We start from the raw sequence: 72,089 nt of genomic DNA, 5'->3' as shown, positions 1-72,089 counted from the left end.
GTTTGGACGAATATGACCACCCGCCGGAACTGAATTGCAACTGATTTGTACTCCTGCTGGGAGCGCAGATCAGGAAGCGATTCCCAATCCCTCACCATGCAAATTTATGCATGGCGGGGAATGCGAGGGAGTCCCGAGGGAATCCCGCTATCGGACCGCCATTTTGAATGGGCACTCCAATAGCGAGGTCCCGTGGCTGCCCACCCGCCCCACCGCATCATAATTCAACCCCCTGCGCCACATCACAATTCAGCCCCCCACCCCTGGATTATCTGGGTCCCCCCATTCCCCAAGTATGGGGGTGACCCAACTGGCCCTCCTCCACATAGCCCTCCTAAATAAGGAGAACCTCTCCAGAGAACCCCTCCATAAAGAGCCCCCCACAGAGACCCCCAACATAGAGAGTCCCTCACAGAGACATTTAAATAAAGAGACCATCCCAGAAACCCGCTAAATAAGGAGAGACCCTCTAATTAAGGAGACACCCCAGAGATCCCCTAAATAAAGAGACCATCCCAGAAACCCCCTAAATAAGGAGAGACCCCAGAGACCCGTTAATTAAGGAGACACCCCCACTGACCCCGTAAATAAAGGAACCCCAGAGACCCCTTAAATAAAGACCCATCCGGAGACCCCATAAATAAAAGCCCCCCAAGAGACCCTAAATAGTGGAACCCCTAGAGATCCCCTAAATACAGAGACCCGTCCACAGATCCCCAGAAAAGAGACCTCTGCCAGGAAATTCTCCCAGAAAAGAGACCCCAGTCAGGCACTCCCCCAAGAAAAGGAAGCTAGTGAACAGTCCAGATAAAGACAATTAAAACATTACTGTTGTAACACTCACCTGGGCAGTACACCTGCTGGCCCAGACACAGAAAGTAAACAGGTCAATTCCGGGAAAGAGAAACCAGGCAGCTGTGTTTAAACTTCTCGATCCTTGAGCTGCAAGCCATTCATTAATTTCCCTTTCTAGGCTGTGATTGATAGCTTCCACACACACAGCTATCAACCTTGCTTCATTCATCATTCTTCACGGTTGAGTAACTCTGAAGTGCTCTAACCACAATGTCTATAAACATCAAACACTTCAAAGAGAGTTAAGTGCTGTCAATTTCTAGCTGACCACTTCAAAAGCACTCGAGCGTGAAGGGGTGTTTGGAAAGCACTTAACTCTCTTTAACGTGGTTGATGTTTATAAACGTTGGGGTTAGAGCACTTCAATGAGGGGTGTGTCCAATGGCTGGTCCTCAACCTTTTTACCAAATGAATAGTCAAAGTCAGGACACATCAAGAATTCTGAACTCTCTCCTCTCCACTGCCAGCAAGAATTACCACCAATGGAAAATCTAGGCTTGTAATTCTATTAATACTTTCTCACATTTTTGCTACTTACTTAATAGTGTCAGCAACAACAATTCAATACGTTATTGACATATGGGTCAGTAACCAGTCAAACAGGCGGGTCAGTAACTGGAGAAATGGCGAGGAAAGTAATCAGGATAACAGCGGTATCTTTAATCAGAGAAACATTTGGCTCATGAATCAGGGTACAAGTTGTGTCTGTATAATCAGGTAACAGGTGGGGTGTCAGTAACCAGAGAATCTTTTTGTATAATCAGAGAAACAGTTAGGATAGTAATGAGGGAAATTGATGGGATAGGAATCAGATAAAAAGGTGGGTTGACAATAATCAGAGAATTGAATGGGGCAATGATCAGGGAAACAGATTGGTCAGTAACCAGAAAAACAGATGTGCAATGAGAGAAACATGTGGATCTGTACAGTATTACCAACCAATTAATTACTTTTTCTCAGTTGATTAGTTCTGCCCAGAAAGAAACTGAGCTTTTTTTAACTATAACCTGAAAACGTGATCTTTGGACTGCAAAGGTCATGGCCACATCATTCGAGTGGAATCTACAGATTCTCCACGGAAATTTACAGCACGTCAAATATTTGCAATGTATTTTAGGTGGAGCCTGTTTGAAGGGGAATGATAAACTTTAAATTTATTAGCCTTAAATTAAGTCTTAAATTTATTTCTGAGACGCATTACTTCAATCAGAAATTATCTGAAATAAATGAGCATAATTAAAACAAAAGCTCAGGAGCCCTGCAATCGGCAGCACAAGTGGATGGCATAGTGTCTAGATTTTGTGCAGTGGGAGGCTGCGGCTGGGGCCCTAAAGGAATGATCTTCAATGATCCAGGTGTCTGGAAGAAAGATCTGGGGCGGGATTCTCCGACCCCCCGCCGGGTCGGAGAATCGCCGGGGGCTGGTGTGAATCCCACCCCCGCCGGTTGCCGAATTCTCCGGCACCGGATATTCGGCGGGGGTGGGAATCGCGCCGCACCGGTTGGCGGGCCCCCCCCCAGCGATTCTCCAGCCCGGATGGGCCGAAGTCCCGCTGCTGGAATGCCTGTCCCGCTGGCGAGAATCAAACCACCTCTCTTGCCGGTGGGACAAGGCGGCGTGGGCGGGCTCCGAGGTCCTGGTGGGGGCGCGGGGCGATCTGGCCCCGGGGGGTGCCCCCACGGTGGCCTGGCCCGCGATCGGAGCCCACCGATCCGCGGGCGGGCCTGTGCCGTGGGGGCACTCTTTTCCTTCCGCCTTCGCCATGGTCTCCACTATGGCGGAGGCAGAAGAGACCCCCTCCACTGTGCATGCGCGGGGATGCCGTGAGCGGCCGCTGGCGCTTCCGCGCATGCGCCGCCCGGCAAAGTCATTTCCGCACCAGCTGGCGGGGAGGAAATCAGTCCGACGCAGGCCTCGCCCCTCAAGGTGAGGGCTCGGCCCCTCAAGAGGCGGAGAATTCCGCACCTTTGGGGCGGTGTGATGCCGGACTGATTCGCGCCGTTTTTGATGCCGGTCGGCGGACATCGCGCTGATTGCGGAGAATCCGGCCCAAGGTGTGGTAATTTATTTGCAACAGCTTGTGATGAGCTCACCATATGAATACGTAAATCAACTACATTTTATTGAATTTGGAACATCTGAAGAAAGATATCAGTGAAATCACGTAGTTAAAAGATCAAATTGCTATTCTAAATGCCGTATGTAGCATGAAAAAGCATAAGTTTGTATATTATTTTCCAATGTCTCGTTAAAATTGTAGAAAGGATTTGCCTTTGTTCCAAGATCCATCTTTAATTGTTTAAGTAACATACCAGACGCCCAGACGCTAGTCAGTTGGTGTGGGAGTTGTCTGCGGATTCCGAACATGGTATACAATTAAATAAAGTTTGTATGTAGTTAAAAATAAATAAATAAGAAAATAATCTGGTGGCGGCATTTGCTTTTAAAAGCATTTCTGAATTGTACTTTGTCGACATTGTTTTTAAGGTCACTGCTATCTGGCACCATCCCTAAATGTGACCACTTAATGAATTAGGACAATCAGAAACACGTTCACATTATTGCAGCAGTTAGGTTTACCCAAGCAATCTTGTCAAATAAAACATCAGTCAGAATGGATTATAATCTATAATCTTTATTTGCCTATGTTTAACTGTAGCTTCTATGTTTAAAAATATTTGAGGACTAGATGACAGCATTTTATCTAGAAAATCACAAGTCATTGGTGTAGGAGATGACAGGTATCTCACCAGACCTAATTTATAAAAAGACATTGAAAATACAACTTTTAGCTATTTTTGTGATATAATAACATGTAAATATAGCCAGATTAGAAGACATTTGCTGAATCAGCTCTCTGTTGTAGATCACAGATAGAAAGATTAAGAACCCACTTGACTAATTCAAAACATCGGGTTTATGCTTTTATCAAGCTCCCTTTCATTTGCTTCAGCTATGCTTTCTTGCATTCAATTAGCTTAACATCTTCCAGCAGCCATCCTCACATTACTTTGCATTATCAGCATGGCATAATTAGGGGTTGATTTAATTCTCGCCTTTCTCTACAGATTTATTTAATAGAAATCCTGGTTTTCCAATTTTGTTCCCTTTGAGCTTCGGCTAAAATTGAATCTAAATTATTCGGCGGTGCATGTTTTACTATTCACCTGATCATAAACTCCCTGCAGTGCAGAAGGAGCCTCTCGGCTCATCAAGCCTGCACCGATCATCCAAAAGAGCACCCTATTTAGGGCCAGTCTGCCACCATATCCCCGTACCCCAGCTAACCTGCACATCCTTTGGATACTAAGGGGCAATTAAGCATGGCCAATCCACCTAACCTGCGCATCTTTGGACTGTAACTAAAGGAAACCCACGCAGGCATGGGAAGAACATGCAAACTCCACACAGGCACTCAAAGCTGGAATTGAACTGGGTCCCTGGCACTGTAAGGCAGCAGTGCTAACCACTGTGCCGCCATGCCACCCAACATGTGAACAAGTGGTATCAAGTGAACAACTTATGAGTGGAGGTTACATGGGAAGGAAGGAATCTGTCTCTCAGCTCGCACTGTCAGTGCACATAATACGTGGGTAAAATTGAATGCATTGCACAGATAGGATTTTTTTTGACTGACTCTTTAAAACTCTTTCTGGGCCAACCTAAACAATTTTTAAACTTCCTGATAAAACTGCACATACTCCACACTGACGTCCCTTGAAATTGCACCAGAGCACGATGTACATCATGCACATTTGCACAAAGAAATGAGTGCCCCACCTGGTTCTATTGGGCAGCAGGACTGCATAGCAGAGTGCCCCAATAAATATTGCAGAGGAGTGGGCATCGGACAGTAACTCCACCACAGCTATTCGAACTTCTTTACCATCTTGATTCTGTTATGTGAACTGAGTTCAAATCAGCCTTTATATTTTTCATGTTTATCTGAAGACTTTATTTGTCATTGTGTCCACCCATAGGGATTGATTCAATCATTTGGGACAGGAGAAAGGTTTTTCTGTAACCACAAATGTCATTCGCAAATAGTACATTACCTCCCTGATGCAGACAAAGGAAATTATTGAGACTGTACAGGATATAATGAAAGGGAAAGGGGAAGAAAAACTAAATTGTAGTCCATGTTTGAACCAATGATATGTGTAGAAAATTGTTAAATCTCTTCAGGCATAGTTTCAGGAGCTAGAGAATAAAATAAAAACAGGATCTCAAAGGTAATGACCTCTGGATTACTCCCAGTGCCACATATCAGTAATTATAGAAACAGAAAGATAGTGTAGGTAAATGTGTGACTGGAGAAGTGAAGTAGGTGGGAGAGTTTCAGATCTATAACAAATTAGAACTGGTTCTGGAGGAAGGGGCATCTATACAGAATAGTCAGAATTATAGAAGGATGCCATTCAGCCCATCGTATCTGTAGGTAAAGTCACCTTAGCCCCAGATGACCATCAGCTGCTTTCCCCTTTGAGGGAGAGAGTTGACTGGTGGTGATTTAAGCTGAGGATCACCACACCTCAAGCGAGGGGAAAGGTTGAAAAGGCAGGGCCTTCATGAATGACCTCAGCCTGTATGGGAATTGAACCTGCACTGCTGACCTTGCTCTGCATCATGAACATCTCGCCAACTGAACTAAACCGAATCTGTTCTGGCTCTCTGAAGGAACAATTCACCGAGAGCCACTCCTGTGCCTTTTCCCCATAGCCCTGCAAATATTGTATTTTCAGATTATACAATTCTCTTTTGAACGTCTCACTTGACCCTACCTCCATCACACTCTCGAGCAGTGCATTTTAGATCTTGACCACTTACCGTGTGAAATGGTTTCTCCTCATGTCTCCATTGCTTCTTTCTCCAATTACCTTAAGTCTGTGCCCTCTTATTCGCCCTTTAATTCTTGATCCTTCTACCGATGGGAATAGTTTCTCCCTATCTACTCTGTTAACACCTCTCATAATTTTGAACATCTCTATCAGAATCTCCTCTCAGCCTTCTCTTCTCACCCCAACTCTTCCAATCTATCCACATGACTTTAGTTCCTAATCCTTGGAATCATTCTCTTGAATCTTTTCAGAACTGTGGGCGAAATTCTCCCCCAACAGCGCGATATCCGCTGACTGGTGCCAAAAATGGCGCCAATCAGACGGGCATCGCGCCGGCCCAAAGGTGCGGAATGCTCCGCATCTTTGGGGGCCGAGCCCCAACATTGAGGGGCTAGGCCGGCGCCGGAGGGATTTCCACCCCGCCAGCTGGCGGAAATGGCGTTTGTTGCCCCGCCAGCTGGCGGAAATGGCGTTTGTTGCCCCGCCAGCTGGTGCGGAAATGCGGTGCATGCGCAGGAGCGTCAGCGGCCGCCGACAGTTTCCCGCGCATGCGCAGTGGGGAGAGTCTCTTCCGCCTCCGCCATGGTGGAGGCCGTTGCGGAGGCGGAAGGGAAAGAGTGCCCCCACGGCACAGGCCCGCCCGCGGATCGGTGGGCCCCGATCGCGGGCCAGGCCACCGTGGGGGCACCCCCCGGGGTCAGATTGCCCCGCGCCCCCCCCCCAGGACCCCGGAGCCTGCCCACGCCGCCTGGTCCCGCCGGTAAATACCAGCTTTGATTTACGCCGGCGGGACAGGCAATTTCTGGGCGGGAATTCGGCCCATGCGGGCCGGAGAATTGAGTGGGGGGTCCCGCCAACCGGCGCGGCCCGATTCCCGCCCCCGCCCAATCTCCGGTACCGGAGACTTCAGTGGGGGCGGGATTCACGGCGGCCAACGGCCATTCTCCGACCCGGTGGGGGGTCGGAGAATGACGCCCTGTATCTAATACCTTCATATTCTCCCTAAAATGTGATGCCCAGAACTAGATGCAATACTTCAATTGAGGCAAACTAGTGTTTTAAACAGGTTTAACATAACTTCCTTGCATTTGTACTCTATGCCCTCATTGATAGAGCCCATGATGCTGTATGCTTTATGAACCAACCCCTCAACCTGTCCTGCCACCTTCACTGATTTATGCACGTTTACACCCAGGTCCCCCTGCGCCTGCATCTCCTATTGAATTGTACCCTTTGTTATGCACTGTCACTTTACATTTTTCCTACCAAAATGAACCACTTTACACTTCTCTGCATTAAATTCATCTACCACTTGGATTGGATTGGATTGGATTTGTTTACTGTCACGTGTACCGAGGTACAGTGAAAAGTATTTTTCTGTGAGCAGCTCAACAGATCATGAAGTACATGAGAAGAAAAGGGAATAAAAGAAAATACATAATAGGGCAACAATGTATACAATGTAACTACATAAGCACTGGCATTGGATGAAGCATACAGGGTGTAGTGTTAATGAGGTCAGTCCATAAGAGGGTCATTTAGGAGTCTGGTGACAGTGGGGAAGAAGCTGTTTTTGAGTCTGTTTGGGCGTGTTCTCGGACTTCTGTATCTCCTGCCCGATGGAAGAAGTTGGAAGAGTGAGTAAGCCGGGTGGGAGGGATCTTTGATTATACTGCCCGCTTTCCCAAGGCAGCGGGAGGTGTAGATGGAGTCAATGGATGGGAGGCAGGTTTGTGTGATGGACTGGGCGGTGTTCACGACTCTCTGAAGTTTCTTGCGGTCCTGGGCCGAGCAGTTGCCATACCAGTCTGTGATGCAGCCTGATAGGATGCTTTCTATGGGGCATCTGTAAAAGTTGGTAAGGGTCAATGTGGACATGCCGAATTTCCATAGTTTCCTGAGGAAGTATAGGCGCTGTTGTGCTTTCTTGGTGGTAGCGTCGACGTGGGTGGACCAGGACAGATTTTTGGAGATGTGCACCCCTAGGAATTTGAAACTGCTAACCATCTCCACCTCGGCCCCGTTGATGCTGACAGGGGTGTGTACAGTACTTTGCTTCCTGAAGTCAATTACCAGCTCTTTAGTTTTGCTGGCATTGAGGAAGAGATTGTTGTCACTACACCACTCCACTAGGTTCTCTATCTCCCTCCTGTATTCGGACACATCGTTATTCGAGATCTGGCCCACTATGGTCGTATCGTCAGCAAACCTGTAGATGGAGTTGGAACCAAGTTTTGCCACGCAGTCGTGTGTGTACAGAGGGCAGAGTAGGGGGCTAAGTACACAGCCTTGTGGGGCGCCGGTGTTGAGGACTATTGTGGAGGAGGTGTTGTTGTTCATTCTTACTGATTGTGGTCTGTTGGTCAGAAAATCGAGGATCCAGTTGCAGAGGGGGAGCCAAGTCCTAGGTTTTGGAGCTTTGATATGAGCTTGGCTGGGATTATGGTGTTGAAGGCGGAGCTGTAGTCAATAAATAGGAGTCTAATGTAGGAGATTGTTTTCGAGATGCTCTAGGGATGAGTGTAGGGCCAGGGAAATGGTGTCTGATGTGGACCGGTTACAGCAGTATGCGAATTGCAGTGGATCAAGGCATTCTGGGAGTATGGAGGTGATGCGCTTCATGATCAACCTCTCGAAGCACTTCATTACGACTGAAGTCAGGGCCACTGGTCGGTAGTCATTGAGGCACGTTGCCTGGTTCTTCTTTGGTACCGGTATGATGGTGGTCTTCTTGAAGCAGGTGGGGACCTCGGAGTGGAGTAGGGATAGGTTAAAGATGTCCGTGAATACCTCTGCCAGCTGGTCCGCGCAGGCTCTGAGTGCACGACCAGGGATCCCGTCTGGGCCCGTCGCCTTCCGAGGGTTCACTTTTAGGAAGGCCAACCTGACTTCGGAATCTGTGATGGTGGGTATGGGTGAATTATGGGCTGCTGGGGCACTCGCCAGCGGATTGTTGGTTACCTGCTCGAACCGATCATAGAATGCCATTGAGTTCATCGGGGAGGGGTGCGCTGCTGCCAGAGATACTGTTCGGCTGCGCTTTGTAGCCCGTTATGTTGTTTAGTCCTTGCCACAACTGCCGAGAGTCTGTCTGTGACTCTAGCTTGGTTTGATCTGTCCATTCAACAACATGCCTATGTTCTTTTGAAGTTCTATACCATCCTCCACATGGTTCACAATGCTTCCAAGTTTTGTATCATCTGCAAAGTTTGAAATTGTGCCCTGTCTCCATTCCCCTGCCGTGGCCAGGGCCAGCTGCCTGGCAGATACGCAATGGCTGCATCCTGAGAGTGGGAAGATGGGAGAGAGAGAGGGAAAAAGCTGGGACGAGATTGGAGACAGGGGCGGAGGATGTCAGAAGGTCAGAAATCTGAGGCATTGAGTGTTGGAGAGGGGAGGGTTGGAAATCAGAAGCTTTGGGGGAGATTAGAGAGCCAGTAGAGAGAGGAGATCAGAAGGATTGGCAGGGTTAAATTTGAAATGGAGTTTAAGTCTGGGTCAAGTAGCTTTATTATACAATTTAAGTAACCAGCCCCCCTCCCAAAGGAGAGAATGTCACCGATCTCTTGTTCTGCCTCTGTTAAAACCAATCGCGGGTGTGATCGCAGAGGATATGCTTTGAGATAATCATTTTAACAATCCCACCCTACCAAATTCACCTAAAAGTCCCCTCATTTGATATGATAGAAGGGAATTAGGAGGAAAGTGAGAAGGTAGTTATATCAAGTTTGTCCTTCAGACAGCACGGGGACCATACAACCAAACCTAGGAGTTAAAAATAGTAATAATTTGAGGGATGTGGGCATCGCTGGCTAGGCCAGTATTTATTACTCATCCCTAAATGCCTTTGAGAGGGTGGTGGTGAGCTTCTTGAATCACTACAGTCCATGTGTTGTAGGTACACCCACAGAGCTGTTAGGGAGGACGTTCCAGGAATTTGACCCAGGAACAGCGATACATTTCCAAGTCAGGATGGTCTGTGGCTTGATTGGGGGCTTCCAGGTGGTCATGTTTCCATATGTCTGATGACCTTGTTATTCTAGGTGGTGGTGGTCGTGGGTTTGGAAGATGCTGCCCAAAGAGGTGTGGTGAATTCCTGCAGTGCATCGTGAAGATGGAATACATTTTGCTACCACTGTGCATCGGTAGTGGAGGAAATTAATGTTTGTGGATGGGGTGCTAATCAAGCGGGCTGCTTTGTGTTGGATGGAGTCTAGTTTCTTGAGTATTGATGGAGCTGTACCCATCCAGTGGAAAGTATTGCATCACATTCGTGACCTGTTTGGATTCATAGCCTCTTAACTGCATTTGTAGCCACAGTATTTATATGGTTGGTCCAGTCAGTTTCTGGTAAATAGTAACTTCTGTGATGTTGATTTTGGGGGGCTTCAACGATATAATGCCATTGAATATGAAGGGCAATGGTCAGATTCTCTCATGTTTGACATGGCCATTGTCTGGCATTGTGTGACGCAAATGTTACTTGCCACTTGTCAACCCAAGCCTGGATACAATCCAGGTCTTGCTGCATTTGGACTACTTCAGTATCTGAGGAGTTGCGAATGGTGCTGAACATCCCCACTTCTACCCTTATGATGGAGGGAAAGTCATTGATGAAGCAGCTGAAGATGATTGGGCCTGTGACACTATCCTGAGGAATTCCTACAGTGATGTCTTGGAGCTGAGATGATTGATCTCTAACAACCACAACCGTCTTTCTTTGGGGTACACCTAACTCCAACCAGCGGAGAGTTTTCCCCACCCGATTCTCATTGACTCCAGTTTTGCGAGAGCTCCTTGATGCCACCCTCAGTCAAATGCTGCCTTGATGTAAAGGACAGTCATTCTCACCTCACCTCTGAAGTTTAACTTTATGTCCATCTTTGAACCAAGGCTGTAATGAGGCCAGGAGCTGAGTGACCCTGCCAGAATCCAAACTGAGCTTCAGTAAGCAGATTATTGCTATGCAAATGTTGCTTGAAAGTATTGTCGGTGATTCCTTCCACCAGGTTACTGATGATCGAGAGAAGACTGATGGGGCTGTAATTGGCTGGTTTGGATTTGTCGTGTTTCTTGTGTACAAGACATACCTGGGCAGATTTTCACATTACTGAGTAGATGCCAGTGTTGTAGCTCCAGTGGAACAGCTTGGCTAGGGGCATGGAAAGTTCTACAGCACAAGTCTTCAGTACTATTGGTGGAAAATTGTCAGGGCCCATATAGCCATTGCAGTATCCAGTGCCTTCAGCCATTTCTTGATATCACATGGAGTGAATCAAATTGGCTGAGGACTGATATCTGTGATGCTGGGGGCCTCTGGAGGAAACCGTGATGGCACTTCTGGCTGAAGATTGTTGCGAATGCTACAGCCTTACCTTTTTCACTGATGTTCTGGACTCCTCCTTCACTGAGGATGGGGATATTTGTGGAGCCTTCTCCTCCAGTGAGTTGTTTAATTGTCCACCACCATTCCCTGCTGGATGTGACAGGACGGCAGAGCTTAGATCTGATTTGTTAGTTGTTTGGCATGCAAATGATGTAGCTTCACCAGGTTGATATTTCATTTCTAGGTATACCTGTGCTGCTCCTGGCATGCTCTCCTGCATTCTTCATTGAACCAGGGTTGATTCCCTGAATTGGTTGGAATTGTAGAGAAGGAATATGCCAGGCTATGAGGTTACAGATCGTTGTGGAGTAAATTTCCAATGCTGCTGATGGCCAGAACACCTCATGGATGACCAGTGTTGAGTTGCGAGATCTGGTTGAAAGCAAGGTGGTAGCGCTACACAACCCAATGGAGGGCATTCACAATGTGAAGCCAGCAACTTGTCTCCACAAGAGTGGCATGGTGGCACAGTGGTTAGCACTGCTGCCTCACAGCTCCAGGGACCCGGGTTCAATTCTGGCCTCGGGTGGCTGTCTGTGTGGAGTTTGCACGTTCTCCCCGTGTCTGCGTGGATTTCCTCCGATTGCTCCGGTTTCCTCCCAAAGTCCAAAGATGTGCAGGTTAGGTGGATTGGCCATGCTAAATTGTCCCTTAGTGTCCAAACAGTTAGGTTGTGTTACGGGGATAGGATGGAGCCGTGGGCTTAAATAGGATGCTCTTTCCACGGGCCGGTGCAGACTCGATGGGCCGAATGGCCTCCTTCTGCACTGTATATTCTATGAAAAAGGATTGTGTGGTGGTCATTCCTACTGATATTGCCATGGACAGATGCAAGTGCGGCAGGCAGGTTGGTGAAAATGAGGTCAAATATTGGTTTGTTGGTTCCCCCAGGCCTGCCGCAGGCCCAGGCTAGCAGCTATGTTCTTTCAGACTCGATCAGCTCGGTCAGTAGCAATGCTACCAAGCCAGCCTTGGTTATGGGCATTGGTGACCCCCATCCAGAGTACATTCTGTATCGTAGCCACCCTCAGTGCTTCCTCCGAGTTGTGTTCAATATAGAGGAGTATGATTCATTAGCTGAGGGGGGCAAGGGGTGGAATGTAGCGATCAGCAGGATGATTCCTTGCCCATGTTTGCCCCATGCTTAAGACTTCATGGGGTCCGCGGCCTTTTTTTAAGAGGATCAACAAAATTATTTTTGGCTTTGTTTGGGCGGGTAAGTCCCCATGGGTGAAAAATGTGATGCTCGAGAGGAATCGGGGGGAGGGCGGGCTGGCCCTGCCAAATTGTAGAAATTATTACTGGCCGGCCAATATTGCGATGATAAGGAAGTGGGTAGTGGGGACGGGGACAGCTTGGGAGCGGATGGAGGCAGCTTCATGCAGGGGCACCAGCTTGGGGATGCTGGTAACTGAACCGTTGCCGTTCCCGCCGGCATGATATTCTACCAGTCCCGTGGTGGTGGCGGTGCTAAGGATCTGGGGTCAGTGGAGGAGGTACGTTGGTGCAGTGGGAGCATCGGTTTGGTCCCCAATATGTGACAACCATCGGTTCGCTCCAGAGAGCCTAGGTGGGGGATTTCGGTATGGCAAAGGGCGGGAATTGAGAAGATGGGGGACCTGTTTCTGGAAGGGAGCTTCCCCAGCTTGAGGCCGCTGGAGGAGAAGTTTGGTTTGGCAGCAGGGAATGATTTTAGATATCTTTAGTTGCGGGACTTTCTGCGCAGGCAGGTATCATCCTTCCCATTCCTGCCACTAAGAGGGATTCAAGATAGGGTAGTGTCTCGGGGATGGGTGGGAGAGGGGAGCATCTCGGACATCTACACAGAATTAATGGGGGCGGAGGTGACGCATATAGAAGAGCTGAAGCATAAGTGGGAGGAGGAACTGGGGATTGAGATGGAAGACGGCCGATGGGCGGAGGTGCTGAGCAGGGTCCACGCGATCACTACGTGCACAAGGCTCCGCTTGATCTAATTTAAGATGGTGCACCGGGCCCGGATGAGTAGATTTTTTGTGTGTCAGGTGTGCGGGTCGACCAGCGAACCATGTCCACATGTTCCGGGCATACCCAAAAATTAGGGGATATTGGCAGGGGTTCGCGGATGTCGGGGGCGATTCTCCGATATTGAGGCCAAGTGTTCACGCTGTCGTGAACGCCGTTGCGTTTCACAATGGCGTGAACAGGGCCCGGGAGTGGCCTATTCTGGCCCCCACAGGGGGCCAGCACGGCACTGGAGCTGTTCACGCCGCTCCAGCATCCTCACGCGGCGCCAAATGGGCGCCACGCCAACCCGCACATGCGCAGTCGGGGCAGCCCAATCCTGTGCATGCGCAGTTGGGCCGCACCATCCTGCGCATGCGCGGGGAACATCTTATGCACGCTGGCCCCTCACCAACATGGCGGCGGTGTTCTGGGGCTGCGCGCGAATGGAGGTAGGCCCGGGGGGGAGAAGCCGGCCTGCCGATTGGTGGGCCCGATCGCGGGCCAGACCCCATCGGAGGCCACCCCGGTGAAGGAGCCCACCTCCCTCCCCCACAAGCCGCCCCCCCCAGCATTCCCACAGAGTTCCCGCCGGCAGTGACCAGGGGTGGACGGCGCCGTCGGGAACCTGTTGTGTCGTAGCAGCCGCTCGGCCCATCCAGGCCGGTGAATCGCCGCTTGCCGGTTCTCCGAGCGGGCCGGTGCAAATCGTGCGCCGCTGGTTTCCGGGGGGGGTGGGAGAATCGCGTGCGAGGGTTGGGGTGGCGTGGCGCGATTTGCGCACCACCCTGGCATGGGGGGGGGTGGAGAATAGCGTCCTGTAGTCCAGTGTATTGAAGACGAGGGTGAAAATGAGTCCAGGGGTAGCGACCTTTGGGGCATTGGAAGACCCGGGTGTTCAGGAGGAGAGAGAGGCAGTTGTTCTGGCCTTTGCATCTTTGGTAGCCCGTCGACGGATATTACTGGCTTGGAGGGGGTCTAGGCCTCTGCTGTCAGAGGCCTGGTTAACCGACATGGCGAGCATTCTCGGCCTGGAAAAGATCAAGTTCGCCTTGAGTGGGTCGGTGTCAGGGTCCGCCCGGAGATGGCAACCATTCATTGACTTCTTTGTGGAGAATTAATCGTCAGCAGGGGTGGGGGGGGGGGGGGGGGGGGAGAGGGAGTGTGAGGGGGGGTTAGGGTAGTATAGAGGCCGGAGAATCGCACCTTGTTTCTCCCTCCACAGATGCTGCCTTTATTTAAGGGAAGACACTGACGTAATCGTATTATCACTGGACTAAGTAATCCAGAGACCCAGGGTAATGTTCCAGGGACCCGGGTTCAAATGCCACCATGACAGATGGTGAAATTTGAATTCAATAAAAATCTCGATTTAAAAGTCCATCGCCCTGAAACCATTGTCGACGGTCGTAAAAATCCATCTGGTTCACTAATGTCCTTCAGGGAAAGAAATTTATCATCCTTACCTGTTCTGGCCTATAGGTGATTCCAAATCCACAAATGTGGTTGACTCTTAAATGCCCTCAGGGATGGGCAATAAATGCTGACCCAGCTAGCGAAGCCCATGTCCCATGAACAAATGAAAAAAAAACAGCTGTGTTACCAGAATTCTCTCTTTTATTTTAGATTTACAGATTCTGCAGTAGTTTGCTTCAATATTTTTGGCTTATTAGTACCATATGTTAATAGCTTAAATGCTCCAAATAACATTTGATCACCAGCTTGATGCAGGAGAAAACATTCATCAAGATAGTTAGTTTTGAACCTCACATGCATTAAGAACTAAATAAGGACCTTGATACCAAGGTTAAAGATTCTGCAGTGTGCCTGATTCCTGAGTGGACTAAATCATCTCTTTTGCCAGCTGACATCTTGTGGCATTAGAAGCATAGCTTCAGACACTGGATAGAGGGACTTTTAACCTTGCCTTTGAATTAAAGGAGAGAATTTACTTGGAAGTCAAAAGGCAGACTTTGTGCTATATGTTACATTTTTATGACTGGGGGTAAAAAGGTACATGTAAACATGTTTTATGAAAACACAAAAAAGCCCTACTTTAATGTCAGCGTCTTTGAAAATAGTTAGTCAGTAGCAGTTGGAGGGAAAAATCAGTAGTCTTTCTTTTTGATTCCAGTGTAAATTAAAAAGGCAAGAGTGCATTGTTTTTTCCTCCAATCAAAATCTTCATCAAGTCTTCCAAAAGAACGAGAGAAGCTTTATGCATTCTTGGAAGTTAAGAATGATTTGCCAAACTATAATAATATTTCCACATTGGAAGTCTTCTGCATAGGATTGTTTTCCAGCTGAGTTTTACAAGGAATGTCATAAGAAAATAACTTCTTTAATAATGAATGCCTTTCGGGAAATAGAAATTTAAAAAGCTATGAAGCAAGATGTCAGCTCCAGTTAGCTTGATAAATAAACCAGGACCAAACTCAGAATTATGTGTTCATTACAGGCCAGTTCCATCATTGACTTATGATTACTAGATCCTCTTAAATGTCCTAGCTCATCACTTACACAAAGGCATTATGGATCATATTTGCCCAGATAATTCTGGGATCCATCATTTTGAACAACATCAGAAAGTTCACTAATTATTTGCAGCTGTTGTGTGACAGAGGGTCCTGGCAACTGCCTTAACCCTTGATATTGAAAAGCTCAAATGAACTCAATGGAATTACTTGCTCATGCACTGTGATATTTTGGACTAGAGCTTTTTTGTTGGATGGACAACAATGTGTTCTCCGTCAGAATCAATCTGTCATGGTTGTATAGCCCCCTTAGTTTAAATTGCATAGAAGACGATACTTCAGTTACCTCTGATATATTACTTTATGTAATATATATATATTACTCTTTGAACCAGCTGAGTTAATGAAATAACCAATAGTCTTCTTTGAAAGATTAACTAATTTAATGAGTAATCTAAATAATATTATGTGAGTCTTTTGTACTTAATGCTCAACTAGTAAAAGAAATAAAATACAATAAAGATAACCAACTAACTATACAATGTAATAATGAAATAACTTATAACTTCTCTCTCTCTAGCTAATCTACGTCTTGTCTGTCCACCCTCCTGAAGCACACTCTCCCAGAAAGAGTGGGAAAGTCGTTCTTATACCATCTGATAGTGAGACCTCTAGTGTTGAAATTGCTGTACTATATTTACATACATTGATCATGTATATTCATACACAGAGATCACTACAACCTCCATTACTCATGTTAGTGATGGAGCCATTAACCGAGACTACAGTAATTTGCACAGCCCTAAGTATTGACATCGGGCATAAAATGACATTCAATATGGATGACATCCAGTTCCTCGCAATTGTACTCCTTTAGACTTAATCTGAACTCTTTCAGTTGACTAAATCTTTTTCTAAGCCATTCCTCACACAGATATAACCATTGAGTGCTGCTTCTTCTCATATTTCCAGTGTGTGGGCCAAGGCTTGGGAGAAGGTGAATTTTTCATGTGAGCTGAATGGGCTAACATTGGAGCATATGAACCATATACCTAGCCAATCCAGGAAATGTATTTTGTTTTCCCTGTTGCATCATGCTTTCCATAGCAAACAATAACTATTGTTTTAAGCATTCTGTAACTATTCTTAAAGTATTTTTATAATTCACAATCTACATACTATGAAATGAATTTAGATGTCAAGAGATTTCTAAGAGTTCTTGCACGGCAAAGACAGTTGGTGCAATTGTGTCACCCCAGACTGGTATTAGAAAGAGGCCTCACGTACGGGTCCTGTTATCTTGTTTCCCATTATATTTATATTGACCCAAACAGAGAGAATTTGGGGTAACACCTGTTCTTTCTGCCCAATGCAGCAAAGTGGTCTTGGTGAATGCACAAATGTGCAGTTGGAACTTTATCTTGGGGCCAAATGTGATGCCAAGATTGCAAATCAATCTGCTTAATCTCAAGCCGTTGCTTGCCCAGTGTTGGACATCAGATAATCAGTCTGATAATATAGCAGCAATGGAGAGATGTGACGGTGAGTTAGAGCTGGGTGGCATCAGCGTACATGTGAAGATTAATGTGTTGAGGGTTGATGTGGCTGAGAGGCAGCATGTGGTAGAGAAATAGGAGGGGGCCAAGGATAGATCCTTGGGGGACACCAAAAGTAACAGTGGGAAGTGAAGCTATTGCAAGTGATGCTCTGGCAACAAGTAAATCGATTAGAATAGAACCAGGTGAGAGCAGTCCCACCCAATGGATGATTTTGGAAAGGCATTGGAGGAGGATTACGTTAACCATGTTAAATTTTAACAAAGGCACAAGGAGGCAAGTTAAGGTGATCATATAAAATGGCACCCTTTCATACAGATTTATATTTACAATACCAAAGGTGTGCAGAAGAAAGACTATTATTTCCGCAGATGTTTGCTCATTATTAACCCCATTGTCTATATTTTCTTTTGAACCTCTCATTGAAAGATGTGTATGACATCACTATCCTCCATCTAATTCAGAGTGAACTCCACTTAAAGCCTGACCGCTGTCTGTTTACTTCTATGGGACTATCTCCATCTTTAATTATTCCCAGTTCCATGTCACAAGCTTATATCTCAGTGTGAGAGCTAGAGGAGAATGTATCATTAATTGATCATTCTGATCTCTAACAGTTGTCTCGATACTATGGTAATGGGAAGCGGGTTGTCTTTGGGGAAGTGGAGGGTGGAGGGGTAGGAGGAGCAGCACATGATGGTGCAATTGGAGAAATCCCTGGTTTTAATTGTTCTGACCGATCTGATGGGGTGGGATTTCCCAAAGTAACTGCAGTGACAGGTGCGCACGCTGCTTTCCTAACCTCCCTTCTAACTTGTATATTTTTAACTGGTAATGGGAGTGATCTTCTCCAGACCGTCACTCATTGATGTAATCTCTGAAGGTTTCCCTTGCAAACCATAACTTCCAGTGTCTCATTATTTTGCATGCTTTCAGTAGGTTCTTGTTTTAGCTGCTGTGTACCAGCAGTACCACATGTGCAGCTCTGCTGGTGCAGTTGTGTGGCTGGATTCTCTCTCCAGGTCATGAGTCTGAAGCTGTCAACTAAGTGAGTCTTAATTTGTTTTTAAGACATCCACATCTTTATCTCTGATCTCTTTCTATAGTTCTAACTGCTGTTCTAACTCTGGATCCTTTGATCCTTACCATGGATAACATCCTTGATGGCACAGAAATATGCATGTCATAGAATGCCTACAGCGCAGAAAGAGGCCATTCGGCCCTCGGCCCATCAAATCTGCACCGACCCTCTGAAAGAGCACCCTACATAGGTGTAATCCCCCACTTTAGCACATAACCCCACCTAGGGGCAATTTAGCACAGCCAATCCACTTAACCTGCACATCTTTGGACTATGGGAGGAAACCAGAGCACCCGGAGGAAACCCGTGCAAACACGGGGAGAATGTGCAAACACCACAGTCACCAATGGTCGGAATCGAACCTGGGACCCTGGCGTTGTAAGGCTAACCACTGTGCCACCGTCCGGTTAAAATTGCCATCCACATATTACTGTCGACTTTCTACTGTATAAAAGCAATAATGTAACAGGATTTTGGTTCCTTTTATTAAACATTCCAACTGGAGTGTTTGAACATCTACACCAGACATCGATATCAACTTAATCATTTTACTGAGAGAAGATCGATTTCATTCTGAATTCTCAATTTGTTTATGTTACCATTAGTCTAACTTTCCTAGAGCGAATCATTAATTTGATGGAACACAGTGGCCGCTTTTAACTTTCTAACCAACCAGACTTTTGTCTTGTCCTGCCATTGTTGCCACTTTTTGTCCGATTCAATGGTACCCAATTTTGACATCTGCAATTTAATTGCAATCAACTCAATTTATCAGTAATTCACTAAATCTTTTAGTTTGAGCAAGACTTTAACCATAAGGCAAGACAGGACTCTCTGGGTAGTAAATTAAATAACATTTATTATAGGAAAAGGTATACTTATTAACTCAAGACAAACATCATCACACAAATGGGTGATCAGTGCATAGAAGCATAATCCTCTTAAACCCCTGCTTTGTTAACGATTCATTCAGAATCTTACTCTGGCACTCATCAATACTTGGCTTGGTAAGGAGGCCCCTTGGAGCTTTTAACACTTAAATTACCATTACCTAACTTCAAGTTGGGCTCATTGTAATTTGAAAATTGATCAATTATGTTACTGAATTAACTTGATCGGATCCCAATTACTACAGAGTCCCGGGCTCATCTTCCGAGTGAAGAACATAACAGAGCTGTTCCACAGCATTTCCCCTATCTTATTTAGAATCATTCACAATTTATTCAGTTTTAACCAATGTTTCAATTATTTCAGTTCTCTGTACAGTCACATAGTTCTTTTGGAGTGAGACAACTGGAAGACTTTAGAAATATTGGATTCTGTGTATTGGGCAATTTAAGGTTAAAAGCCTGGGGTTAGTGTGTGTTTAATTGCAATGGTCTTCTTTTTAAAAAAATAATTCTGTTTTGCAGAGTCTGGGCGATTCTCAGGGTCTGGGAAGTAAACAAAGTTTAATATTGTAGTTATGATAAAGTTCTGTTTTAAAAATAACCAAGCCCCATTTCTCCATGCAATCACGCCTGGAACAAATCATTTTTTCTGCACAGTCTTGCAAATAAACTATAATATTGGGGTTTCGGTCCTGTATCCTAGCGACTGTTGGGGTCTGGTCTGGTATCGTAATAGGAGGCTAACCAAAGTCAGGGGAAACCCTGGGCGGAATTCTCCCCCCCGCCCCTCCACACCGGGTGGGAGAATCGCCCGGGCACCGCGCGAGTACTGCCACGCCGCCCCGATGCCCGCACGCGATTCTCCCATCCCCCCCAAATCGGCGCGCCGCGAATCACGGCTGGCCACTGGGAGAATCGCCGTTGGTAATGGGCGAGCAGCGATTCTCCGGCCCGGATGGGCCGAGCGGCCTGCCCAACACGACAGGTTCCCGCCAGCGCCATCCACACCTGGTCGCTGCCGGCGGGAACAGCGCGGGAACGCTGGGGGTGGTGGCCTGTGGGGGAGGGGGCGAGGGGGGTTCCTGCACCGGGGGGGGGGGGGGGGGGGTCAAAAGTGGTCTGGCCCGCGATCGTGCCCACCGATTGGCGGGCCGGCCTCTCTGAAGGAGTACCTCCTTTCCTCTGCAAGATCTGTCCGACATCATCTTGTGGGGTGGCCGCGGGGAGGACGGCAACCGCGCATGTGAGGGTGATGTCATTTACGCGGCGCCGGTCGCGTCATTTCCGCGGCGCTGCTTTTATGCGGCACCAAGGCCCGGCGTGTGTAAATTACGTGGCACCGCTCCTAGACCCCCGGGGGCGGGTGAATAGGGGGCTGGGAACGTCCTCTGACGCCGGAGCGAAACACTCCGGTTTTCACTCCGACGTCGGGACTTAGTCCCCCGATGGGAGAATTGCGTGCCCTGACTCTATGCATTGTATCTGGGGCGAAATTCTCCGGAAACAGCGCGATGTCCGCCGACTGGCACCCAAAACGGTGCAAATCAGTCGGGTATCGCGCCGCCCCAAAGGTGCGGAATGCTCCACATCTTTGGGGGCCGAGCCCCAACCTTAAGGGGCTAGGCCGGCGCCGGACGAATTTCCGCCCCGCCAGCTGGCGGAAAAGGCCTTTGGTGCCCCGCCAGCTGGCGCGGAAATGACATCTCCGGGCGGCGCATGCGCGGGAGCGTCAGCGGCCGCTGACGGCATTCCCGCGCATGCGCAGTGGAGAGAGTCTCTTCCGCCTCCGCCATGGTGGAGACCGTGGCAAAGGCAGAAGGGAAAGAGTGCTCCCACGGCACAGGCCCACCCGCGGATCGGTGGGCCCCGATCGCGGGCCAGGCCACTGTGGGGGCACCCCCCGGGGCCAGATCGCCCTGCGTCCCCCCAGGACCCCGGAGCCCACCTGCACTGCCTTGTCCCGCCGGTAAGGTAGGTGGTTTAAACTACGTCGGCGGGACAGGCATTTTAGCGGTGGGACTTCGGCCCATCCGGGCCGGAGAATCGCAGGGGGGTGCCCGCCAACCGGCGCACCGCGATTCCCGCCCCCGCTGAATATCCGGTGGTGGAGAATGCGGCAACTGGCGGGGGTGGGATTCACGTCAGCCCCCGGCGATTCTCCAACCCGGCGGGGGGTCGAAGAATCTCGCCCCAGATCATTATCCCTTTGCTTGACTTTAAGCAGGCTTATAAAATTTTTCGTCTATAACTTCTGATTAATGAATGATCTTCAATTGTAACTCCGCTGAGACTCACAACTTATTCAATCTTTTGGTTCTAACTTTTTAAAATCCGTTCATGAGATATGGGCATTGCTGGCTGGGCCAGCATTTATTGCCCATCCCTAATTGCCTTGAGAAGGTGATGGTGAGCTGTTTCTTCGAACCGCTGCAGTCCCAGTGCTGTAGGAAAATCTACAGTGGGGCTGGTTTAGCACAGTGGGCTAAGCAGCTGGCTTGTAATGCAGAACAAGGCGGCAGCGCCGGTTCAATTCCCGTACCGGCCTCCCCGAACAGGCGCCGGAATGTGGCGACTAGGGGCTTTTCACAGTAACTTCATTGAAGCCTACTCGGCCTGGACTTCCAGTGCAACCTCCAGAGCCTAACATTGAAATTTGGCGGGCCCCTACTACCCCTTACTGTGTGTGGCCTCGCGACCATAAATGTCGACCCACCTTCCCTATTTGCAAACTTAACCCCAGATTGCAAACCCGTCGCCACCAGGAGCAGACGGTACAGCGCCTAGGACAGGACCTTCATCAGGTCCGAAGTCCAGCGACTGCTTCGGGAAGGCATCATTGAGGCCAGCAACAGCCCCTGGAGAGCCCAAGTGGTAGTGGTGAAAACTGGGGAGAAACACAGAATGGTCGTGGGCTACAGCCAGACCATCAATAGGTACACGCAGCTCGACGCGTACCCGCTCCCACGCATATCTGATATGGTCAATCAGATTGCACAGTACCGGGTCTTCTCAACTGTGGACCTTAAATCTAACTACCACCAGCTCCCCATCCGTAAGGCGGACCGCCCATACACTGCCTTCGAGGCAGATGGGCGCCTTTACCACTTTCTCAGGGTTCCTCTCGGTGTCACCAATGAGGTCTCGGTTTTCCAACGGGAAATGGGCTGCGGGCCACTTTCCCGTACCTTGACAATGTCACCATCTGCGGCCACAATCAGCAGGACCATGACACCAACCTTGCCAAATTTCTCCACACCGCCACTCTCCTCAACCTCACTTACAACACGGAGAAGTGTGTGTTCAGCACGAACCGCTTAGCCATCCTCGGCTATGTGGTCCAGAACGGAGTTCTGGGGCCGACCCCGACCGCATGCGCCCCCTCATGGAACTCCCCCTCCCCCACTGCCCCAAGTCCCTCAAACGTTGCCTGGGGTTCTTTTCTTACTACGCCCAGTGGGTCCCAAGTTATGCGGACAAGGCTCGCCCACTCATCCAATCCACTCTTTTTCCCCAAACGGGCGAGGCTCACCAGGCCTTCAACCTTATTAAGGCTGACATTGCCAAGGCCGCAATGCATGCAGTTGACGAGACGCTCCCCTTCCAAGTCAAGAGCGATGCATCAGACGTCGCTCCGGCCGCCACCCTCAAACAGGCAGCCAGACATGTGGCATTCTTTTCAAGAACCCTTCATGCCTCCGAAATTCGGCACTCCTCCGTCGAAAAAGAGGCCCAAGCCATCGTTGAAGCTGTGCGGCATTGGAGGCATTACCTGGCCGGCAGGAGATTAACTCTCCTCACTGACCAACGGTCGGTAGTTTTCATGTTTAGCAACACACAGCAGGGCAAGATCAAAAACGATAAAATCTTGAGGTGGAGGATCGAGCTCTCCACCTACAACTACGAGATTTTGTATCGCCTCGGTAAGCTCAACGAGCCCTCTGATGCCCTATCCCGAGGTCCATGTGCCAGCGCACAGGTGGACTGACTCTAGACTCTGCATGACAACCTTTGTCACCCAGGAGTCACACGTTTGTACCACTTCATCAAGGCCCGCAATCTGCCTTACTCCGTCGAGGAAGTCAGGACAATCACCAGAGACTGGCAGGTCTGTGCGGAGTGCAAACCGCACTTCTACCAGCCAGACCGTGGCCTCCCGCCCCTTTGAACGCCTCAGCGTGGACTTCAAAGGGCCCCTCCCTTCCACCGACTGTAACACGTATTTCCTCAGTGTGGTCGATGAGTACTCCAGATTCCCCTTCGCCATCCCATGCCCTGATATGATGACTGCCACCGTCATCAAAGCCCTCAACACCATCTTCGCTCTGTTCGGCTTCCCCGCCTACATCCACAGCGACAGGGGATCCTCATTCATGAGCGATGAGCTGCGTCAGTTCCTGCTCAACAAGGGTATCGCCTCGAGCAGGACGACTAGCTATAACCCCCGGGGAAACAGGCGGGTGGAGAGGGAGAATAGGACGGTCTGGAGGGCCGACCAGCTGGCTCGACGGTCCAGACATCTCCCGGCCTCCCGCTGACAGGAGGTCCTCCCCGACGCACTGCACTCCATTCGGTCGCTCCTATGCACTGTGACTAATGACACACCCCATGAACGTCTCTTTGCCTTCCCCAGGAAGTCCACCTCCGGGGTGTCGCTCCTGACTTGTCTTGCAGCTCCAGGACCCGTACTCCTCCGTAAGCACGTACAACTCCACAAGGCGGACCCATTGGTTGAAAGGGTACAGCTACTTCACGCCAACCCACAGTACGCCTACGTAGCGTATCCTGATGTCCGCCGAGATACTGTCTCCCTCAGGGACCTGGCACCAGCTGGTTCCACACACACACATCCCTCCGACCCAGCATCACCCTCCCCTTCCCCGGCGCACCCCACCGCAGCCCCTGCCCCAGGACAATCCGCTCTCCCCCTGCCCACGCCCGAGGATGACGAGGATTTCGGCACGTCCTGGAGTCACCGTCACCAGAATCGCCACCACCACTGCGGCGCTCCCAATGGCAGATCAAGGCTCCGGACCGACTGAACCTATAACTTGATCGGGTCTCCATTTTTTCTCTGTAGTTAAAACATGTACTTGTATATAGTTCTCCACCACCCCTGCCGGACTCAATTTTAACAGGGGGGGAATGTGGTAGTCACCACTAATGTATATATTAGGTGATTTATGGTAAGGCCCTGTACTACAGGTATGGGGGTAGTTCCCTGCCTGCTGCCTCCGCCCAGTAGGCAGAGTATAAATATGTGTGCTCCCCATACAGCAGCCATTTTGCCAGCTGCTGTAGGAGGCCACACATCTTAGTGTAATAAAGCCTCAGTTGTATTCAACTCTCGTCTTTGTGTAATTTATCGTGCATCAGCGAGTAACATTCACGGCACACAAATGTGTCAGGCAATGACCACCTCCTACAAGAAAAGATCTAACCACTGCTCTTTGACATTGAATTGAATTACCATTGTTGAATCCCGCACCATCAATATCCTGGGGTTTACTATTGACCAGAAACTGAACTGGACTAGCTATATAAATACTGTGGCTACCAGGGCAGGTCAAAGGCTAGGATTCCTGTGGCGAGTAACTCACCTCCTGACCCTCCAAAGCCTGTCCACCATCTACAAGGCACAAGTCAGGAGTGTAATGGAATACTCTCCACTTGCCTGGATGAGTGCAGCTCCAATAACACTCAAGAAGCTCAACACCACACCATCCAGGACAAAGCAGCCCCCTGGATTGCTCCCCCTTCCATAAACATTTAACCCCTCCACCATCGACGAACAGTTCCTTAGGCGGCACCTTCCAAATCCTCGACTACCACCATCTAGAAGGACAAGAGCAACAGATACCTAGGAATACCACGGCTGTGTTTTGGAGACGTGACAGTAGGGAGCACGGATGATTAAAACAACAGAGCTTTATATACAGGGTATTATCTCTTACACGACTATTCTCTCTCTGTTTCCTGAGATAGGACTTAGATAATATCACTTCCGGTGAATACATTAATAGAACAGAGCTTCACTAGAGCTAATAAGAATTAATGCAAATACATAACAAACGCCACCTGGAGGTTCACCTCCAAGTCACTCACCACCCTGACTTGGAAATATATCACCGTTCCTTCACTGTCACTAGGTCAAAACCTGGAATTTCCTCCCTAACAGCACCGTGGGTGTACCTACACTCAGGGACTGCGGTTCAAGAAGGCAGCTCACCACCAACTTCTGAGGGGCAACTAAAGATGGGCCTAACCAGTGACGTTCACATCCCACAAATAATTTTTTTTGCAATGGACCTTGGTGAGTTCCTGCAGTGGGTCTTGGAGATTGAACACAATCAGGCAGGCTGCTCTGACCTGGATATGGCAGGACTGCAAAGCTTAGATCTGATCCATTGGTTGTGAGATCACTTAGCTTTCTCTATCACACGTTGCTTCCACAGCTTGGCATGCAAGTAGTCCTGTCTTGTAGCTTCATCAGTTTGACACCTCTTTTTTTAAAGTATCTCTGGTCCTGTTTCTGGCATGCCGACATGCACTTTTCATTGAACCAGGGTTAAACCCTGTATTGATGGTAATGGTGGAGTGGGGGATATGATGGTCCACGAGACTATAGATTGGGATTGTATACAGTTTTGCTGCTGCTGATGGCCCACAGCACCTCGTGGATATCTTGTTTTGAGTTGCTGGATCTGTTTGAATTCTATCCCATTCAGCATGGTGTTAGTGCCACACAACAGATGGAGGGTGATCCCAATGTGAAGGCGAGACTTTGTCTCCACAAGGACTGTGCGGTGGTCACTCCTACCAATACGGTCATGGGCAGTGGCATCTGTGAAAGGTAGATTGGTGAGTTCTATGCGAGGGAGATATTAAGAACTTGGGGCCAGAAATGAGGTCCAAGATGTGGGAGGAAATTTAAGGATTAAAGAGATTGAGGGGAAAATAACCTGCTAGCATGGAGTCAGAGGATATGCCCACACCTAGCCATTGTCCCAGTCAGACTTGAACTCGTTAGTGTGAATACACAGGATGCCCCAGATCCATTGATCTTTGGGACACTTCTGTCTGACCAGCCATGAGCCCATTACAGAGTCTGATAGCCTCTTTGTCCGTCAATAGGAGGTTAGTTGCATATCGATAGCACGGCTCTGTTCTTTTGTATAAACGAGAGTGAGTCATCAAACAGCCAAGATAATGATGATAGGTTCAAGTCTGGAAACCCCAGAGAACCTTTGTTTGATGAGCTGGGCAGACCTCACAGAGAGAGAGAGAAAAGTAATCCTGTTTTGGACAGGTAGAGGAGAAGGCTTTGGAAATTGACCGAGAGAGGTCATGAAAGTTGTCACCGAGGCAGGAAAAGAGTTCTGAACGAATGTCCCTGAAGGGATCAGGGGTGATGGGGAGATGGCAGGAGAATGGGGATGAGAAAAATATTGGCGATGATTGACTGGCGGAGCAGACTCGATTGGGCCGAGTGGCCTAATTCTGTTCCTATGTCTTATGGTCTTATGGTCTAACAGAAGAAAAATTGCTTCGTAAATGCAAATATTGCCTTTGTAAGTAGCATGAGAGCTGCATGTTCTGTTGAAGTGCTGTTTAATGGGAACTAGTGTGTTAAGGTTAAGAAACAACATGTAATCTGTTATTGTTAGGCTTGACTTTTAAAAGTTAAAATATTGTTTTCTTTTCTTTTGCTTTAATGACATTTGTTTATAAAATAAACAAGCCCTACTTCTTATATTATCACTCCTGGAACAAATCAATCTTTCCATGCTGTCAAGTTATGACTCTGATCCAGTCTCTTAGCCGTTGTTGAGAGCTGACCAGATGTCCATAACATGAGGACAAGGTCAAGTTGGTTTTTCCTTCTTGTTTGTTCCCTCACCACCTGTTACAGACCCAGTCTAGCAGTAATGTCCTTTAGAACTCTACCAGCTCAGTCAGTAGCGTTGACTAACAGGTATAGTAAGTCTGATTTATACATTTGGTCAATACAAGATACAGATTGGCTTCTTCGGTTTAATGTTAGTCTCAAAGTTGCATCCTTGATCTTGCATACTTCAGTGAATACAAGGTGAACATAATCCAAAGTTGGTCAAGCTACACTAAAAAACCTACCCAGACACACTTTTTTAAAATATAAATTTAGAGTACCCAATTATTATTATTTTTTCAAACTAAGGGACAATTTAGCATGGCCAATCCACCTAACCTGCACATCTTTTGGTTGTGGGGGTGAAACCCACGCAAACACGGGGAGAACGTGCAAACTCCGCATGGACAGTGACCCAGAGCCAGTATTCGAACCCGGGTCCTCAGCGCCGCAGTCCCAGTGTTAACCACTGCGCCACCTACCCAGACACACTTATGGGCTGCAGTCAGATTGAGATGGGCGAGGTTTAATTTTGTCAGTGTTTGATGGATTATATTAGTCAATATGGTGTGGCAGGTTGTTCCTGTATTGTGTTTATGCCTGGCTTGCTAGCTTACTTACAGTTAAAATACGTATTTTTCTCAGCTGTGGCCAGATGGAGAGTTTGTTGTTTATTGGTAGTGTTTGTACTAATCCTAACCAGGGGCGAAATTCGCCCCCAATGGCGCGATGTCCGCCGACTGGCGCCCAAAACGGCGCCAATCAGACGGGCATCGCGCCGCCCCAAAGGTGCGGAATGCTCCGCATCTTTGGGGGCCGAGCCCCGAAATTGAGGAGCTAGGCTGGCGTCGGAGGGATTTCCGCCCCGCCAGCTGGCGTGGAAATGACATATCGCGGCGGCGCATGCGCGGGAGCGTCAGCGGCCGCTGAAAGTTTCCCGCGCATGCGCAGTGGAGGGAGTCTCTTCCGCCTCCGCCATGGTGGAGACCGTGGCGGAGGCGGAAGGGAAAGAGTGCCCCCACGGCACAGGCCCGCCCGCGGATCGGTGGGCCCCGATTGCGGGCCAGGCCACCGTGGGGGCACCCCCCGGGGCCAGATCGCCCCGCGCGCCCCCCAGGACCCCGGAGCCCGCCCACGCCGCCTGGTCCCGCCGGTAAATACCTACTTTAATTTACGCCGGCGGGACAGGCAATTTCTCGGCGGGACTTCGGCCCATCCGGGCCGGAGAATTGAGCGGGGGGGCCCGCCAACCGGCACGGCCTGATTCCCGCCCCCGCCCAATCTCCGGTACCGGAGACTTTGGCGGGGGCGGGATTCACGGCAGCCAACGGCCATTCTCCGACCCGCTGGGGGGTCGGAGAATGACGTCCCTGATATGAATGTTTCCACCATGTTTTATCAATGTGTGTTAATCATAATCGCAGAAAAACACAGCCTTACAGGGTGTGCAACGTTTCCTTTCCAACAACATTAATTCCTCCTCGTTTCTACGAGGATGTCTGCCAACTTAATTCTAATTTACATTGAAAATTGACAGCTTTTCCTGCCAACTTCTGCACCAGGAGCTGGATTAAGATGGTTTCCTCTGCTATGTTACCTAAAACTAAATGGTATGGAGGCAGGAAAGCAGGGCTTGTTCAGCCACCTAATTTCCCTGACATCTAGAGAATAGTCAAAGAATCATCGAGGTTTACAGCATAGAAATAGGCCCTCCGGCCCAACATGTCCATACCGGCCAGTTTTTACCACTAAGCCAGTCCCAATTGCCCACATTTGGCACGTATCCGTCTATACCCATCTTACTCATATAACTGTCTAAATGCTTTTTAAAAGACAAAATTGTACCCGCTTCTATGTCACGTGGTCCATGGAGCCAACCCCCTTAAAGGGATAACGCTAGCACAATGGATCAACTACTGCCTCTGGCAGCTCGTTCAAGACACTCACCACCCTCTGTGTGAAACAATTGCCTCTTTGGATCCTTTTGTATCTCTCCTGTCTCACCTTAAACCTATGCCCTCTAGTTTTAGACTGCCCTACCTTTGGGAAAAGATGTTAGTGGTGATAACCTTGAGGTACTGATAGACCATTTCCTCAAGTGCCTTTCGAATGAAGAGAGCCCAGTACTCGCCACTACTCCCAATCCTCGGGCCCAAACACTAACCTTAATTAGAAATAAAACAGAAAATGCAGGAAAAAATCAGCTGGTCTAGCAGCAGCTGCTGTAAGAGAAACAGAGGGTGTGATTCAGTGTCCTCCATTGCGCCTGGTGCAGATCTTGGCACAACAGGTGAATCACACTCAAGCCCAAAATCGAGCTCGGTGCCAGGCCGATTGCGAGTCACTCGATTAGCTCCACCTGGTGCGATCTTGGGCCCCATGCCCTGTCCCTCCTCCAGTGAGGCCGAGATCCCAATCTGAATTTGTAAATGAATATGGAAATACCCAGACGCCAAATTCATCCGGTGCCTGGGACTCACTAGCCGCGCCTGCGAGACCTCACCAGGGTGTCGTTTATTACTGGTCCACACAAATGTGGAGCACAGCTGTAATGGCACCTGGGGGTGTCTCCCAGCCATTGGAGACCTTTGAGTGGACAGGGACAGGATAATGTGGCACCCTGGTGTAGTGTTGGAGTTCCAATACACAAATGAACCAACACGGTTGTAGATGGTACAACTCTGTTTTATTGTCTTGAACAATAACAACTACTAACTGCTGGATTGGGTACGTGCTTCACCAGCTAACCTGTGGACCCAGCCCTTTCACTATCTTGGTGAGGCACTCAGCACATGGTGTATGTCTGAGTGGCACGCTGTGAGCTCTGTGCTCTGAGCTATCCCCTGGTAGAATGAGCGGGAACTGTGGTGTTCCCTGTTTTATAGTGCGTGTGCTCTCACTGGTGATTGGCTGCGATGTTGTGTGTGTGTTGGTTGGTCCAACTGCCTGTCCATCAGTGTGTGTGTGATTGCACCATGATATGCTGATGTGGATATCATGACATCCCCCCCCTTTCACAAGGATATGTGCCTACATGCTAATAAATATTAGTGTGTACTGAGTGCATCTGAGTATGTGTGTGCAATATTTACAACATGTACATGAGGCTAAACTATATACAGCGGAAGGTGTCAGGTGCGACAGAGCAACGAGGTTGTACCACAAACAAAACAAGTGCAAACAGCAAATATCGAAAGAGGATTTCTGGAACAACAAGAAAGAAACACGTTAACAGTATTGCACAACAATGCAGCGAGTCCAATGTGCAAACAGGCTCATAAGTCAAGTCTATCAGGTGGGCGACGAATTTGGGTTGACCGTTAGGGTGACACACCACTCATCGCCCGGATCAATGCTGTGCACTGGCATCGACTGGTGGTTCCGACTTGGGGACATCCGATTCTTGTTTATTACCGCAACGCGGAAGGGTTCCCTGTCGTCGGTATCGCTGGTCTGCATGTTGTCAGGATATGACTCAGTGTATGGGGGCTGAATGGCCCGTACATCCCTGCGAGGCTGGCGGAATTGTTGGGAGTTGGCAGGTTGAGCTGCTCGACAGCAGGCAGCGTAGTGGCCCATCCTGCCACAGCGGAGGCATTGTCGCGCTTTGGCCAGACATTACCGCTTTAAATGGGCAGAGCCACAGTTGCCGCAATTCGTGATGTCATTCCATTCATTGCACCACCGCGCATGCGTGGTGCGGTCCTGCGTAGAGCGCGCCTGCGCAGCCCGTCCCTCTGCGTCGACGTCCCCTCTTTTGGAAAGCGCGGGAGGCCTCGGAAAGCGCGCGAAATGGCCGCCCTCGGACGGGCCGCGGGCCGGGAGGAACTCGATCGACTGGACCCGCTCGGCCTCGTAGGATCCCTGCTGTGCCGATTTGGCCGCCTGGATTTGGGAGTACCGGCTGGTCACGTTCTTGAGGAGGACGCAGGTCTCGATGGCAGTCGCTAGGGTGAGGCGCTTTATTTTGAAGAGCTGCTGGCGTAGGGTGTCCGAGGTGACCCCAAAAACTATCTGATCCTGAATCATGGAGTCGGAGGTGGCCTCACAGCTGCAGGACTGCGCGAGGATACGTAGGTGTGTCAAATAAGATTGAAAAGGCTCCTCCTTACCCTGCAGGCGCTGCTGGAAGAGGTACCTCTCGAAGCTCTCATTAACTTCCATGCTGAAGTGTTCCTCGCACTTTAGAAGCACCGTCTTGTATTTTGTCTTGTCCTCGCCTTCCTCGAATGCCAGGGAGTTGTAGATGTGGATGGCGTGTTGCCCCGCCGTGGAGAGGAGGAGGGCAATCTTCCTGGTGTCCGATGCGTTCTCCCTGTTTGTGGCTTCTAGGAAGAGTTGGAAGCGCTGTTTAAACAGCTTCCAGTTGATGCCAAGATTTCGAGCGATTTGGAGCGGATGCGGCGGGCTGATGTTTTCCATGGAGCAGGATGGCGGATTTCTGAAGAGGTGCAGGTAGGTCTCACAGTCGCTGGCTAGTTTCCAGTCCTGGTATCATGTCGTGTTGGAGTTCCAATACACAAACGAACCAACACGGTTGTAGATGGTACAACTCTGTTTTATTGTCTTGAACAATAACAACTAATAACTGCTGGCTTGGGTTCGTGCTTCACCAGCTAACCTGTGGACCCAGCCCTTTCACTATCTTGGTGAGGCACTCAGCACATGGTGTATGTCTGAGTGGCACGCTGTGAGCTCTGTGCTCTGAGCTATCTCCTAGTAGAATGAGCGGGAACTGTGGTGTTCCCTGTTTTATAGTACATGTGCTCTCACTGGTGATTGGCTGTGATGTTGTGTGTGTGTGTTGGTTGGTCCAACTACCTGTCCATCAATGTGTGTGTGATTGCACCATGATATGCGAATGTGGATATCATGACACCTAGCACTCTCCTTGGCACCCAGGCACTGTGGCACTGCCACGTCGGCACCCAGGCAGTGGATGTGGTGGCTTGAGACATACACTGGAGGCTTCCAGTAACAACCAAAGGGGTTTATTGATGAAAGGCAAACACAGATAAGTAACAGGCGCAGCACTCAATTTAATAGGTCTAGCCACTTCGGCTCCGGGATCCACACTGCCCTGGGGCTGCTCCCAGGGCCCCGCGCAAATTACCTGTTGCCTGGGGTTTGCACATTCCTGTGCGATTGGTCCAGAGGCGGTCACATGGTCCAATGGAGCTAGCCCCCTTAAAGGGACCGCGCAACCGTAATGGGTCTTTTGACAAAACTACTTCTCACTAAACGGGAGTGCTTCTTTCTGCATTTAACAAAGGAATTCAGGCCAAAGCTGCAAAGGAGACATGTGCTATTACTGGAAGAACTGCCTCTTTTCTAGATGCAAGCGAGTTGTAAACCAAAGGAAGATTGCAAGCTTTTGGAGCTGGAATTTAGCCTCCGGTGAAAGTTGAGGAACAAGCTCCATGGGTGGAGGAAAGAGGGAGAGAACAATGAGTCATTCGAGTTCACAGAACCAGGATCCAACTGTAGCCATCTGGGATGGCCACTTCCAGAATACAAAATGGACATTTGCAAAGATTGCAGGGAAAAATGGACAATGTTAAGAAAGCAAGCAGGCACAGAGCCTGTCTGCACATTGGAGAAACAGCTCCCAGATGAAACTGTAGGCCCATTAGCATATGGATGGGCCATCTCCGGGAACAAAACAAGATACTTAAGTAACCGATCTGGCCCCAGACCTCGTGGCGCCAGTTCCCCCAAACCGAAAGCAGAAAACGAAGCAGGCCAACGGCCACCTAGGACACGCCCAGCCATCAGGGCACCCACCCCTTTATTGGTCAAGATCAATACGAGTGATCAAGAAATGGCCCTATTGATTGGGGCCAAGTTCAAGGCCCGCCCAAAGAGCGCGAAGCCCCCTTCGGGTATAAGAAGAAGGCCCCAAGAGAGAATTGCTCTCTTGGAATCGGCTCTCAAAGCGGAGAGACCCTTCCACCAGCTACACCAGAAGCAAGTAAGTCCAAGGTCAACGTTCGCTACTAGACGGATGACCTTAGCTGTTCCCCTTCACCACTTCGACCCCAGCAGCCTCAGAACCGAACAACGGCCATTGATCCTCTGACTGAGTGGCCGCCCGAAGCTAAGTATAGGCTTTAGCAGTAGTAATAGTTTAGTCTGTCGTATTTCGTGCATGAGTAGATATTGCTGTATGTGTAAATAAATAGTATTGACTTTGAACTAACTAACTGGTGTACCGAGTCTTTAATCAGTATTCGGGTTTGAACCTTGTGGCGGTATCGAAAGATACCTGGCGACTCTAAAGCAAACGTAAGGAAGGTGACCATATTGACCGCCTTATTTAGAAACAACCAAAGAGAGCAACACAACTAAGGAAGATGCTTAATGAAATTAGGAGAAGTGCCAAGGTCAGGGTGCATTCTAGCCAAAATATCAATTGCAATATTCTTAGGGAGGCGGTATACAAATAATTCAAACAAATTCCACTTTATTAATAATCTGCACAACCACATCTAAATGTTAAAAAGTCTGCTAAGAATCTGGTCTGGAGTACTTCAAGAACATCATATACAAATATGTATTGACCACAGGACTGGCTGTCTGCATGCTTTCCAATTCTGACATCTTGATCCTTCAGATTGTTCTGGTAAAAGGCTATTCCTAATCATCAGGACAAAATGTGTGCAAGCAAACAAGTACAGCAACTGAAGAACGTTTTGTACAATCAGAGGGGATTATTGTGGTCCTTGCTCCATAGATGGAAGGGTGGATCGAGAGTTTGGTAGTTTCTCAGTTCAAAGATTTCTTCCCCATATGGCTGTGCTTGTTCATCTTTTCATTCAGTAACATAGAGGCGGGTACATACAACAACATATATTTGCTAATTATGCACAAAGCATGTAATCTTGAAACCAAGTAGCAGGTTTTCTTTTTCTTCTCCTCTTGGATCTCCCAATGGTGGCGAGAAAGCAACCAATTAAAACCTGTCACAACATGTCATGTTACACATTGCAACTGCCATAAACACCAAACCCATGCTGGGGCATTTAGATAGCAAATTTCAGGAGGGAAGCAACAGGTCAAGCAAAGGCCAGAAGGCAAGTGAAAGTACCAGTGATAAAATAGCCAGTAACTGCTTGGATTGTTCACACAAGATGACCCTCAGCTGGATAGACATTAGATTAATACCTATTGTTCTCTTAGCTAATGCTACTTTCATAGCTCCCTTTGATATTTCTGCCATCTCTGCTGTATAAGTCCTTTGTTGATTAAATATATTGATTTTCCTCCATTTTTGTTGACCAGAACATTGAATCCTATAAAATTACAGATTAATCTCATAAGAAAATAGAATCAGAAGAACTGAAATGAAGTAAATTAAATTGCACTGCTCTTGACAAACCAAAGTCAATCATCAATGCTTCCATGAGTACGATACCCAACCCTGCTGATGTTAACTTTCTTTCAATTGGAAGGAATAAGAGTATGTCACAAACCAAAAGCAACAGTTTGTTGCTTTATTTACTCACTATAAATATGGCAGTCAATAAGGTTGTCCTTCTTTTATCTAAATATTGATATTACATTGCTTTCAGAGTCGCCAAGTATCAACTGATACCACCATAAGGTTCAACCGGATATCGATCAAAAACCCAACAACCAGTTAGTTAGTTCAAGTTCAATAATACTTTATTTACACACAAGATTAACTTATACATGCAACATAAACACTATGAGCTAAACTACACCTAACAACTATGACAACCTGTACTTAATTTCAGGCACCCGGCTTAGGTCAGAGGAACAGTGGCTTTTGTTCGAATCTGGATCTACTGGGTCTGGAGAAGTAACTGCTGCTCAGCTGGGCTCATCCGTCTGGTAGCGAGCGTTAAACTTGAACTTGCTTCTGGTCGTGGTGCTGCAGTTGGAGATGGACGTTGCCGGAGCGCCAGGTCCAAAAGAGATCGAACACATGGCAGTGTCGCTCTTTATCCTTGAGGGGTTTCGCGCTCTTTTGGGTGGTCCTTAGGTTTGGACTAAATTAATTGGGCAGTTCTCGATCACTGCCTTCGATCTGAGCCAATAAAGGGGCGGGTGCCTTGATGGCTGTGCGTGTCCTAAGTGGTCATTGACCTTGCTGTTTATGCGTCCTGAGTAAAGGGAGTGGTGCCGATGTGTCTGGACTTGTATCGGTTACTTGAGTATCAGTCTTTTGTCTTACGGAGATGGGCCATTAAAATGCTAATCGGTTGGGGGTTTCAACACTGTCTGGATTCTCTGCTCACGAATATACTTGCAGGCTCTGTGCCTGCCTGAATCTTACATTGTCCATATTTCCCTTTAGGCTTTGCGAACGTCCATGTTTCTTGTTGTACGTGGCCATCCCAGATGGCTACAAGTTCAATATTATTTTTGGCTAATTTTTGTTCAATTCATTCTTTTGATGGATTGTAAATGGGAACACCAGCAAGGGGTCTGAATACCTACTATTTGCATGCATTGGCAGACTGGTAGTAATAGAGACAAAACAAATTGAAACTCAGGATCAAAAGTGATAATGGCTCTCCAAGGAGCAATATAAAATGATACAGAGCTACAGATGTCAGTTCAGCAAGATTGAATCCAGTAAAGCAGAACTTTAATGGCTTTAGCTGTACCTGAAATTAAACTTTTGTGCTAAATATGTGAAACCTCTGTTGCAGTAAAGGTACTCAATTTCCATTCTTCTTCAAATTTAAGAAAACCCAATTCACTTTGTGGTGAATCTATAATTCACTGGGATGCATTTGGTTATGACATTTTAACAATCAGTATGAAACTGCAAACAGTTCTTCCCATGGTAAATGGAAATGGTTAGAAAAATAATAGTTGTACTTTGTAGATAAACTACAATGAATAAATATGAGCAATTACTCAGTTTTGTTTCAAACATCATTTATAGAGTACGGGAGCTGATAATGGCCCAGATTTTGCTCTGAGCATCGAAGGACCAGCCCGCACTATTCATCCCATGCACAGCGCCCACAAACTTGTCACAGGCTTGCCAGCAGAGACTGCCAGTCGTCTGGCAGCTGCTTGGATTTGGCATCACCCACAGGGGATTTGTGCTGTATGCGAGCAGGCTAGATAGCTGGGAAACCTTTCAACCAATCAGATCGAAGAATCTGTGACACGCAGAGACGGCAAAGCATGCAGTAAGGAACAGGAAATATAAGTTACATTTAAATCATTATACAGAAAGTAAAACAAAAATTTGGACAGACACATGGGATTAAGGAAAAGACGTAAGTGGAAAATACAGAAAAAACATTAGATTTTTTTTTTAAATTGTGACATGAATTTTCATCTAAGAAAATGAGACTCTCTGGGCTGGATTCTCCGCATCCTCCCGCAGGAAATTGGGATCGGGGTCGGTTCATCAATTCTGCGGGCCCCAAAAACACGCCACCTGGGACCTACCTGGGGCCATTGCCAGAGGCCTGCTCAGCCATTCTCTGGCCCCGACAGTCCGAAGTCCCGACGGCGTGGAACTAATGTGCTCCAGCCGGCTGGGATACTCGCGTGGCGGCTGCAGACTCAGTCCACGGGCACCCTGGTCGGGGGCAGGCCGATCGGAGGCCGGGGGGGGGGTCTTATAGGCGGCCAGGGAATGCTTGTGTAGGGGTTGAGGGCCGGGCACGGGGCCTATCGGGCGTCTCTTTTTTGGGTCTAGCTCCGTGGTCCGGGTCCGCCATGGAGCACGGCGCGGCCGCTGGTGGCTGTCGCCGTGCGCATGCGTGGTCTCCGACCCGGAAGTGTGGGGGCCACTATCTGCAGCAAAAGCTGCAAGATCTACTGTGGGTCCCTGCTAGCCCCCTGCAGGGCTGTGAATTTGTGTCCCTTTAATCCAAGTTTTTCTGGCGTAAAACTCTACCGTTTTGAAGCCGGCGTGGAACCAAGGAGTAATTTCCAGTAATACTGTGTGCTACATGTTGTAGTGTATTATAGCCCTTCATGTAGTGTGTTTACTTTCAAGTTAATAAATATTCTTTATTAATTATTCACACAATGACTGGACTATACTGCCCATCCACCACCACCGCTCCCACCACCCCCACATCAACCCATCCACACTGCCCCCTCCACCACCATCCGCCACCCCAACCCGCAGTCCAATCATGCGTCTTGTCTTGTGTTTTGCAGGATCACCTGGCAATGAGGCGGGCCCTTCTGGTACCCCCCGCCCCCAACCCCAACCACAATCCCAACCCCAGGTGGAGAGCAGCGAGGACATGGACACTGATGTGAGCCCTCGACCTGCAGCCTGAGACACCCCAGAGCACCAATCCGGGGACGACACTGACTTCGGGAGGGTTTAAACTAATTTGGCAGGGGAATGGGAACCGGATTTGTAGTCCAGCAACTAAGGTAGCCGATGTTCAGGACATCAAAGCGTGTAGTGAGGCAGTGGGAAGGTAACACTGACAAAGGAGAGTACTTGCAGGCACGGAGATGGGTTGAAGTGTGTATACTTCAACGCAAGAAGCATCAGGAATAAGGTGGGTGAACTTAAGGCATGGATCGGTACTTGGGGCTACGATGTGGTGGCCATCACGGAAAAAAGATGGGCAGAAATGGTTGTTGGAGGTTCCTGGTTATAGATGTTTCAATAAGATTAGGGAGGGTGGTAAAAGAGGTGGAGGGGGGGGGGGGTGGCATTGTTAATTAGAGATAGTATAACAGCTGCAGAAAGGCAGTTCGAGGAGGATCTGCCTACTGAGGTAGTATGGGTTGAAGTCAGAAATAGGAAAGGAGTAGTCACCTTGTTGGGAGTTTTCTATAGGCTCCCCAATAGCAGCAGAGATGTGGAGGAACAGATTGGGAAAGATTTTGGAACGGTGCAGAAGTCACAGGGTAGTAGTCATGGGTGACTTCAACTTCCCAAATATTGAGTGGAAACTCTTTAGATCAAATAGTTTGTATGGGGTGGTGTTTGTGCAGTGTGTCCAGGAAGCTTTTCTAACACAGTATGTAGATTGTCCGACCAGAGGGGAGGCCATATTGGATTTGGTACTTGGTAATGAACCAGGACAAGTGATAGATTTGTTAGTGGGGAGCATTTTGGAGATAGTGACCACAATTCTGTGACTTTCAGTTTAGTAATGGAGACAGATAGGTGCGTGCAACAGGGCAAGGTTTACAATTGGGGGAAGGGTAAATATGATGCTGTCAGACAAGAATTGAAGTGCATAAGTTGGGAACATAGGCTGTCAGGGAAGGGCACAATTGAAATGTGGAACTTGTTCAAGGAACAGATACGACGTGTCCTTGATATGTATGTCCCTGTCAGGCAGGGAAGAGATGGTCGAGTGAGGGAACCATGGTTGACAAGAGAGGTTGAATGTCTTGTTAAGAGGAAGAAGGAGCCTTACGTAAAGCTGAGGAAACAAGGTTCAGACAGGGCGCTGGAGGGATACAAGATAGCCAGGAGGGAACTGAAGAAAGGGATTAGGAGAGCTAAGAGAGGGCATGAAAAATCTTTGGCGGGTAGGATCAAGAAAAACCCCAAAGCCTTTACACAGATGTGAGAAATATGAGAATGACTAAAGCGAGGGTAGGTCCGATCAAGGACAGTAGCGGGAGATTGTGTATTGAGTCTGAAGAGATAGGAGAGGTCTTGAACGAGTACCTTTCTTCAGTATTTACGAATGAGAGGGGCCATATTGTTGGAGAGGACATTGTGAAACAAACTGGTAAGCTCGAGGAGATACTTGTTAGGAAGGAAGATGTGTTGGGCATTTTGAAAAACTTGAGGGTAGCCAAGTCCCCCGGGCCTGACGGGATATATCCAAGGATTCTATGGGAAGCAAGAGATGAAATTGCAGAGCCGTTGGCAATGATCTTTTCGTCCTCACTGTCAACAGGGGTGGTACCAGGGGATTGGAGAGTGGTGAATGTCGTGCCCCTGTTCAAAAAAGGGAATAGGGATAACCCTGGGAATTACAGGCCAGTTCGTCTTACTTCGGTGGTAGGCAAAGTAATGGAAAGGGTACTGAGGGATAGGATTCCTGAGCATCTGGAAAGACATTGCTTGATTAGGGATAGTCAGCACGGATTTGTGAGGGGTAGATCTTGCCTCACAAGTCTTATTGAATTCTTTGAGGAGGTGACCAAGCACGTGGATGAAGGTAAAGCTGTGGATGTAGTGTACATGGATTTTAGTAAGGCATTTGATAAGGTTCCCCATGGTAGGCAGAAAGTAAGGAGGCATGGGATAGTGGGAAATTTGGCAAGTTGGATAACGAACTGGCTAACCGATAGAAGTCAGAGAGTGGTGGTGGATGGCACATATTCAGCCTGGAGCCCAGTTACCAGTGGTGTACCGCAGAGATCAGTTCTGGGTCCTCTGCTGTTTGTGACTTTCATGAATGACTTGGATGAGGGAGTTGAAGGGTGGGTCAGTAAATTTGCAGACATACGAAGATTGGTGGAGTTGTGAATAGTGAGGAGGGCTGTTGTCGGCTGCAAAGAGACATAGATAGGATGCAGAGCTGGGCTGAGAAGTGGCAGATGGAGTTTGACCCTGAAAAGTGTGAGGTTGTCCATTTTGGAAGGACAAATATGAATGCGGAATACAGGGTTAATGGTAGGGTTCTTGGCAATGTGGAGGAGCAGAGAGATCTTGGGGTCTATGTTCAATGATTTTTGAAAGTTGCCACTCAAGTGGATAGAGCTGTGAAGAAGGTCTATGGTGTGCTAGCATTCATTAACAGAGGGATTGAATTTAAGAGCCGTGAGGTGATGATGCAGCTGTACAAAACCTTGATAAGGCCACGTTTTGAGTACTGTGTACAGTTCTGGTCGTCTCATTTTAGGAAGGATGTGGAAGCTTTGGAAAAGGTGCAAAGGAGATTTACCAGGATATTGCGTGGAATGGAGAGTAGGTCTTACGAGGAAAGGTTGAGGGTTCTAGGCCTTTTGTCATTAGAACGGAGAAGGATGAGGGGTGACCTGATAGAAGTTTATAAGAAGATCGGGGGATAGATAGAGTAGGCAGTCAGAGACTTTTTCCCCGGGTAGAACAAACCATTACAAGAGGACATAAATTTAAGGTGAATGGTGGAAGATATAGAGGGGCTGTCAGAGGTAGGTTCTTTACCCAGAGAGTAGTGGGGGCATGGAATACACTGCCTGTGGAAGTAATTGAGTCGGAAACGTTCGGGACCGTCAAGCGGCTATTGGATAGGTACATGGATTACGCTAGAATGATGGGGTGTAGATTAATTTGTTCTTAATCTAGGACAAAAGTTCAGCACAACATCGTGGGCTGAAGGGCCTGCTCTGTGTTGTATTTTCTATGTTCTATGTTCCCTTCACAGCTGTCTCCAATACCCTCCACCATCTCAGAAACACTTATCTTAGTTGGGCAATTTAGCGAAGAGGCTGCTGAGGCTCTATCTGCTGGAGGTAGAAACCCCCAAGGGGGCGGAATGTGGGAGGACGGCCCGACCCCAGGGAGGAGCTGATGTCCGGATGGGTTTCGGGCTTCTGGAAAGGGAGGTCCCATCGATAGTGGAGATGGAATTGCAGAGCCAGGGACTACATGAGGGGGTGTCGGAAACCATCCAGCACCTGCAGGTGCAGTTCGAGGAGTCGAACCGCCTGCAGGAGCAGGTAGTGGTGCCAACCGTGCATGCCACCCAGGGAAACATCGCACACATGGCGTCTGCGGTGGAGGCCTTGGGGGTGAAGGTTTCGGCCATGGGTCAGGATGTTCAAGGCCAGGGGCACTCTGAATGGGCAATAGCCGAGGCCCAGGACAGGGCTGCCCTATCATAGGCAACCATGTACCAGGGCCACCTGGACATTGCAGTCTTGCTCCAGAGCATGGCCCAGTCACAGCGGGTCAGGGCTGAGGGTGTCAGTGCTTTGCCTGGGCGCTGGCCAACATTTCACAGACCCCAGATGGAGGTGCTGCAGTCACTGGCTGATGTAGACAAAGCCAGAAGGTGGTCAGTGCTTGTCAGTCTCAGAGGGAGGTGGTCCACTCTCTGAGCTCCATGGCCATGAGCATCGAGACGCTGGTTGGGGCGGTTATGGGTCGCCAGGACTGGCAGCGCCAGGTGGCGGAAGAGCCTCAGGGGTTAGCTCAGCTCGCAACCCATGGGGTAGCCTGGGGACATCGGGCACCATGAGGGAGGAGGAGGTGTTGGGGCCCCTGCCAGTGACACCCACAGGGAAGCTGCCGGATCAGCACAGCACCTCGTACTCGCCCCCTCCTGTCCCTGGTGCATCTGGTAGCTAGCGGGCAGAACAGGGCAGCACCACGACACCTGGGACCCTCGAGCGCAGGCGGGCCCATCCAGGCCCCATCGCCCTAGAAGACGGCCGCCAAAGGGGATCCAGGTTACAGGGCGGGAATCACATCAGGCTGCCTCCATTGCTGATAAACTACCTGGGGATCCATCTAGGCATAGGGCCCATGAGGCCAGAAAGGTAGACACCAGATAAATTTGCATGGGTGCAAGGCACAGTATAGCGATAGGGTCTAGGGCACAAAGCTGTACATATATGTTCACAGAAAACACCTGTGCACAACGTTACAACCTGCCTCGATGCAGTGTCAGAAGGGTGTAAGGGATGGAATAGCTTGGTCTGGGCTGACAGCTGAGGGGTGTTGGGGGTGGGCTTGGCCCAGGGACCCCAGTTCAGCCAGCACTCACTGCTCCACTGCTTCTCCCACACCCCGCCTCCCCGCCCATCGTTCCCACCTCCACCACCCCAAGGATTCGTTGGGTCCGTGTGATGGAATGGCCAGCTCGCATGCAGGGATCACCCAGGTTGACGGTGGAAAGTGCGACCGTGGGCAGGAGTCACACGTTGTAAAATGATGCGGAGCACCAAATCTCATCGCGGAGCAGGTTGTCATCTTCCTCCATCCCTTGGGCCAGACACGCTGTTACTGCCAACCCAGGGCACAACCCCATAGTGAGGCAGTTAGGAATTACAGAGGGGGTTGCAAGGGGGTGGGGTTTCACAGAGAGTGAATTCATGCGAGGGGGCGGTGTGGGGGTGGGACTGGGTGCCCGTGTTGCTGGCCAGGCCCCCTATGCGGCATACGTGGATGTGATTAGAGAGTCCTGTGCACGCCAGTCTAGGCACACAAGTTGTGTGGCCTCCCGTGCCTGCTTGGGCCCCATACCCTGCCCATCCTTGCCCTCCCCCATGTCCTCCTCGTCAGATGAGGACTGGCGTTATTCCCCCTCCTCCAGTTTGTCGCCCCTCTGCTGTGCAATTTTATGGAGGATGCAGCAGGCCACCACAACATAGGAGACTTTCCTAGCGCTATACTGGGTGACACCTCCAGTGTGGTTCAAACACCTGAGCCGCTTCGTCGGGATGCCGAAGCAATGCTCAGTCACGCCCCTGGTCGCTGCATGGGCATCGTTGTAGCGGGTCTCCACGTTGGTCTATGGCCTCCGGATGGGTATCATCCGTCACACATTGGATAACCCATGTCATCCAGGAGCCAAGTCCTCAGCTGGGGGAACCGTCAAGTGCGACGGTGTCGTGCACACTACCCGGGCATCCTGGTGGGCTCGGCCACATTGAATTTGGTATATTGTGGCGACCATGTATTTCGGGCCTCCGTGATGGCATGGATGAACCTATGCACAAAGCTCTGTGGGATTCCAGACAGGTACCCACTCGGCGTCTGGAAGGACCCCATTGTGTAAAGGTTCAGGGCGACCATCACCTTGACGGCCACCAGGAGCGGGTGTCCTCCCCATTCCCCCATGATGCCAGGTGCTCTATGATGTGGCAGATACATCGCACAGACCCCCTGCTCAGCAGTCTTCGACGGCATGCCTGGTCCGGCAGGCCCTTGAATGATAGGCACTGCCGGTGCACACAAGGCCTCATGCGGTGCCTCCCTTGCACCTCCTCCTCCTTGGCCGGGTGGGCGGCCGGCTCTCCATCCTCACCAGCTGCCTGCTGTTCCTCTAGGGCAGGCTCCACTGCTGCAGGGTCCTCCTCGAGCAGCACCAGCTCGTACAACCTTAGTGCATCTCCCAGGACTGTGGTGACTAGGATGAAGGCTACCAATCCTGGTTGAATTCCAAAGTCCATTGTCTGCAGGGGGTGAAATTCAAACATGCTAGCATGGTGCGTATCCCCGTGTCCAACCAGGTTCCACGGGCTATACTGTGGCCCTGGTCTGAACTGCAGCGCCTGCCCCCACATTTCCCCTCCCATCCTCCTCCATCCTCACACCCACCTCCGGCCGTTCCCCCTGGCATCCTGCCGACCGCACATCTGCCCCTGGCGCCCATCCCTGCTGCCAGGTGTACCGTTGGCTGGCGTTACCCATGCCAGCGGAACGCTCCGTGGCCCCCCCTTCAGGGCACTTCTGCAGGTTGCCTCCCCTTTCAGCGCCCTCCTGCAGGGGCTACCCTTGGGTGGGCCATGTGCTGCCCCGCCAGCGGGTGACGGCAGGTTGTGGGGGGGGGGGATGGCTGGGGAGCAGGGGTTGGTGGATTGGGGCACGTCTACAGCCGGTGGCACTCTGCATGACCAGGGGACACGGAGGGCAGTCAGTGGTGTGCGCAGCAAGCTGTCTGCCTTGCAGGTCACGGCAATGGTGGTCCATACCTGGAAGACCTGGTCCCATGGCGGGGTTACCTCGACTCCATTGCCCATCCCCTGACCACCCACTGTCACCTCCCGCTGCTCCCCCGCGCCCGCCATGATTTTGGCTTCACGACTGATTCTCCGCCCAATCGCCTTTCCTGATTTTGGCATTGGCTGATGGAGAATCCTGCCCATCATCGTTCAGATGAAAAAGTTAATCAAGGCCCTGTTCACCTGTCTTGGTAGCCTGTGGGAAATTGCAGACCAGTTAGTTTAACACCTGTTGTTGGAAAATTGTTAGAATCAATTATCAAGGACATAATATCGGGATATTTGGAAAGCCAAAGCGCTATCCATCAGAGTCAGCATGGTTTTATGAAGAGGAAATCATGTTTGACTAATTTGCTAGAGTTCTTCGAAGATGTAACAAGCCAAGTGGATAATTGAGATCCTGTAGATGTAGTATATCTGGACTTCCGGAAGGCATTTGATAAGGTGCCACACAGAAGGTTAATGCACAAACTTAAATCACACGGGATTAGGGGTAACTTATTAGCGTGGATAGAAGACTGGTTGACGGACAGGAGACAGAGAGTCGGGGTAAAAGGGTCTTTTTCTGGGTGGCAAGATGTAACTAGTGGGGTGCCACAGGGTTCGGTCTTTGGGCCCCAGCTATTTACAGTCTACATTAATGACTTGGATACAGGGATAAAACGTTCTATAGCCATATTCACAGATGACACAAAAATATGTGGGACAGTAAGTTGCAATGAGGAAATTAGAACCTTACAAGTGGATATAGATAGGTGAGTGGAGTGGGCCAAAATGTGGCAGATGGAGTTTGACGTGGAGAAGTGTGAGGTCATGCATTTTGGTCAAAAAAGTGGAAAGGCAACTTATTATGTAAATGGGGAGAGACTTTGGGCTGCTCTGATGCAGAGGGATCAGGGTCCCCTTGTGCATGAGTCACAGAAAACTAGCATTCAGGTACAGCAGGTAATAAGAGAAGCAAATGGAATGTTTGCATTTATAGCAAAAGGAATTGAGTGTCATGGTAAGGAAGTGTTGTTGCAACGAAACAAGGCATTGATAAGACCACAACTGGAGTATTGTGCACAGCTTTGGTCCCCTTATTTGACGAAAGATGTAGTGGTATTAGAGGTAGTTCGGAGGTGATTCACTAGATTAATCCCGGAGGTGAGGGGTTTGTCGTATGAGGAGAGATTGTGGAGTTTAGGCCGATACTCTAACGTTTAGAAGAATGAGGGGAGATCAAATCGAGGTATACAAGGTGCTAAAAGGTATGAATAAAGTAGACGTGGAGCAGATGCTTCCTCTTGTGGGGCAGTCTAAAATGAAAGGTCATAATCTTAACATAAGTAGCAAATTTAAAACAGATTTGAGGAGAAACTACTTCTCACAAAGAGTTGTGAATCTGTGGAATTCGCAACCCCAAAGTGCGGTGGATGCAGGTCTAATGAAATATAGACAGACATGTAACTAAAGAGTTCATCACAACACCTAACTGTAACACTACCACTAGAGGACATTACTAGATCCACAATATAACTGAGTTCCCAGAAGCTCCAGCTCTCTTTCAGCTGTCTTTCCGTGCAGGAGTTATCAGATAGCAGCAGTGTAGCAGAGAGGATCACAGCCTAGACACCGCGTGTAGCTTAGATACAGTTTGTACAGTTGTTTATCCTTACTTTATTGCTGGAGTTAGTTCAGTGGAGTGTTGAACTCATTTATTAGTTTTATCATTATTTAATAAATTCTTTCAGTTTACTTTGAAGACTCGAGTGTTCTTCAACATCGTCTGCAGTTAGAAACAACATATATTACTTAAGCTCAGTAATATTACATGCTAATCACAACACCTAGCTGTAACACTACCACCAGATGGCATTACTAGATCCACTTTCTAACTGAGTTCCCAGAAGCTCCAGCTCTCTTTCAAGCTGTCATTCCATGCAGGAGTTATCAGATAGCAGCCGGTTTTTCATAGAATTTACAGAGCAGAAGGAGGCCATTTGGCCCATCGAGTCTGCACCGGCTCTTGCAAAGAGCACCCTACTCAAGCCCACACCTCCACCCTATCCCCATAACCAGTAACCCCACTCAACACTAAGGGTAATTTTGGACACTAAGGCAATTTATCATGGCCAACCCACCTAACCTGCACATCTTTGGACTGTGGAGGAAACCGGAGCACCCAGAGGAAACCCACGCACACACGGAGAGACCATGCAGACTCCGCACACACAGTGACCCAATCTGGGAATCGAACCTGGGACCCTGGAGCTGTGAAGCAATTGTGCTATCCACAATGCTACCGTGCTGCCCGTGTAGCAGAGAGGATCACAGCCTAGACACCGCGTGTTGCTTAGATACAGTTTGTACAGTTATTTATCTTTACTTTATTGCTGGAGTTAGTTCAGTGGAGTGTTGAACTCATTTATTAGTTTTATCATTACTTGATAGATTCTTTCAGTTTACTTTGAAGACTCGAATGTTCTTCAACATCATCTACAGTTAGTAATGACATATATTACTTAAACTCATTAATATAACATGCTACTAGGAGTAGCAATATAATATAACATCAGGGACAGTGAGTAAATTTAAGGAGGAGTTACACAGATTTTTAATTGGTAATGGGTTGAAGGGTTATGGAGAATGGGCAGGACTTGGAGTTTATACCAGGATGGGATCAGGCATGATCATAATGAAGGTGTTTAAGCTCGGGAGGCTAAATTGCGTACTCCTGCTCCTAGGTCATGTGTTCCAGGGAGGCGATGCTCTGGCTGATTTTGCAATCCAGCTCTTAATCTATAGCATTGTAGGTAACAGATGAGGAACATATCAGCAATGATAGAGTGGTGGAGCAGACTCGATGGGCTGAATGGCCTCCTATATCCTGGGCAGGATTCTCCGAGCCTACGTGCCAAAATTGCGCTTGGCGCGGGGGCAGAGAATAGGGCGTAAAACCCGCGATCGGGTCCGACGCCTTCCCGCGATTCGCCACGGACCAGAGAATCGGCACCAGTCACGCGCGGGCGGTCGCTGCGGCGCTGGTCGGGGGCCATTCAAAGAGGCCCCCACGGCGATTCTCCGGCGGCAGCTGGCTGAGTTCCCGTCGGCATGGTTCTAACATGGTTCCACCCGGCAGGAGCTTGGAGTGCCGGCTGCGGACCCAGTCCGCAGTCGCCCTGGTGGGGGCGGGGGTATCCGTCGCCGGGTGGGGCCTCCAGGACGGCCAGAATTCCGATCAGGTGCCACCGATCGGTGGGTACGCGCAATCTCAGGGTGGAGGGGGGGGACTATATTGTGGGGGCCAGCTTGCTGTGTGGGTCCGCCATGTTGCGCGGGGCCGCTGCCGTAGGCAGTCGCCGTGCGCATGCGCGGACGGAAGTGCAGGGCCCCGTATCGTCAGCCGGAGCTGTGTGGAGCACTCCGGGGTCTGCAAGCCCCCTTCAAAACAGAGAATCACTCTGGACTTTCTCCAAGAAAGTCCAGAGTGATTTGCGCCCGTTTTCTCGCGGGCGTGCCGACAGAGCCCCATTTTCAGAGAATTCCGCCCCCTATGAATTTATTAACTAAAGGTCCCATGACACTGTTCAAAAAAAGCAAAAAATTCCTCTACTGTTATGGTTAGCATTTATCCCTCAACAAAAATAAGTCAACTTATGTACCCTTCCAACATTACTGTGGCTTGTTCAGGCTTTCATATTGTCAATCGCATTCAAAAAGAGCTGTCTCCCGTGCATGTATCCGAAGAACTACCACAGTCTAAAGTAGTTTGGTTTCACTTCACAATCCAGAATCTCAAAACCAGTTTAAACCATCCTCACCTTTGTATTTCATTTGACTAGGGCAGGTTAATATTGCAATTACTGTAACTTAATTTCCTTATTCATTATGATTGCATTTAAATGGCCACTTAATAGTTCAAATTTAAACAAATAAAATGCTACATTTCTAATCACACTCAGCTTTTTACTTGGTACTATTGGTGCTTTTTCTCTCTTGCTAACTTTTCCTTTGCACAGCTTTCACCCCTTTTATTGCTTTTATTGGTTGCAGTTTTTGTTTCACAGCCCTCCCGAGATGGCTCTTTCTGCTTGGCATTTTCTGTCCCTCTGGTTATGTCATCTATAATTATTTCTGGTTTTCTTTGCAAACCTTTCTCTTTCCCTTTTCTCAGAAATCTTGGGCGGGATTCTCCGACGGGATTTTTGGGGGGGTCGGAAATTTTCGCCGGAGGGCGGAGTAAATCCCGCCCGGCCGCCCAGCGACATTTGCCGGCACCCCAAAAATTCCGTTGACGTTAATCGCGCCGCGTGCCTCGGAGAATGTCGAGGACCGGCGCGACGCAACGGGCCCCGGAGCCGCCACAATTCTCCGGGCCGGATGGGGCCGAAGTCCCGCCGGCGTGACCCATGGTCACAAGCCGGTGTCAATCAAACCACCTATTTAACCGCGTCAACCAGTCGTGATGGTTGACGCCGACCAGCGCGGTGGTAGGGGTCGGCGTGGGGCGGCCGCCGGAGAAGTGACGGGGTGGCCGCAGGTGGTGGTGGGGGGGTCTCAGGAGCTGTTGGAGTGTACGTGCCGGAGGGTGGGGGGGGTAGGAGCTGGGGGGGGGGGAAAGGGGCTGGGGGTGGGGGAGAGGGGCTTGGGGGGGGAGGGGCTGGGGGTAAGTGGCTGGGGCGGATGGGACTGGGGGGAGGGGCTGGGGGAGGGGCTGGGGGAGGGGCTGGGGGAGGGGCTGGGAGGAGAGGGGTGGGTTGGCGAGGGTGTGTGATGGAGAGGGTGCGTGCCGGGGAGGAGAGGGGGGGGGTTGGGGAAGGTGCGTGCTGGGGAGGAGAGGGGGGGAGGGTTTGGGGAGGGTGCGTGCAGGGGAGGAGAGGGAGGTGTTGGGGAGGGTGTGTGCCGGAGAGGAGAGAGAGGAGGGTTTGGGGTGGGTGCGTCCAGGGGAGGAGGGGAGGGGGATGGGGAGGGTGCGTGCCGGGGAGGAGAGGAGGGGTGGTTGGGGAGGGTGCGTGCCGGGGAGGGTGGCACCTATTTAACAACATCAACCAGTCGTGATGGTTGACGCCGGCCAGCGCGGTGGTAGGGGTCGGCGTGGGGCGGCCGCCGGAAAAGTGACGGCACGGCCGCAGATGGTGGTGGGGGGGTCGCAGGAGCCGTTGGAGTGTACGTGCCGGGGGGCGGGGGGGAAGAGGGGCTGGGGGGGGGGGAGGGGAGGGGCTGCGGGGGGGTGGGGCTGGGGGAAGGGGCTGGGGCAGAAGGGACTGGGGGGAGGGGCTGGGATGAGGGCCCCCCCCTCCCCCTAGTCGCCCTCGCCATCTCCCCGGGCAGACGACGGGACCACGTGCTGCAGTGTCCCTGCCGCAGGCAGGGACAGTCCGGGTGGAGGGGGAGTGGGGGGGGGGGGGGCACACCCACCTGTGGCCGACGTTCTGTCACGCCTCACACACCCACTGGCGCTCGCCTCACACCACACCCCCGCATGCATCGGACAGAGCACAAAAGACAAAAGCAGCTTCTGCGAGTGCGAAAGTGATTTTAAACCAAACAGTTCATACACGTGCCCTAGCCCCAGAACTAATTTATGGGGGAAGGAGGGTATTGGGGGATATGGGGGATATTGGGGAATGGGGATATGGGGGAAGGGGGATATGGGGGAAGGGGGGATATGGGGGAAGGGGGGATATAAGGGAAGGGGGATATGGGGGAAGGGGCGATAGGTGGAAGGGGATATGGGAGAAGGGCAATATGGGGGAAGGGGGGACATGGGGGGGTAAGGGGGAAGGGGGGATATGGGGAAGGGGGATATGGGGAAGGGGGGATATGGGGAAGGGGATATGGGGAAGGGGGATATGGAGAAAGGGGGATATGGGCAAGGGGGATATGGGGAGGGGGATATGGGAGAAAGGGGCATATGGGGGAAGGGGATATGGGGGTAGGGGATATTGGGGAACGGGGATATGGGGGAAGGGGATATTGAGGAAAGGGGATGTGGGGGAAGGGGGGATATGGGGGAATAAGGATATGGGGAAGGGGGGATATGGGGAAGGGGGATATGGGTAAGGGGGATATTGGGGAATGGGGATATGGGGGAAGGGAGGATATGGGGGAATGGGGATATGGGGGAAGGGGATATTGGGGAAGGGGGGATGTGGGGGGAAGGGGGGATATGGGGAAGAGGGATATGGGGAAGGGGGATATGGGGGAAGGGGGGATGGGGAAGGGGAAAAGGGGGGCAGGCAGTGGGGGGTCTCACGCGGCCATTTTGCTGGGTCTCCGGGGGGGGGCGTCTTTTGTGCAGTGATGCCGCGTGGCGTCACTGATGGCATGCGTGTCTGTGATGGGTGACGCCGTCGCGAATGCGTCACACCGCTACTAGCCCATTCCCGGCCGGAGAATTCTCGACATTTCGGGCAGCCCGACGCCGGAGTGATTCGCGCCGTTTTTGGCGCCGGGTTCGGGCCATCGTCCCGATTCACAGAGAATCCCACCCCTGAATGTTTGTTTCTCACTTGGCAGCTGAGTGCCTGGAATATTCAGCAATGCCTGAAAGGTTCACCATTTTATTCTTGCACATGGGATTTGGCCTGCATTTTACATAAGGCTTGCTATACTTTCAGTAAAGTTCCATTTGATTATAAGTGAGACAAAGGCATTAGAATTTGTTTATAAAATAACCATTTGGATAGCTAATTTCTGCCCAGGTTGGACAATTAGCCCAGAGGAATTCTCTATCATTTGAATGAATTTTTTTGTGTTAACAGCTGAATTTACAGACTTTGTTGAGTAGTGAAAGGAGGAAGGGATTAAAAGTTCTGTTACCAGGGGCGACATTCTCCGACCCCCCGCTGGGTCGGAGAATCGCCGGGGGCTGGCGTGAATCCCGCCCCGCCGGTTGCCGAAGTCTCCGGCACCGGATATTCGGCGGGGGCGGGAATCGCGCCGCGCCGGTTGGCGGGCACCCCCCCCCCCGCTCGATTCCCCGGCCCGGATGGGCCGAAGTCCCGCCGATAAATTGCCTGTCCCGCCGGCGTAAATTAAATCACCTACCTTACTGGCGGGACAAGGCGGCGCGGGCGGGCTCCGGGGTCCTGGGGGGGGCGCGGGGCGATCTGGCCCCGGGGAGTGCCCCCACGGTGGCCTGGCCCACGATCGGGGCCCACCGATCCGCGGGCGGGCCTGTGCCGTGGGGGCACTCTTTCCCTTCCGCCTCCGCCACGGTCTCCACCATGCCAGAGGTGGAAGAGACTCCCCCCACTGCGCATGCGTGGGAAACTGTCAGCGGCCGCTGACGCTCCCGCGCATGCGCCGCCCGGAGATGGCATTTCCGTGCCAGCTGGCGGGGCAACAAAGGCCGTTTCCGCCAGCTGGCGGGGCGGAAATTCGTCCGGCGCCGGCCTAGCCCCTCAATGTTGGGGCTCGGCCCCCAAAGATGCGGAGCATTCCGCACCTTTGGGGCGGCGCGATGCCCGTCTGATTTGCGCCGTTTTGGGCGCCAGTCGGCGGACATCGCGCCGTTTCCGGAGAATTTCGCCCCTGGTATCAATCTTCAGGTCAATTCAGACTTCAGGATGTTGTCTGGTCAAAATTTTGTACTCAATCACTGATGTTTAACCCCTAAATGTACAAGTATGGAGTTATCTGCTAGCTTGGATTACTAGGCTTACATTAATATTGCAATGAAGTTACTGTGAAAATCCCCTAGTCGCCACATTCTGGCGCCTGTTCGGGTAAACTGAGGGAGAATTCAGAATGTCCAATTCACCTAACAAGCACATCTTTCGGGACTTTATGGGAGGAAATCGGAGCACCCAGAGGAACCCCATGCAGACACAGGGAGAAGGTGCAGACTCCGTGCAGACAGTGACCCAAGCCGGGGCCCAAACTCAAGTCCCTGGCACTGTGAAGCAACAGTGCTAACCACTGTGCTACGTGCCACCCATATACTTGAATATATGGATATAGTTATGTGTTATCAATAAACAGTTAATGCTGAACCTGACAAGCCTCAGAACTTCTTACATGAGAGATCCACTGAATATACAACATGGTGGCAACTCTTGGGAAAACACAGGCCTCTGTCCAGTCCACAACTCTCTCTTGTCTCAGGTCATGGGTCTCTTTATATCACACTGTGGATGGTACTGTACCCAGTCCACATTAGCCCTTGCTGTGCCAGATACCCTTATACTACAAAAATCATGGCCCCCAGCTCAATTATTGAGGTTAATTCCCCGTTCACACCCACCAATCTGTTCCAAGAATGTATTTTTCTGAGCCTCAAAAGAGTAGCTTCACATTTCAATAGACGTCCAGACTAGCATGTAGTATTTCTTAGTGAATTGCTTATTTATTTATAATTTTTATTTATTATGAGTAATGGTGAATTTTGGACTTATTTTCATCAGGCTGTAGTGACCATGTACAAATTCATTCACATAAGACCCTCACAGCTATCAGATAGGTGCATCTTTCATCTCATTAACGTGGATTGATATGAACTCATGTCCCAGAAGTTAAAGATCATTGCACTGTTCCTTGTATATGTCAACTCCCAACATTTATAAGAACTATGTATTTTATATTCCTCTCAGAATCCGTAACTACATTCTGTGTCTATAGTACCAATCTACTTTGTGCAGAGCATCAGAATCAAGAGTTAAGTCCATGGAACTGTTTTGTAGTATATTCCTTTCAGAATAAACCATTAAGGAGACGTCTGAATCACCAACAAAATGTGAGGCCAAAATATTTCTAAGTGTCATTTTGGGCGGGTTTGGTGGGGTCTTTTGAGTTGGCTGCAATGGTGAGATCGTGGCCTGTATTCAACTATAATTAGTTCCAAAATTGAGCCTCCATATGAATCTCACCATACTTGGCTCTCTCACCATCTGATACGCTGACTTGCACCTCAGCTGCTCACTGCTAACAAGGGGGAGCTGCTTTAAAATGTTCACTCGGCAGCGCGCAGACCAGCTCCTGGCTGTGGGGATGTCAGTACCATGAATGATGGTGTCCTAGGCATGGCTCAGTCTACGATGACCATCGCTGAGCAACTCAACATCATGTCCCAGTCGCTGCTGTTCCTGATTGTGGAGGGCACTGCAGACCACCACAAAGTGGGAGACCCTCTGGGGGGGTGAACTGTAAGGCACCACCAGAGAAGTCCAGGCACCGCTCAATGATAGCATGGGTGGCAGTGCGGGACTCATTGTATCGGGTCTCCACCTCAGCCTCAGGCCTCCGCACTGGCGGCATCAGCCATGACCTCAGTGGGTAGCACTTGTTTCCACAAGCCAACCGCTTATCTTGGGGTGGTCCTCGAAGACACTGGGGATCTCCGAGTGCCCAGGATGTAGCAGTCCTGTGCAGTCCCAGGGTAGCGGGCACACATATGCATGATTCTCAGATGGTGGTCGCACACAATCTGAACATCGAGGGAGTGGAACCCCTCCCTGTTAATATAGGGCACTCTCTGATGCCCCAGTGCTCACAGGGTGACATGTGTGCCATTAATGCCCCCTGGCCTTGGGGAATCCTGATGATGGCGGTGAACCCTACTGCCCAAGCGTCTTGGTGGGCCTGGACCAGGTTGAAAGTGATATTGCCTGAAACCCAGGCATACAGAGTATCCATTACTCCCGGATGTACATGTGTGCGGATGACTGCGAAATGTCACACAGGTCCCCGCTCGAGCCCTGGAATGACCCAGTGGCATAAAGGTTTAGTGCTGCAGATGACCTTCACGGCCACTAGGAATGGGTGTCCTCCTCCTCCTCCATTGGGTACCATGTCCACGAGGACTTGGCATAGGTGCCACACTGTCTCCCTGTTGAGACGGAGTCTTCTACGGCATATGCTGTCCGTCAGATCCTGGAATGACCAACTCCTGTACACGTCACTGCCCTCCCCTTGTGGCCCCCTCCTGAGCATAATGGGCGGCCAGGTCTTCGGGGTGTGTGGTGGCTCTCTGCACATGTGGTGCCGCCTCCAGCCTGCGATAGCCTTGCTGCCTTCTTCAGCGTCTCGGTTGCGATAAGCACAGCGAGGGCCTCAGCGGATCTGAACCAGCAAACATTATTTGTATCGGGAAGGAACTGGAGAAAGAGAGAGACTGACAATCAGAAAGGCCTCAAATCCCCCAGTCCTCCCGCACCCTTAGCATAACTGTCCCACCTGCTCTCAGCGTGCCATCCAGCGAGTCAGTTAGAACATAGAACATAGAACAATACAGCGCAGTACAGGCCCTTCGGCCCACGATGTTGCACCGAAACAAAAGCCATCTAACCTACACTATGCCATTATCATCCATATGTTTATCCAATAAACTCTTAAATGCCCTCAATGTTGGCGAGTTCACTACTGTAGCAGGTAGGGCATTCCACGGCCTCACTACTCTTTGCGTAAAGAACCTACCTCTGACCTCTGTCCTATATCTATTACCCCTCAGTTTAAAGTTATGTCCCCTCGTGCCAGCCATATCCATCCGCGGGAGAAGGCTCTCACTGTCCACCCTATCCAACCCCCTGTTCATTTTGTATGCCTCTATTAAGTCTCCTCTTAACCTTCTTCTCTCCAACGAAAACAACCTCAAGTCCGTCAGCCTTTCCTCATAAGATTTTCCCTCCATACCAGGCAACATCCTGGTAAATCTCCTCTGCACCCGCTCCAAAGCCTCCACGTCCTTCCTATAATGCGGTGACCAGAACTGTACGCAATACTCCAAATGCGGCCGTACCAGAGTTCTGTACAGCTGCAACATGACCTCCCGACTCCGGAACTCAATCCCTCTACCAATAAAGGCCAACACTCCATAGGCCTTCTTCATAACCCTATCAACCTGGGTGGCATTTTCAGGGATCTGTGTACATGGACACCTAGATCCCTCTGCTCATCCACACTTTCAAGAACTTTACCATTAGCCAAATATTCCGCATTCCTGTTATTCCTTCCAAAGTGAATCACCTCACACTTCTCTACATTAAACTCCATTTGCCACCTCTCAGCCCAGCTCTGCAGCTTATCTATATCCCTCTGTAACCTGCTACATCCTTCCACACTATCGACAACACCACCGACTTTAGTATCGTCTGCAAATTTACTCACCCACCCTTCTGCGCCTTCCTCTAGGTCATTGATAAAAATGACAAACAGCAACGGCCCCAGAACAGATCCTTGTGGTACTCCACTTGTGACTGTACTCCATTCTGAACATTTCCCATCAACCACCACCCTCTGTCTTCTTTCAGCTAGCCAATTTCTGATCCACATCTCTAAATCACCCTCAATCCCCAGCCTCCGTATTTTTTGCAATAGCCTACCGTGGGGAACCTTATCAAACGCTTTGCTGAAATCCATATACACCACATCAACTTCTCTACCCTCGTCTACCTGTTCAGTCACCTTATCAAAGAACTCAATAAGGTTTGTGAGGCATGACCTACCCTTCACAAAGCCATGCTGACTATCCCTGATCATATTATTCCTATCTAGATGATTATAAATCTTGTCTCTTATAATCCCCTCCAAGACTTTACCCACTACAGACGTGAGGCTCACCGGTCTATAGTTGCCGGGGTTGTCTCTGCTCCCCTTTTTGAACAAAGGGACCACATTTGCTGTCCTCCAGTCCTCTGGCACTATTCCTGTAGCCAATGATGACATAAAAATCAAAGCCAAAGGTCCAGCAATCTCTTCCCTGGCCTCCCAGAGAATCCTAGGATAAATCCCATCAGGTCCCGGGGACTTATCTATTTTCAGCCTGTCCAGAATTGCCAACACCTCTTCCCTACGTACCTCAATGCCATCTATTCTATTAGCCTGGGGCTCAGCATTCTCCTCCACAACATTATCTTTTTCCTGAGTGAATACTGACGAAAAATATTCATTTAGTATCTCGCCTATCTCTTCAGACTCCACACACAATTTCCCATCCCTGTCCTTGACTGGTCCTACTCTTTCCCTAGTCATTCGCTTATTCCTGACATACCTATAGAAAGCTTTTGGGTTTTCCTTGATCCTTCCTGCCAAATACTTCTCATGTCCCCTCCTTGCTCGTCTTAGCTCTCTCTTTAGATCCTTCCTTGCTACCTTGTAACTATCCATCGCCCCAACCGAAACTTCACACTTCATCTTCACATAGGCCTCCTTCTTCCTCTTAACAAGAGATTCCACTTCCTTGGTAAACCACGGTTCCCTCGCTCGACGCCTTCCTCCCTGTCTGACCGGTACATACTTATCAAGAACACGCAGTAGCTGATCCTTGAACAAGCCCCACTTATCCAGTGTGCCCAACACTTGCAGCCTACTTCTCCACCTTATCCCCCCCAAGTCACGTCTAATGGCATCATAATTGCCCTTCCCCCAGCTATAACTCTTGCCCTGCGGTGTATACTTATCCCTTTCCATCATTAACGTAAACGTCACCGAATTGTGGTCACTGTCCCCAAAGTGCTCTCCTACCTCCAAATCCAACACCTGGCCTGGTTCATTACCCAAAACCAAATCCAACGTGGCCTCGCCTCTTGTTGGCTGGCAAATCTCATTCTGCACACTCACACTGGCCAAATCAGGAGCCCCTATATGCCAAACCTCTGCCAGCAACATTAGGGAGCTCATGCTCCGCGATCATCCACTCATCTAGGCACTTACCCTTTAGCGGCGAGAGGGTACTCAGTGGTGAAACCCTGCTCTTCAGTGTTTGATTGTTGGCAGCTGCCTCTATAGTGCTGATGCTCCTAGAGTAGGGGCACACTGTTTAAGCATCAAAGATTGCAAGATATCCAGTCCACGAATCATCCTCTCAGTCATGGCACCTGTTCCTTCGAAGAAGCATTTGAGAGTTCAGGAGTGTGAAGTTCTATCTCAACTAACAAGGCTAACCCTCCTTTAAAATAGCCTTCAGCTGTGAAGCTAGAGACGCTCACAGTCAAAGGGGGTGAAATGGAATTTCATGAGAGAAACTGCAGCAGGTCTCTTGCCTGGGAGAGTTTGGTAGGACAGACAGGCAGCAGCTGTGGTTGTCCCTGTTATGGGTCTCCGCAATATTTAAAGATGGGTTGGAGGCCTCACAGGTGCAAAGCCCCTCACCCCCCAACCTGGACCCCTCCAGCCCCCTGAACAACCCCAAACCCCATGAAGCACCCCCCCCCCCCCCCAGCACTGGGGCAGCAACCCCGGTGCCCTTGAGCTGCACGCCAGTAAATGAAAAGGGCTACTCACCTCCTCACTTCCCCTCAGTAATCATTACGCCAGTTGCCCATTTTTGAAAAGAAGTTCTAAACAACGCCTGCAGGGGAGTCGGGTGGTTCCTGCGAGGCCGTGCATTCAACTTCAATCTCGCTAATGAGATTGAAATGAATGCAAATTGGGCTTAATGAACTGATCATCATTTTTGGGTGTGATCCAGAACTTGTCACCGGGAGCGGGCCGGGTGAATTGCAAAATGGTTTGCATCCTGCGCGAATCTTCATTTTGGCTAACCCCGCTATTCACCTGGCGTGCCCGGATCGGCCCCAGGCGCAACGCGGTGGCTGAATCATGTCCGTGATTCAGGTATTGATTCAGGAATTAAAGATGAACCTTAAGTTGATCTTCTTTGCACTACAAACAATCAAGGGTGTGTAGGTTATTTTCAATTTAAGGTAAAATTGATCAAAAACACTTTGAATTGTTGTTTCTTTCTGAAATGAAAACCCTCACCTTCTTACAGAATCATAGAATTTACACTGCAGAAGGAGGCCACTCGGCCCATCGAGTCTGCACCAGCCCTTACAAAGAGCACCCTACTGAAGCCCATGTATCTACCCTATTCCCGTAACCCAGTAACCCCCACTTAACATTTTTTGGACACTAAGGGCAATTTAGCATGGCCAATCCACCTAACCCGCACACCTTGAAATGAAATGAAAATGAAAATCGCTTATTGTCACAAGTAGGCTTCAAGTGAAGTTACTGTGAAAAGCCCCCAGTCGCCACATTCCGGCGCCTTTTCGGGGAGGCTGGTACGGGAATTGAACCGCGCTGCTGGCTGCCTTGGTCTGCTTTAAAGCCAGCTATTTAGCCCTGTGCTAAACCAGCCCCTATTCTTTGGACTGTGGGAGGAAACCGGAGCACCCAGAGAAAACCCATGCAGACACGGGGAGAACGTGCAGACTCCGCACAGACAGTGACCCAAGCCAGGAATCGAACCTGGGATCCCGGAGCTGTGAAGGAGCTGTGCTAACCACTGTGCTACCGTGCTGCCCATTGTCAGTGAGATAAAATGTTTTAGTATTTGTGCAAATGTATGCTTTGTGAATTTATATTTGTTTCTGTCATATCATGCTGGTGAATGGAATACATAAGAAAGTGTGCCAAGTCATTTTCATGCAGTGAATCAATTCACAATGCGCAGGCTTTGCATTATGCTCCAGAGTATGTAGCTGGCATTGTGGTACGTTGATGTACCTGCACTACTTTGCCAACAAAATTAGCCTGAACATGGAGATTCTGTTTGGAAGTAGAAGAGGTTGGAGTGGAACATTCCAAGATCCATTGCTCTGTGTTCTCCTTCGGGATAGCTGGAAAACCTGTCAGAACTGAACTTATGAATAAATTGTTCGAATCTGTTTAACAAATACTACCTTTGCCGCTATATTAAGTCCTTCCTCTGCTTCTTTAAATAAGTAATAAATTCTTCAAATCCTAGGACATGACAGCACTTCAGAACGTTTGGCCGCACGTGACAATGTAAGTGAAAATTTTACAAATACATCTTTTTCTGTATCACAATCATCTCAACGAACAATACAGCATGAATAAGGGTGGGCGGGGGGGGGGGGGCAGGGTTGACTTTGTGTGATAGCATAAAAAGGATTATAATGAATTGGTTGTCTAATTCACACCTCTGCTGGTTTTCACAGTAAGTTCACTGCAGTGTTAATGTGACACTAATAAAGATTATTATTATTATTTCCATTGAAATAATGTGGTACCACCACAGTGCTATGTAGGACCAATTACAATATTGTGTGCCACCACAATCCATAATTTCATAGCCTACAACATCCCTCACACCTTGATTGTTGTAAATATAGGAGTCAACCCTGAACAAAGATAAATGCAGCACAGGAACAGGCCCTTTGGCCTTGCACCGACCATGCTGCCCATTTAACCTAAAACCTTCTACACTTCCAGGGTCCGTATCCTTCTCTTCCTATCCTATTCATGCATCAGCCAAGATGCCCCCTAAACGTCATTCTCATACCTGCTTCCTCCACCTCACCTGAGGAAGGAGCAGTGCTTCGAAAGCTAGTGATTTGAAACAAACCTGTTGGACTTTAACCTGGTGTTGTAAGACTTCTTACTGTCCACCTCCTCTGGCAGCGGGTTCCAGGCACCCACCACCCTCTGTGTAAAAATCTCCTCTAAACTTTGCCACTTGCATCTTAAACGTATGTCTCCTAGTAATTAACTCTTCCACCCTGGGAAAAAGCTTCTGACTATCTACTCTGTCCATGTCCCTCATAATTTTGGACACTTTTATCAGGTCAACCCTCAACCTCTGTCATTCCAATGAGAACAAACAGAGTTTATACAACCTCCCCTCACAGCGAATGCCTGCCATACCATTGTGCAAGACCCCTTGGGGATGAGTGACCATAATATGATAGAATGTTTCATCAAGATGGAGAGTGAAGTAGTTGATTCTGAGTCTAGAGTCCTGAATTTTAATAAAGGAAACTACGATAAAATGAGATGTGAGTTGGCTATGATCGATTGGGGAATATTACTTAAAGGGATGACAGTGGTTAGGCAATGGCAAACATTTAAAGAGTGCATTGGTGGTCACCTTCCAGGATTCTATAGACTGTGGAACAGTTCCTGCAGATTGGAGGATGCCTAATGTAACTCTACTATTTAAAAAGGGAGGTTGAGAGAAAGCAGGCAATTATAGACGAGTAAGCCTGACGTCAGTAGTGGGGAAAATTCTAGACTCCATTTTTAAAGATCTTATAGCAAAGCACTTAGAAAACAGTGGCAGGATCGGACAGAGAGAGCATAGATTTATGAAGGGAAAATCATGCTTGACAAATCTACTCAAATTCTTCGAGGATGTAACTAGTAGAATTGACGAAGGGGAGCCAGTAGATGTGGTGTATTTAGACTTTCAGAAGGCTTTTGACAAAGTCCCGCATAAAAGATTAGCATGTAATATTAAAGCTCAGGGGATTAGGGGTAGTACATCGAGATGGATAGAAATATGGTTGTCAGACAGGAAACAAAGAGTAGTAATGAATAGGTCTTTTTCAAATTGGCAGGCAGTGACTAGTAGGGTACCGCAGGCATTGGTGCGAGGACAAGTTGAGTGAGTCGGCAAATTAATGGCAGATGCAGCATAAATTGGATAAATGCGGGTTTATCCATTTTGTTAGCAAAAACAAGGAGGCAGACTATTATCTGAATGGCCATAAACTAGGAGAGGGGAACGAGCAATGAGACCTGGGTATCCTTGTACACCAGTCACTGAAGATAAGCATGCAGGTGGTAATGAAGGCAAGTGCCTGGGATGGCAGTACTGAAGTACGAGGAGAGATTGAATCGGTGAGGATTGCATTCACTGAAATTCAGAAGATTTAAAAAAAAAATTTAGAGTGGCCAATTAATTTTTTCCAATTAAGGAGCAATTTAGCATGGCCAATCCACCTACCCTGCCCATCTTTTAGGTTGTGGGGGCGAAACCCATGCAAACACGGGGAGAATGTGCAAACTCCACACGGACAGTGACTCAGAGTTGGGATTGAACCTGGGACCTCGGCGCTGTGTGGCAACAGTGCTAACCACTGCACCACCATGCGGCCTTTGGAGTTCAGAAGAATATGGGGGATCTCATAGAAACCTATAAAATTCTAATAGGACTGAACAGTGTTGACGCAGGAAAGATGTTTCCGATGGTGGGTGTGTCCAGAACCAGGGGTCACAGTCTGAGGGTACGTGGATAGACCATTTAGGACAGAGATAAGGAGAAATGTCTTCACCCTGAGAGTGGTGAGCCTGTGGAATTTGTTACCACAGGAGGTAGTTGAGTCCAAAACAGTTAGATATAACACTTAGGGTGAAGGGGATCAAAGGATACGGGGAAAGTGGGATTAGGCTATTGAGTTGGATGATCAGCCATGATCATAATGAATGACGGAGTGGGCTTGAAGGGCCGAATGGCCTCCTCCTGCTCCTATTTTTTCTATGTTTCTATTCAAAGTCATTGTCATTGGGTCAACATCTTGAAATGTCCGACCTAACTACATTCTAGGCCAACCTTTATCACATGAACTGCATCAGTTCTGATGGGTGTACTACCAGCTTCTCCAGGGCAACCAGGATGGACAACCAGTGTTGGCCTTGTTAGCAAGGCCCACATTCCAAGGGGGAAAAGTTTAAAAATAAATAATCTTTAATTATTTTTCAACATTACTTCAGAAAAGGTGTACAACTATCATGTGATTTTGGGTCCAGTAATTTTGCATGTCAAATTTTCATCCCATTTTCTAACCTAGTTCTAAATGATAAGATGGAAGTCTCCTTTCTCTGCTCATTATATAGGTGGCAAATTTGGAATTGTACACACTCCTTCTGAATTGTGCAAACTGATATTTATACCCTTGCCTCAGATGACCTTCCAATCTCAGATAGCTATTTGATACAAATTAATATCATTAAACCCACTGTGGACTACATACTAACTCTACGGTATTACTTTCCTGTAACAATGGCAGGGAGCTATGACTGATCGCAGCAAATATTAGAAAACATGTTTTGGCAAATTCAGGAGCTAACCCTGGAAAATCATGAATTTGTATGCTCACAGTTTCCTAAAAGATTCAACTCACACGCAAAGTCTTCTAACACCACTGAAAACTCAGAACATCAGTCCCTGTACACCATCATGACATCCGGTGCTTCTTACTTACTGTACTTATTGTACTTGATAGAAGATAGCCTATAACAAATGAGTGAGACCAAAATTAGCAGGATAATACCCAAACATGTAATTATTAACCCTGTCTTGAATAACTTTTAATTATTATTATGGATTAACCCCTTGTGAATGCCAGGTAGATAATTTGCAGTGGTTTATATTCAGTAATTTCAAAAGTGAAGTTGGTACTTAAATTATCAAGTCTTCCAACTATATTCACACCAACTAATGTCTCCAAAACAATTTATAATTCTTATAAAATATTCGTTCAACGATATATTTCCAATGAAACAAACATTTGTGTTGCTAACTTTTGGTTGGCTCTTAAATCGTAATTTGCTCTGTTTGTTTAACCTTTGCTCTAGAGTCACCAGGTATCTTTATGATACCGCCACGAGGTTCAAGTTCAAGTAATTATCAATAACTCAACACACCAATTAGTAAGATTCAAATCAAAACACATTTATTATACACAGTAAATTACTACTTATGCATAAACTCTATTTTCTAGACTATTCCCTATCACTAAAAGGCCTATACTTAGCTTCGGAATTGGCCCACCAGGTCAGGGGAACAAATAGCCTTTCGTTCAGGTCCTGAGTCTGCAGGATTCAAAAGCTGATATGGACTCATAGCTAGGAGCGCCTATCTCGTACCGAGCGTTGACTTGAGACTTACTTGGTTGGCGGCCGCTGGACAGTTCACTCTCAGGGGTTGCTCCGCGTTGCTGAGTGACCCTGTCAAGAAGGACGATTTGAACTTGGGGGCTTTACTCTATAGTATTCAGGGGCTTCCCGCCCTTCAGGGCGGACCCCGTACCTTGTTCCAAGTGATTGGACTGCGTTCCGATCACTTGGATCGATTTCTCCAATGCTGGAGTTGTTCCCTGATCGCTGGGCGATCCCTAAATGTCCGTTGGCCTTCCTTTGTCTTGGCTCCTGCTGGCACCAAGGAGTCTGGCTTGGCTTTATTCACCTTAACTGTTGCAATTGTACCTTAGAATTGCTCATTACTATGCAGATGGCTGCTGGCTTCAGTGCTGTCTGGTTTCTTACAGGTTTAAATACACATGATTTCTGTATTTGCTAGTCTTTGCCTGTGTTGGCTGAATTTCCCTTCAGCCTTTGCGGTTCTCCATTTTAAGTCGGGAAGTGGCCAACCCAGGTGGCTACATCTGTTATCACTTAGATACCGAATGCAACTCAAGTGACTCATTGAAGGATTTCACAAAGTGGCATGATACACACTGCCAAGCCTGCTTAATCTTATTGTTATTATGTAAGTTTGTAAAAGAGACACACTTTATGTGAGCTAAGTTGTTAATTTTGAAGAAAATGCTTGTTGGCAGTAGTCCTCTTCTGGGGCCAGTGTCACTCTTTGTTGAAGAGTGGCATTTCATTAAGCTCTTACTTTGAGTGTGGTTCAGTGTTTATTTTAAACGTGAGAAACTTTGAAAGGGCAGTGGCATGTCGAAAATGCATGGATTCACATCTCATAACTCTTATTTTACTGAGAAAGAAACCAGCCATGGCTTGGATTTCATATTTTCTTTGTGTCTCTGGGATTCATGTGTTCGTAGACAGATGCTACCATTATTGTTTCTTTGCTATTGACTTTGGACAACTGTTGGCCATGTAAATAAAACCAGATCCCCAGATGGGAAAAATCTTGAGATTGTTGTTAATTTTTGGCAACAATGTTTGCAGTTCAGAGATTTTGTTGCGTCAGCTGAATGTGTTATGCTTTAAATTGATGAAAATCTGATGTGTGATGGTGAAATCCAAGCCATGGCTGGTTTCTTTCTCAGTAAAATAAGAGTTATGAGATGTGAATCCATGCATTTTCGACATGCCACTGCCCTTTCAAAGTTTCTCACGTTTAGAATAAACACAGAACCACACTCAAAGTAAGAGCTTAATGAAATGCCACTCTTCAACAAAGAGTGACACTGGCCCCAGAAGAGGATACTGCTATACATGAATTTGCACTACCAATTTGAACCACCAATTTGAACCTTTTGTTGAGTAATGAAGGAGTGTTTGTTGTTGTTGTTATTGTTATTTGCCAAGTAGACTCAAAGTGGCAATGAAGTGACCAGTACTTGTTTTCATATGACTAAAAGTCCTGGGACTGCTTGAATGTTCGGTGTTGTGTTGTAGAGATTCTTCAACCAGTTAGATCTCAGAAATAGGTAACCAAACCCAATAAGATACCCAAAAACAGTATGAAGGTCTGATTTTGTGACTGACCTATTGAAACTTTAACACAAAAGCTAAGTTGACACTCCAGTGGAGCACTGAGGGTGTCCCACACTGTTGGAGGCGCTTTGCTTCAGAGAATCTGTGATTTACATAGATCGGTGTCAGCTTCAACACTTCCCTTAGCTTAAAATGTTGCCGAGATTCTCTCCATATGTTCAGTGTAGCCACCACCACCAGATTTCCTGTGTATTTCCCTGGGGAGAATGGAAGTGCAGCCGTTACCAATGCCCGCAATCACCACCCCCAACATTAACCTGACTCTATCTTTACCCAAATTGCTTCCTGGTTATCGTACCAGCCCAGCAGATTCTTGACATTTGCTGCCCAGCAGTAATAAATCAAATACGGCAGAGCCAAACCCAACTGCCGCCCCCGTCTGCAGCTCTGGCAGGTCCGACACCCCAAATATGGCCTCTAAGGGATTGGGCTCCAAATCGATTTGCAAGATTGCAGTAACTTCCAAGCTCCAGTGCATTGTAATTGGGTGGGTGGGGGTGGGGGATGATTACCCAAAGATTCTCTGAGGAACCCCTCCACCCCCAGACATTCCCAAGTAAGGTTTGCACAGCAATTGCCCAAGAAGCTCAGATTTACACTGTGCAATTGACCTGCATTGGGAACCATCGAAAAATGTGATGTATTTATTTATTTGGAAAGTATTTTTATTTATTAAGATGTTAACATTTTATGAATAAGAAACACAAACACACCCCACCCCAAGCAAAAGTAGTACAAAGAGAACTCCCCCCCCCCCCCCCATACACCCACCCACCCACCCCTAGCCCATATTACCCCCGCAACAGCTGATGGTGAGCAACTCTTTGAAGTACAGAATGAACGGGTGCCATCTTTTGTAGAACTCCTCGATCACGCCTCTCAAGATGAACTTAACTTTTTCAAGATAAAAGAAATTCATAAAATCTCCCAGCCACACTGAGGCACAGGGTGGAGAAGCTGACATCCACCCCAACAGAAACCGCCTGCGAGCAATCAGCAAAGTGAAGGCTAAAAGATCTGCCACCGCCCCCGTCTGCAGCTCTGGCAGGTCCGCCACCCCAAATATGGCCCCCAAGGGATTGGGCTCCAAATCCATTTGCAAGATTGCCAACATGATGCTGAAGAACGAGCCCTAAAACCTCCCAAGCCCAGGGCAAGATCAAGTAAATGAACATGATTGTCCGGGCCCCTCCCACACCTCTCACACTTGCCCTCCAATCCTGCAAACAACTGGTTCATCTTCAACCTTGTGAGATGTGCCCTATGCACCACCTTATATTAACCCTACTCTCGCACACAAGCTGTGGCATTCACCTGCGCAACACCTCACACCCTACCCCCTCCTCCAGCGCCATTGCCAACTCCTCCGATTTGGCCTTAACCATCGCCAGCGATACCATATTCTCCTCCAGAATCCTCCCATGGATCCCCAATGTACCCCCCCTCCCCCGCCTCCCTAGCTGCCACCGACAACACGTCTCTAACAGCGAGGAGGGCGGCATCATCGGAAATATTGAAAAAAACTTGCTTGCAAAATCTGGCACCTGCAAAGACCTGAAGATTTCTGACTGTGGGATTCCAAACCTCTCTGTCAACTACTCCAAACTTGTGAACTGCCCCTCCAGAAGCAAATCCCTCATTCCTACCACCTCCTTTTCCTCCTAGCATCAGGTCTAGCAGGTTCAAACAGGTGATTTACACAGATCGGTGTCAGCTTCAACACTTCCCCTAGCTTAAAATGTTGCTGAAATTCTCTCCATATGTTCAGTGTAGCCACCACCACCAGATTTCCTGTGTATTTCCCTGGGGAGAACAGAAGTGCAGCCGTTACCAATGCCCACAATCACCACCCCCAACATTAACCTGACTCTATCTTTACCCAAATTGCTTCCTGGTTATCGTACCAGCCCAGCAGATTCTTGACATTTGCTGCCCAGTAGTAATAAATCAAATACGGCAGAGCCAAACCCAAATGCCGTCATCTCTGACGCAACCTTTTCTGAATCCTGGGTACCTTACCCGCCCCAGATAAACAATGAGATCAACCACTCCACTCCCAAAAAGAATGCTTTAGGCAAAGAAAATGGCAGGCACTGGAATAAAAATAAGAACCATGGCCCCCCCCCCACTCCCTCACTAGGCGTATGAAGTTAAACTTATGGAACCGGGCCCAATCTCAAGCTACCTGCACCCCCAGATACCTAAAATGGGTAGTAGCCAAGCGAAACAGTCATCCCTCCCCACCAAGTTTGTCCCCTTCCCCAGTAGGGAGACCAAGAAACACTCACTCTTCTTCAGATTCAGTTTGTATCCTGAGAAACCCCAAAATCATGTCAGCAGCCCCATAATATCCCACCTGGTTCAAGATATACAAAAAAAGGTCTTCAGTATATAGGGAAACACTATGCTCCACGCCTCCCTCACTATCCCGCCACTTATCCAACTGCCTAAACACGATCCAGAGGTTCTATCGCCAGTGTAAAGAAGAGGGGAGACATAGAACACCCCTGCAAGATCCCCTATACAACTGAGAGTATACAGCAACTTTAAAAAAAAAAAATTTAGAGTACCCAATTCACTTTTTCCAATTAAGGGGCAATTTAGCGTGGCCAATCCACCTACCCTGCACATCCTTGGGTTGTGGGGGTGAAACCCATGCAAACACGGGGAGAATGTGCAAACTCCACACAGTCAGTGACCCAAAGCCGGGATCGAACCTGGGGCCTCACCGCCATGAGGCAGCAGTGCTAACCACTGCGCTACCGTGCTGCCCAAGTATATAGCAATTTGACCCAGGACACAAACTTGGGCTGTATCCCAAACCATTCCAACACCACAAACAAGTACCTCCACTCCACCCTATCGAAAGCCTTCTCCACATCCAACACCACAATAACTTCCTGTTCCCCCACTTCTGACAGGTTGAGCACCACATTCAACAGGGGCTGCACATTCAAGGAGAGCCGCCTACCATTTACAAACCCTGTCTGATCCTCACCAACAACCTGCAGAAGACACTCCTCCAACCTGAGTGCCAGAACCTTAGCGAGAATCTTGGCATCCACATTTAGTAGAGATATAGGCCGGTACGACCCGCATACTACTGGTTCTTTATCTTTCATTAATAAAAGCGAAATGAATGTCTGTCATATTGTCTCTGGGAGTGCCACCCTTGTGACCACATCTTCAAACATCTCCACCAACAACGGTACCAGCCGGTCCACAAGCTTCGTATACAATTCCACCAGGAACTCATCTGGCCCCTTTCCTTGCCTGTCTGCATTTTTCGGCATCGGGCTGCGGAGAATCCAGCCCCTCAGCTTAGAACGATCCCCTTTCAGATGCAAAAATTGCACGATTAGGGGCAAACACGGCAACCAGAACCACCGATCGTCCCTCCAAAAATACCCGTGACTATCACGTATCTGCCCCCTGATCTGCCACCACCTTCTCCATCTGAAACCAGACTCTCTTGTTAATCAGTATTGCTCCCCCCAGGGCCCTTCTATCAAAGTGCGAATAAAACACCTGACTAACCCAGCCCTTCAAAGCCTTACCTGGTCTTTCACCCGCAAATGGGTCTCCTGCAGCAACACCAAATTGCCCTTTAATGTCCAAAGATGTGCAGGTTAAGTGGTGTTACGGGAGTGGGCGGGGAATGGGCCTAGGTAGGGTATCCTTCCAGAGGATCAGTGCAGACTTGACAAGTCGAATGTCGTGCTTCTGCACTGTAGGGATTCTATGGGCTACCAACTTGCACCTCAACCTGACCTTGCTCCACCTCCCCGCCGCCCCATCCACCCACCCACTTACCCTCTCTCTGGCCTGTCAAGAACCTTCAAACTTGGCTGGACTTTAAACTTACCTGACCTACAGCAGCTAGTGCTGTTAATAAAATGGGGAATGGCTTGTTATATGAGATTGAGCTGCCCCCGACTCTAGGACCCGGGGCCGCGCTGCACGGCCCGGATCTCACCCAGCCTGATTGAAAAATATATCAGAAGAGAGTAGGAACGGACCATTGCCACTCTGCAGAACTCCAGTGCCATTAAACTGTCTCATTTGCTGACTTAGCTGGCTGTAAAAGATTCCCTGGCATTATTTCAAAGAAGAGCAGACTTCTCCCTAGTGTCCTTGCCAACATTTATTCCTCAGCCAACATCACTAAAACAGATTGTCTGGTAATTATCACATTGATGGGACCTTATTTTGTGCAATTTAGATGCCGGGCTTCCCACAGTGACTCCACCTGAAAAGTGGAGCGGCTGTAAAGCACTTTGGAATATCCTGTGGCTGTGAAATGTGTTGGCCCAAATCTATTGTTCGGGGTCAGATTTTCAGCAAAATCTTCCAATGAAGTATCTTGCAGTACCCAGTAAGAGCAGGAAATATCTATAGGAGCAGCGGGGAGAGTTCGCTCAGAAACCAAGGGCCCTTTTTAGGGCACTAGCAGCTGCATGCTGGAGGTAAAATGTTTAGGAGTGTGATTTACCTATTCTGTTGTGCCCGGCGCGGTTTCGGGCACAATGAGGGACTTGCATGAGAGACCCAAATCAGGCTCCACGCCGGTTGCCGGGCTGATCATGAGTCACCCAACTCGCTCTGCCTGCCTCAATTTGTATATTTAATTAGCTTGGTGAATTCAACCGGTGGCCAGGAATCAACGGTCGTGCCTGTGAGATCTCACAAGGGCGTTGTTTAGTACTGGTCCACACGAACGTGGACCAGGTGTAATGGCATCCCTGGGATTCTGGTTGGTCATTGAAGATCGCGGGTGGTTGGGAACATGGCAGGGTGGTACCTTTCCACTCCCCCGGCACCTGGAAACCCTGGCACGAACAGCCTGGTACCCTGGCAGTGCCCAGAGGGCATAGAAAATGGCAAAGTGCCGTTGAATAATCGGGTGATTCTCAGCACAGCAGCTGCCGAGGTTCACCCCGCCAAATGCACCCGAAAGCAGACTTTGTTTTAAATCCGCTGAATCGCACCCGAGATGTCCCCAAGCTTGTCTTGTTAATCTATGAGAGAAGGTAAATGAGTAAGGGAGAGGAGTGGTTAAAGACATGTGGATAGGGTGGCAAGCTGATAGCTGGGTACGCTGGTGGGTGAATAGCGTGGCTGGGCATCAGGTGGGTGAAGTGGTGGGTTGCAATAGAAAGTGACAGGGCTGCAGCTGAGTAGGCTGGTAGATGGATGAGGTGGTGAAGTAGCAGGTGGGTAGGTGGCAGGATGGCAGTTGAGTAGGGTGATAGGTGAGATGGGTGGCAAGGTGTGTAGGTTGACAGGGTGGCAGTGGGTGAGTGTGTCAGTGGGTTGGGTTGGGAGGGCTGTCAAGTTGGAGCTTGTCTGATCAGGTGGGGAGAAGTCAGGTGGTCGGGGTCAGTCAGGGGGAGTTGGGGACGGGTTCGGATGGTGGAAGTAGTCAGAGTTGGGAGGGGGGGACGAGGGGAGTTGGGTGGGGTCGATAAGCTGGTTGGGATGTCGGGGCGGAAGCCGGGGTGTCAAAGCTGAGTCGGGGATGGTCAGTTTGAGGCGTCGGATAATTGCGGAGCAGTTAGACTTGTTTTTTCTCTGTCCAACATTTCCTGGATAACTATCCAGTAGGTAAGTTTGAACTGTCCAACGTCACCGACTCTAACTCTAGCTCCTGAGGAGCAGGGGAATTGTCCATTGGAAGTTCAAAATTGGCAGGCTATTCCCACGGCACCCTTGGAATAAGGTTTTGAGCATCCCATAATGTATCTCCTGGTGTACGTCCAGTCTCTGATCATCTGGATATTGAAAGATCCTGGGCGGGATGCTCCGTTTCTGAGACTAATGTTGACACTGGGGCAGGATTCATGGAGTTCCATGACAGCTGTACCTGGACCGATTCTGCTACTGTTGAGGGACTAGCACCAGCACCACGTGGAACACAATCGAATCCAATGAGAAATGGCGCGGGATTCGCCGGTTTCGCGATTGACACTCAGGCTGACAAGCTGCAGCCGCATATACACACTGCTCTCCCCACACACACCATCCCAGCCATGATGGGAGTAAGACGCGCAGCCCCATGCTTCACGGATGCCGAGTTGGAGAACGTCCTGGAGGAGAGGCGGATGGCCAAGTACCTCGGCCTGCAGAGGAGGCTGCCAGCTGCCGACATTCGCTGTGCCTGGGTCAGATGGCAATGGCGGTCAGCACCATCAGTAACACCATCCAAACCGGACAGCAGTGCCAGGATGGGTAGGCAACACTGTGCTCCAGCATTAACCCCCGTCCCTCACACTTGTAATCCTACCCCACCCAACACAGAGAGCGGCAAAATCCACATCCTGCTCCACATGCCGGCATCCATACCGGTCGCCATGGCCGGATGCCCTGGCCATTGAGCTACCCACCCCCTGGGCTGCATGCTCCGGATTGTCCAACACTGTCGTTTTCTGTTTCCCCCAGCCACCCAAAACTACTGGGAACAGGAGTGAACTGGAGGGGGACCGCCGGCCTTTGGCCCCTAACCATGGAAGAGCAGAGGGCCCTGGACGTGGCCTGCGGCCCAGAGGAAAGGGAAGTCGCCGGAGTGCAGTTCATCCGCGGGCGATGAGGTGAGACCCTGCTCAGTTCCGGTTCCCCGTGACAAGTATGTCAACCCCCCCCTCCCCCAAGCGACCCCCCTCACCACCCTCATTCCCACACCACCCTCACCCCCACACCACCCGGGCAGATGGTTGGAGTGCGGCCGACCCCAGGAACTAGCTGCCGTCCAGACGGGTTTCAGGCTTCTGGAACGGACAGTCCCATCAATCGTGGAGATGCAGCCCCAGAGCCAGGGACTACATGAGGGGTTGTCGGCGAGCATCCAGTGCCTGCAGATGCAGTTGGAGGATCCAACCGTGTGCAGAAGCAGGAGGTGGTTCCGACAATGCTTCATTGACCCAGGCCAACACCGCAAGGGTGGCATCCGAGGTGGAGGCATTGGGGGTTTTGGCTATTGATCAGCATGTGCAAGGTCTGGGGCATCTGTGCAGGCGCTGGCCGAGGACCAGGACAGGGTTGACGCCTCACAGGCAACCTTATGCCAGAGCCACCCGGAAGTTGCAGCTGCACTCCTGAGCATGGCCCAGTCACAGCAGGCCGTGGCTGGGAACGTCAGCGGCATTGCCCAGGCGCTGTCCAACGTGGTACAGACACCGAGGGTGCTGGCTCAGTCCCAGAGGGAGGTGGCACAGTCACTGGTTGATCTGGCGCAGTCCCAGACAGAGATGGTCCACTTCCTGTGCTCCATGGTCGTGAGCGTGCAGACCCTGGCCGAAACTCCAGGACTGGCATCGGCAGGTGGTGGGGGAGCCTCAGGGGATAGCTCTGCTCACACCCCCGTCCCATGGAGTAGCTCGGGCGACCCCGTGGGAGGTTGAGGTGATGGGGCTCGTGCCAGTGACTCCCGCAGGGGAGGTGCCGGAACACCACAGCATCTCGGGCTCCACCCCCACCCCCACCCCACCTTTCTGGACCCAGAAGACAGCCGCCAACTGGAACCCACAGTCGAGGTCGCAGGGCAGGAATCACAGCAAGTCACTTCCACTCCTGCTGTACTGTTGGGGAACCACCAAGAAAAGCGTTAGGGCCGTAATGCTAGAAAGTTAGACTAGTTAAGTTGGCATGGGTGCAGGGCACAGTTTAGTTACAGGGGCTAGGTCACAAATCTGTATATATGTCGCCACATTAAACTGTTACAATCTGTCTCAGTGCTCTGCCAGATGGGTGTGAGGGGTGGGCTGGTCTGGTCTGGCCAGGGGGGGGAGGAATGGGCAGACGGGGGGTACCTCAAATGTGGGGTGGCCCACGATCGGTGCCCACCTATCGTCGGGCCGTCCTCTCTGAAGGAGGACCTCCTTCCTTCCGCGGCCCCGCAAGATCCGTCCGCCATCTTCTTGCGGGGTGGACTTAGAGAGGATGGCAACCACGCATGCGCAGATGACGCCAGTTATGCGGCACCGGCCGCGTCATCTATGCGGCGCCGCCTTTACGCGGGCGACAAGGCCTGGCGCGTGTAGATGATGCGGCCCCGATCCTAGCCCATTGTCAGGGCCTGAATCAGTCGGGATCGGGGCCGTTTTGCGCTGTCGTGAACCTCAACGGCGTTCACGACGGCGCGGCCACTTCGGCGTGGGAGTGGAGAATCCCGCCCGGGGTTCTGGCGAGGGGGTGGCTCGGGCGAGGGGTGGGGGGGGGGGGGGGGTGCTGTTTGGGGGTGGGGTGCGGTGTCCATGCCCCTGGCCAGTTCTCCCCCACCTCCCCTCCCAGTTGGTGAACCAGTGGTGGAT

Source organism: Scyliorhinus torazame, chromosome 8, assembly GCF_047496885.1.
Source record: "Scyliorhinus torazame isolate Kashiwa2021f chromosome 8, sScyTor2.1, whole genome shotgun sequence".
NCBI lineage: Eukaryota > Metazoa > Chordata > Chondrichthyes > Carcharhiniformes > Scyliorhinidae > Scyliorhinus > Scyliorhinus torazame.
Note: the sequence above shows the minus strand (reverse complement) of the source record.